The sequence below is a fragment of the Dama dama genome, chromosome 1 (assembly GCF_033118175.1).
Source record: "Dama dama isolate Ldn47 chromosome 1, ASM3311817v1, whole genome shotgun sequence".
In the NCBI taxonomy this organism is placed as follows: domain Eukaryota; kingdom Metazoa; phylum Chordata; class Mammalia; order Artiodactyla; family Cervidae; genus Dama; species Dama dama.
In genome coordinates, this window is record NC_083681.1 from 79,442,489 (window position 1) to 79,514,577 (window position 72,089).

Below are 72,089 nucleotides of genomic sequence, written 5' to 3' on the forward strand. Positions count from 1 at the left end.
TTCATTACATTATTCATTTTTAATTGACTCTTTTTTATTTCTTCTAGGTCTTTATTAAACATTTCTTGTATCTTTTCAATCTTTGTCTCCAGGCTATTTATCTGTAACTCCATTTTGTTTTCAAGATTTTGGATCATTTTTATTATCATTATTCTAAATTCTTTTTCAGGTAGATTCCCTATCTCCTCCTCTTTTGTTTGACTTGGTGGGCATTTTTCATGTTCCTTTACCTGTTGGGTATTTCTTTGCCTTTTCATCTTGTTTAGATTGCTGTGTCTGGAGTGGGCTTTCTGTGTTCTGGAGGTCTGTGGTTCCTTTTTATTGTGGAGGATTTATCCAGTGGGTGGGGTTAGACGATTGGCTTATCAAGGTTTCCTGGTTAGGGAAGCTGTGTCAGTGTTCTGGTGCATGGAACTTGATTTCTTCTCTTTGGAGAGCAATGGAGTGCCCAGTAATGAGTTTTGAGATGGGTCTATGTTTTAGGTGTGACCTTGGGCAGCCTGTATGTTGACGTTCAGGGCTATGTTCCTGCGTTGCTGGAGAATTTGCGTGGTATGTCTTGCTCTAAAACTTATTGGCTCTTGGGTGGTGGTTGGTTTCAGTGTAGGTATGGAGGCTTTTGGACGGTCACTTATTACTTAAAGTTCCATGTAGTCAGGAGTTTTTTGGTGTTCTTAGGTTTTGGGCTTAAGTTTCCTGCCTCTGGATTTCAGTTTTATTCTTCCTGTAGTCTCAGGACTTCTCCAACTATACAGCCCTGATAATAAAACTTCTAGGTTAATGGCGAAAAGATTTTCCCCCATTAGGGACACCCAGAGAGTTTCACAGAGTTACATGAAGAGGAGAAAAGGGAGGAGGGAGATAGAGATGAGCAGGAGGAGAAAAAGGGGGACTCAAGAGGAGAGAGACAGATCTACGCAGCTGTCTGTTCCCAGAGTGTTCTCCGTATCTCAGACACCTACAAAGACTCACAGAATTGGATTGGGAAGAGAAGGGGAAAGGAGGAAATAGAGGTGTCCTGAGGTAGAAACAGAGAGTCAAGATTGGGAGAGAATAATCTTCGGTTTAAAAATATGGCTTCTCTTCCTTTTATTTTTTGTAAGGTGTATTGAAAATGAAAATTAAGGAGTAGTAGAGGAGTACTAGAGGACTTTAAAAGAAATAAGAGAAAAAGAAAAATAGAAAAAAGAAGAGAAAAATGAAAGAAAAAAAAGAAAAAGAAAAAAAAAAAAGAAAGAAAGAGGAAAAAAAATTTTTTTTCCTAATTAAAAAAATTGTAAAAATCTATGAAAATGAAAGTGAAGGAGTAATGGGGGAGTTATAGGGAATTTTAAAGGAAAATAAAAGAGAAAAAATAAAAAAGAAAAAAGAAAAAAAGAAAAAAAAATTTTTTTTTTTTCTTCCTTACTTAGAAAAAAAAAAAAGTAAAAATATATCTAGGAATTTCTCTGGAGCTGTTGCGGTCAGTGTGGGTTCGGCTCAGTTTCAGATAGCTCCTCGTTCCAGCTTACACTTCTCGATATCTACAGGCCCCTTCCTGTGTAGTCCGTGTTTTCTACGGGGATTTTAATCTGTTGCACCAGTCCCTTCTGAAGCGGTTCCCTTTGTTTATTTGGCTTGTTTGCCGGTCTCTTCAGAGCCTCATTTCTGCCCTGACACAGGCGGGCGGAGGTGGACTCTTATTCAGGCAGCTAGTTCCGTCGCTCCGCGGGGAGGGGCTTGCATCGCGGGGACGGGCTGGCGCTGCCGCGAGGGGCTGACGCTGCTTTCTCCGTCTGCGCTGCTCAGGCTCCCAGCTGTTCTATAGGGAGCGCGCCCCGCGCTGCGTGAGGTTCCAGCCCTTGGGTGTTCCACAAAAGCGCGGAACGAAAAGCTGCGCCTGCTGTCTGTGCCTTCCCCGTCAGAGCGGTCCAGGCAGCCAGGGGCTTGGTGGGCGCACTCTCCCCAGGAGTGGCGCGCCCCCTCCCTTCCGCGGACCCAGTCTCAGTTTCCGCTGGCGCCAGTCGGGTGCGCGCGCCTTCTGCCCTCCGCGTCCCCAGCCCCAGTCCCCGCCCGCGCCGGTCGGGTGCCTGCGCCCTGTGTCTCGCCGCGACCTTCCCCTCCCCCCTGCCTCCTGCCTCCGGCGGGGCTGGGCCGGTCCGTAGCCTGCGAGCTCTTCTCTGGACTTTCTCGGTCTCTTTGTTCTGCGAACGGCCGGCAGTGTGTTCCGGCCGGTTAATTTTCTCTCTCTCTTTTGGTCTCCCACAGTTCAAGTTGGCAACTCACAGAAGCTCCCTCCGATTGTCCTCAGGGCACTCAGCCCCAGACCCTACCCCAAGCAATGCCGCCTAAGACTCCCTTCCCGGGACGGATCTCCGTCCTTAGCTCTTTTGTCTCACTTTTTATCTTTTATATTTTGTCCTACCTTCTTTCGAAGACAATGGGCTGCTTTTCTGGGCGCCTGATGACCTCAGCTAGTGATCAGAAGTTGTTTTGTGAAGTTTGTTTTGCATTCAGTTATTCTTTTGATGAATTTGTAGGAGAGAAAGTGGTCTCCCCGTCCTACTCCTCCGCCATCTTCAAAACTGCAACTTCTTTCTAAAAATTGTCTCCTTCTTTTTTATATGATTCTATTATAACAAAATAAGATCCACACAGGGGAAAGTTTTACATGATTTCCCCCTGATTTTATTAATTCTTGTATCCTTACTTATAGCATGGTTGCTGGTCAAATGCGGGTATCATCAACTTTTTGAAAAATTAATAACTGGATTATTTACTATATATAAAATTTTAATGCATTTAATTGTGTTTTTTGATATTTTATATACATATATAAAAGCAAATTTAAGATAATTAAATTGGATATTGTATAAAAGGAAACAATCTTGCTATGGCTGTTAGGGAAACACATAACAAATAATTTCACTAAAGCTAAATGACTGAGTAGATATTTCATTCTTGATTTGTAGTCATTTCATGATTCTGGAGCTCTTTGTCCACATTGCACCTTTCTGACATTAATTTTGTGATTTGGCCTATTAATAACTTTACATATGGACTTCCTTTAAAAGTGTGGGGAAAATCGCAGTGAATTAATAAAGCAAGAATTAGTCCTGGACACATGCCAATTCCAGGACTCAATGATAATTGCAGCTGGAAGGGATGAAATATCTTGTGATCTTCACCCCTAACAGGAAGAAGATGCTACCCACTTAGTGACTGACAGAAATTTTTCAGATGGTCGTTTCTTAGACTTAAGGCATGGCTCCAAAAAGTTTAGGAAATTTTTTCAAAATCTCAATTAACTACTCTGTCCATGCTAACATGACAGAGTGAAAAGGGATAAAAAGTCAAATTCATTTTTTTTTTTTTGACATTAGCAGGAATAAGTTACTTGTGAAAAATTTCCCTGCAAAATGACTAATTGATATCTTCTATGTATATATAGAATTTCCTGGTCATTTTGATAAATTTCCCAGCGTAACAAACTTCTCTTTTCTCTGTGCACAATGGAATTCCATTAAAATAATATATACTGCACATAAAAATAACCTTCTGAATAATCAGAAGACTCCATGAAGTTAATGAACAGACAGTCAAACAAAATAAACTATATCCTCAATTAATAAGGCAGCTTTTTGCCCTCTGTTGCCAAACTGGATGAAAAATAATTTCATCGTTTATGAGTAATGTAAGGTCATCCTTCAGATTCTGAACAAGACTCCACAAGATAAAACTAACAGTAAATAGTGGGAACAAGTCTCCCAATTGTGAGAAATTATTATGTAGAAATTCAATTACTTTGAAATCAAACTTAGACTCAACTCTAGGTATATCACTTAAAAATGTGACTTGGGAAACTGAATTAGTTGTTCTGAACCTTAGCTTCTTCAGTTATGAAATGAGGATTGTGGTTCTTGTTACAGTAAATATTAAATGTGTTACATTAAGATATGAGTATATGTTTGAAATATATTGCAGGATCTTTGAGCAAAAGAGAGATGCTATCAGAATAAGATTAAAAAGGACAATTTGGGCAGCTTCAGGAGAACCAGTTTTTTGGAGGCCAGAATAATTTTTTCTCCAATTTTTTGGAGAGACTTGGTAGAAAGCTATTTCTAAGAAATTAAGAAGTTGGGTATGATCATATTTGTAATATATTTTGATATATTGAGTTGATAAGATTTATTAAGATTTTATGAAATTGATAAATGAGAACAGTACTGAAAGTTTTTTGTCTGAAAAATAACATGGAAAATGATAGCATTTAATGAGATAAATACAGAACACCTCTTTAAATTTTATATGTTTAGTGTTATGTTTAGTGTGGACAATTTGAAACCATTATGTTTAGTGTGGCCTATTTAAAAGTTTAATAATTACTAAATTGTCAATCAATCGGATGTCCAAAATTAGAAATGTTGCATATAGGCAGCTTGGTGGTAAAGTATCCGCCTGCCAGTGGAGGAGAGGCAGAAGACAAGGGTTAGATCCCTGGATTGGGAAGATCCTTCGGAGGTGGAAATGGCAACCAGTCCGGTATTCTTGCCTGGGAAATTCCATGCATGGCATATATCTAAGTTTGAGAATTAGAGGAGAGTTAGGGACTAGGGACACAGTTTAGATTGCTGCCGTGTTTATTGGCCAGGAAAAGGGAAGTATCCACCTAAAGACCTAAGAAGTGTCAGTGCAGTTTGAGAGACTTCAGGACAGGGAACTTCTATTTATTGTTTGATCTACTCTATTATTATGTAAATTACCTTAAGCGGGTCTCAAGTCTTGCACTTCTTTGACCTTATAAATGGTGCACCTCTTCATGAACTTCCCTTCCCATCTTTTTTATTCTTGCATTTTTAAAAACTCAGCTTCAGCATTGCTTCTACTGGGAAGCCTTCCTCTGATTCTAGTTTGAGAAAATCCTACTGTGACTCTTAGCCCGGTATTGATACTCATTTAATGGCATCTATTATGTGGGTCTGGAATTGCCTGATTCCTCATGATGTGCCTAGGACTAGAGTGAAGTGAACTATGCCTTATTCAACTTGGTAATAAAAATGTCCATGACATATTGGACACAAATAGATGCTCCATGCATATCTTCTAATGAATGGATAAATAAAAAACAAACATTGAAGTCTTTTCTGTCTTTAAGTGTTTTTCCCTTCATTTTGGAGGTAAACTACTCAGATGTGAAGTCAGCTTCTGTACAGACGAAATGGAAGCAAGGAGCAATGTGACTTACTTTGTCCTCCTGGGCCTCACACAGAATCCAAAGGAGCAGAAAGTCCTTTCTGTTATGTTCTTGCTCTTCTATATTTTGACTGTGATGGGAAACCTGCTCATTATTGTGACTATAACCATTAGTAAGACCCTGAACTCACCAATGTACTTTTTTCTTGCTAGCTTATCATTTATGGATAGCACTTATTCCTCTTCTATCACTCCCAGGTTGATTTCATACTTGTTCTTTGGGGAAAAAATCATAACCTTTGAATCTTGCATGACACAGCTGTTTACAGACACTTTTTTGCTGGATCTGGGGTCTTCCTTCTGCTGGTGATGGCCTATGACCGCTATGTGGCCATCTGTAAGCCCTTGCATTATTTGGTGATCATGAGGCAAAGGGTGTGTGTTTTACTGCTGGTGGTGTCCTGGGTTGGAGGTTTTCTGCACTCAGTAATTCAACTTGGCACTATTTATGGGCTCCCATTCTGTGGCCCCAATGTCATGGATCACTATATGTGTGACATGTTCCCATTATTAAAACTCGTCTGTACTGAGACCTATGTCATTGGCGTCTTAGTTGTGGCCAATGGAGGACTGATCTGTACTCTTGGGTTTCTGCTCTTACTCATCTCCTATGGAGTCATCCTGCACTCTCTGAAGAACCTGAGTCAGGAAGGGAGGCGGAAAGCCCTCCAGACCTGTGGTTCCCACATCACTGTGGTTGTCTGCTTTTTTGTTCCCTGTATTTTCATAAACACAAGACCTGCTAAGACCTTCCCCATTGACAAATTATTGAGTGTGCTCTATACAGTCATAACTCCCATGTTGAACCCATTAATCTACAGTCTAAGAAATTCTGAGTTGACTAATGCTATGAAGAAGCTCTGGAGAAGAAGCATCATATCTCATATTAAATAAGTATATCATCCACCATGAAGGGAGTCATTCGACATTAGGGTCCATTTTCCTAGAATGCTGAAGTCATTTTAAAATTTGATTCTGATTTCTCTTTTTTGCAAAAATTTTACTACAATTATAATTAAAGATAGTTATACAACTGTGCTGTTAAAAGTTTTCCTCTCTACTAGAGTATAAAGCCTATAAATACCTTTTTATCACTGTAGCTAACAAGATTTAATGCTTATACAGCAAGATATTAATGATATATAATTAATTTGTAAGGTTACAATTATATAGTTATACTGATTTTTGATCATTTATGCTTTTATCTTTTTTACTCTTGTTCAGACATGGAGTAATTTTTATTTAGATTCTTGTCATTTAAGTAAACTCATTTATTTCTACAACTTAAAAATTGTTATTTTATATAGACTGTCTTCTTTGCTATATTTCCAACACACTTTGCCCCCAAATTTTAAGCTAAATATTTTACTGTTTACAAGAAAATTTGAAATAAAATAGGGATTAATTAACAGCACATATGAAAACCAAACAATATAGGATTGAAAACAGTGAAATTTGCTCAGTCATGATCGACTCATTGCAACACCATGGACTGTATAGTCCATGGAATTCTCCAGGCCAGAATACTGGAGTGGGTAGCTTTTCCCTTCTCCAGGGGATCTTCCCAACAAGGAAATAAACCCAGGTCTCCTGCATTGCAGGCAGATTCTTTACCAGCTGAGACACAAGGGTAGCCCAAGAATACTGGAGTGGGTAGCCTATCCCTTCTCCAGTGGATCTTCCCCCACCAGGAATTGAACTGAGGTCTCCTGCATTGCAGGTGGATTCTTTAGCAACTGACCTAGCAGGGAAGCCCAAACAATATAGGATTAAGTCTCAAATAAATTTCCAAATTTCCTATTTTTTTCTCAGCATTTTCTAGTCTTCATAAACATAACCCCTAATTTTGTTTCTTAATTTTTCATTTGGCAATAATCTTTGCAAATGCAAATGTGTTTAACATATGGATATTTGTTACTATCTCTATATATAATCCTTGATTTTACTATGCAATGTCTTGAAAAAATGTTTTTGTAGGAGTCCATATATATCTCATAACCTTTCTTATGCTGCACAATACTCCTCATAATTTTATACTAAAATTAATATGTCCATTTCTCTTCATGTGGCTGCTAAATTTTTCTATGACAAATAATTTTCCAATGAACATATGGTTTTGAGTATGTACAAATATAGTTCATAGGCATAGAATTGTAGCTATGATATTTGAATCAGTGGTAATGTAGTATATGAATTTAAAATGTTGAAATTGATAGTTATTGCCAAACTACCATTCTTGAGATTGTTCTAATAGCTACAGTCCTGTACACTGTCTATGAGAAGTCTTTTGTTCACATTCTCAAGACCAGTCACTGATAAATATTTATGATAACTGATTAAAGTTAATTTTACATTTTAACAACTACCCTTTTGATATAATTGAGTTTGGACATTTTTCCATATGTTTTGTTTGATTTGTATTTTTTCTTTTTTTTTGATGCTGAAGCTGAAGTTCTAATACTTTGGCCACTTGCTACGAAGAACCCACTCACTAGAGTGTGTTATTAATTTTTGCCTTTTGATATTGAAATTCCAACTAACAATGTTAATTTATGTACTTAAAAAGTAATTGTAGTATATAGTGGAACTATGAACTTCCCTGACGGCTCAGCAGGTAAAGAACCCTGCCTGCAATGCAGGAGACACAGGAGATGTGGATTCCATTCCTGGGTTTGGAAGATCCCTTGGAGGAGGGCATGGCAACCCACTACAGTACTCTTGCCTGGAAAATCCCATGGACAGATGAGCTTCATGGGATACAGTCCATGAGGTCACAAAGAACTGGACATGACTGAGTGAGCACCCAGCACGCACACAATGGAACTATATGTAACTTTGTTCTGCATTTTCCAAGTCTCCTGTAAATGTGCTATCTTACTTTCCTAATTTAAAAAATAAAATGGAAGAAAAAAAGAACTTTTTACCATTGAATATGTAACTAATATTTTCTGGTTATATGTTTTTACCTTTTTAAACTACTTGCAGTATTTTGATGAAAGTGAAAGAGGAGAGTGAAAAAGCCAACGCTATCTCAAAATTCCTGTTGTGGGTGAGGGGCCTGTTGCAAGTCTCTCAGTTTTCAGGCATTTCCTTTCTCTACTTAGGAACTTGCTAAAGGTCCGTGTAGTCAAGGCTATGGTTTTTCCAGTGGTCATGTATGGATGTGAGAGTTGGACTGTGAGGAAAGCTGAGCGTCAAAGAATTGATGCTTTTGAACTGTGGTGTTGGAGAAGACTCTTGAGAGTCCATTGGACTGCAAGGAGATCCAACCAGTCCATCCTAAAGGAGATCAGTCCTGGGTGTTCATTGGAAGGACTGATGTTGAAGCTGAAACTCCAGTACTTTGGCCACCTCATGTGAAGAGTTGACTCATTGGAAAAGACCCTGATGTTGGGAGGGATTGGGGGCAGGAGGAGAAGGGGATGACAGAGGATGAGATGGCTGGATGGCATCACCGACTTGATGGACATGAATTTGAGTAAACTCTGGGAGTTGGTGATGGACAGGGAGGCCTGGTGTGCTGTGATTCATGGGATCACAAAGAGTCAGACACGACTAAGAGACTGAACTGAACTGAACTGAATAGGCATATAACTTCTTGCTTAAAACTAGCAAGGGGGCACTCTATCTGTCCCCTTCTGATGTCTACGTCAGAAGATTTCACTGTCTCTTTTATACTTTAATAAAACCTTGCTACACAGAAAGCTCCGAGTGATCAAGCCTTGTCTCTGGCCCTGGATTGAATTCCTCTCCTCTGGAGGCCACAGATCCCAGCATTGTTCCCGGCTCGTAGCAGCAACATTTCAAAACCATCATATCATGAGTGACATGATGGTTTCACAGTACAGGAAGGGATGTGGCTCACTCTTTCAGATATGGGAGCTACAGGATTGTCCTTGCAATCACCCAGATTCTCTTCATGATGTTGCTGCCTGTCTGCGGCTCCCATGTCACAGACCATCCATGTGTGAATTAAACCCTTTACTGAAACCTGTCTGCATGGACTCTCATACCCTTGGTCTCTCTTGCTGCTAACAGTGGGTTCATTTATCGGTTAAATATTTTCCACCTGATGGTCTCCCATGTGGTCAGCTTGTGCTGCATAGAGACTTATAGGTTGGAGGGGAGATTGAAAGTCCTCTCCACCTATGTCTTTCACATCACTGTGGTCATCGTAATCTTTGTGCCCTGCTTATTTGCCCTGAAGGCGTGGCTTATTTTATATCATGATAACTCCTTTGTTAAACTTATTAAACTTACTCACTCAGAAATCTAGAGGTGAAAAAATGCAATGAGGAATTTTTGGAGTGAAAATATGAGCTTGGGAAATAATCATAACAATATGAAATGGCTTTGTATTTTAAATGGTGAATAGAAAATAAATACAATTTTATTGTTCAGGGCCAACTGAACATTGTTTATCAAAAGTATGTTGATTTTGACATATAAGTACTCAGGGGTAAGGTCCAGGCAGAATATCACTAACCATTATGAAAACTGTATTTAAATTTCTATATTGCCCTGTTCAGAATTCATTATGGTTCTGAGATTCTCTGGGTTTCCAGTGGTTGGGACTGCAGACTTTCATTGCCTAGGGCTTAGATTCAGTCCCTGGTAAAGGTAGGATCCCACAATTCACATGGCATGACCAGAAGCAAACAAACAATACCAAGAAAAACATACAAATAAAAGCTAGTTAACAAATAATCAAAAAAAGAGAAGTTGTTAGGATGGTTATAGAGATTTTACTTTTTGAAATGCAAACATGTTTATTTTATTATGACTCAATACAATTTCTCTTTAGGTCGTCACTCTTCCACATAGCACAGATTATTCCTTGTCACTCTGAGAGTAAACTCTTCCCAATCAGGGGTCCATCAGTCACTTTGGTGCCTTTCTTTGCAGGGTAGAGTTTAAGTCCTGTCTCTGGTGTATAATCTGTGTTGTGTATATTTCTACTGCTTTGTAGAGAGGGACATTCACTTTATAAAATCCACTCTTCCCCATGCATAACCAGGCATTCTGAATGTATCTGGAGGAGCATAAAATCCTTCAAATATGTTTTCTAACTTACAACCAAAACCTGATTTTGAAACTTCAAAATAAAAAATTTGGATTTCATTTCTTTCTCACCCAGGCTTTTTTTGGGCCTCCTTTCTTTTTCTGATGCATCCTGAGTACTTAGAACAATGCCTAGTCCATGGTAGTCCATGGTAGGTACTTAATATTTGCTGAATTGATTATAAAAAAATTTGAGATTGACAAATATTTGCTATTATATTTAAAGTAGATAGTCAACAAGACATACTATATAACCCAGGGAACTCTACTCACTATTTTGTAAAAACTTAAATGAAAAAAATTGAGAAAAAAATGATACAGGTGTATATATATATATACACGTCTATCTATCTATATACATATATGTCTGAATGATACAGGTGTATATATATATATATACACATCTGTCTAACTAGCTATATACACATATGTCTGACTCACTTTGCAGTACACCTGCACCTAACACATTTTAATCAACTATACTGAAATATAAACTGAAAATTTAAAACTAGGCAGGAAGGGGGCGAAGCCGGGCGCGGGAGCCGGCGGCGGCCCTGGGAGCTCCGGATGGGCGCCGGGACAAAGGCGCGGCCGCCGGCGCCCCGAGCAGCCCGAGCCGGGGCGCACAGCCCTAGCCGAGCGGGGGCGCACGGCCGGGGCGCAGCCCGCGCCCCCCGCCGCGACTGACATGATGTTTCCATAAAGCAGGCATTGGGCTCGTCACATCTCCCCCAGCAACTCAAATTCACTACTTCGGACTCCTGCGATCGCATCAAAGATGAGTTTCAACTGCTGCAGGCTCAGTACCACAGTCTGAAACTCCAATGTGACAAGCTGGCCAGCGAGACGTCAGAAACGCAGCGTCGTTAAGTGATGCTCTAGGAGATGTCCTATGGCTTGAACGTCGAGATGCGCAAGCAGGCTGAAATCGGCAAGGGGCTACATGGGATGTGCGCCCAGGTCCTGGCCTACCTGTCCCAAGAGCACCAGCTGCAGGTCTTGGGAGCCATCAGAGGGCTAAGCAGGGCACTGCTCCCGAGCTGAACTCCGTCATCCGACAGCAGCTCCAAGCCCACCAGCTGCCTCAGCGGCAGGCTCTGGCCCTGCCCCGACCCCCCTGCCTGTGGGGCTGCAGCCCCCTTCTCTGCCGGCGGTCAGCGCGGCCACCGCCTCCTCTCTCTGTCGGCTCCCAGGCCCACCTCTCCAAGGAAGACAAAAACGGGCATGACGGTGACACCCACCAGGAGGACGACGGCGAGAAGTCGGACTAGTGGGCGGCTGGGATGGGGAGGGTGGGGGCTGGGACAGAGGGGAGACAGACCCTGAGAGAGAGGAAGGTTCAGCACGCGAGACACAGTAATAGCTTGGGATTGGCCAGACTCCGGCGGTATTTACGGTAGCTGCCTGCCGGGGCTGCCGCCCTGCTTCTGGGCCCTACCCTCGCTTGGCTCCTACCCCCAGTTCCTGGCCTCTCTCCTCCTCCCCTGTAGCCTGAATGGGTCAGTACCCACGCATACCACAGATGAGGCAAGCTGAGGCCTGGAGATGCAGGCGGGAGGCCAGGTCCTCAGGGAGCAAAACCTCAAGAGGTCCAACACCCCCTGCATTTCCCTGATTCACACACATGTAACTGACAGTCTACCCGCCGGGGGTGGGGGGGAGGGCCCACCTTGGGGGACACCCAGCCTGCCATCCTGGCACTGCGTTCGAACACAGTGCTAGCTGCCCCTCCCCACCCCACCCCCACCCGGGCACCCTGCGTCTCTCCCTCCCACCCACTCACCCTCCATGAGCTCCTGATGCCTGCACCCACAAAAGAAAGGGGCCGCCAACAGCGATCTTAGCCCCAGGGGAACAGAGTGGGGCCAGCAACTCAGAATTCCCTCTCTCCCCTTCCCGAATAAAGATGAGGGTACTCAAGTTGTCTTGGTTTTTATCCCCCCCCCCCCCTTTTCCAGTATACTAGCTTGTCTTTTAAGAAAAGGGATATTAAAAAAAGGAAAAAGAGAAAAATGAAAAAAGAAAAAAAAGCAACACCCACACCTGTGTCTGTATATAGCCTTTTAAACTGTCAGCTTTCGTTGTGTTCAGGCGTTTGATCTCTACGGAGAGAAGTGAAAATGCTGGATTGAGGGTGGGCTTAGCTGTGCCTTTCAAATAAAGACGTGAGAAGGTTAAAAAAAAAAAGTAAAACTAGAGGTTCTAATTTAGTAGTTTGTCATTCGATTGACACGAAAATGAAAGTGTTAATTGCTTAGCTGTGTCCTACTGCGACTTCGTAGACTGTAGCCCACCAGGCTGCTCTGTCCAAGGAATTTTCCAGGCAAGAATACTGGAGTGGGTTGCCATTTCCTTCTTTATTGGATTGACTTTTTTGTCTCTTAAACAAATTACCCATGTGTATCTGAAGCCAATGATATTTGCACACATTTGGGGCTATTGGGTTATTTGCCTATTGTACTTTAGTCCAGATTCACATCATAAATCAATTAATGAGGTGACCTGAGTTCTTAAGTTTGTTTTTTTAAATTATGGTCAAGTATGCATAATAAATTTATATTTTCAACAGGACTGGAAAAGGTCAGTTTTCATTCCAATCCCCAAGAAGGACAATGCCAAAGAATGTTCAAACTACCTCCCAATTGCGCTCATCTCACATGCTAGCAAAGTAATCCTCAAAATTCTCCAAGCCAAGCTTCAACAATACGTGAACTGTGAAATTCCAGATGTTCAAGCTGGATTTAGAAAAGGCAGAGGAACCAGAGATCTAATTGCCAACATCCGCTGGATCATTGAAAAAGCAAGAGAGTTCCAGAAACACATCTACTTCTGCTTTATTGACAATGCCAAAGCCTTTGACTGTGTGGATCACAAGAAATTGTGGAAAATTCTTTAAGAGATGGGAATACCAAACCACCTTACTTGCCACTGAAAAATCTGTATGCAGGTCAAGAAACAGCAGTTAGAACCAGACATGGAACAAAGGACTGGTTCCAAATTGGGAAAGGAGGACATCAAAGCTATACATTGTCACCCTGCTTATTTAACTTATATGCAGAGTACATCATGAGAAACCCTGGGCTGGATGAAGCACAAGCTGGAATCAAGATTGCTGGGAGAAATATTAACAACCTCAGACATGCAGATGACACCACCCTTATGGCAGAGAGTGAAGAACTGAAGAGCGTCTTGATGAAAGTAAAAGAGTAGAGTGAAAATGCTGGCTTAAAACTCAACATTAATTAGCTGGGATCGGGTGGAGAGGGAGGAGGGAGGGGGGATCGGGTTGGGGAATACATGTAAATCCATGGGTGATTCATGTCAATGTATGACAAAAACCACTACAATATTGTAAAGTAATTAGCCTCCAACTAATAAAAATAAATAGAAAAAAAAGAAAAAAAACCTCAACATTAATTAGCCTGCAATTAAAACAAATAAATTAATTTAAAAAAATAAAAAATTAATGAAACAAACAAAAAAATGATGTTCACAGTTGTGCCACTTACAAGAGTTAAAACAGCAGAAAAAAACCTACATGTCTAGTAAACAGAACTGCTTAAAGGAAAAAAAAAAAAAAAACCTCAACATTCAAAAAACTAACATCATGCGATCCAATGCCATCACTTCATGGCAAATAGATGCTGGAACCAAAAAAACAGGGAGAGACTTAATTTTTTGGGGCTCCAAAATCACTGCAGATGGTGACTGCAGCCCTGAAATGAAAAGACACTTGTTCTTTGGAAGAAAATTATGACCAAGCTAGACAGCATATTAAAATGCAGAGACATTACCTTGCCAACAAAGGTCTGTCTAGTCAAAGCTATAGTTTTTCCAGTAGTCATGTATGGATGTGAGAGTTGGACTATAAAGAAAGCAGAGTGTCAACAATTGATGCTTTTGAACTGTGGTGTTGGAGAAGACTCTTGAGAGTCCCTTGGACTGCAAGGAGATCAAACCAGTCCATTCTAAAGGAAATCAACCCTGAATATTCATTGGAAGGACTGATGCTGAAGCTAAAACTCCAATACTTTGACCCCCTGATGCAAAGAACTGACTCACTGCAAAAGACCCTGATGCTGGAAAAGATTGAAGGTGGGAGGAGAAGGGGGACGACAGAGCATGAGATGGTTGGATGGCATTATCAACTCAATGGACATGAGTCTGAGCAAGCTCTGGGAGTTGGGAATGGACAGGAATTGGGTGACAGACAGGGAAGCCTGGTGTGGTGCATTTCATGAGGTCACAAAGAGTCGGACAGGACTGTGGGACTGAACTGAACTGAACTGTTACATAATAAAATGTATAATTTTCACCATCTTAAGGTGGTATTAATTTAATTCACATTGTTGTGTAAATGTTACTAGTGTCTATCTTGAGAACTAGTCCAACTTCACAAACTGAAAGTCCATAATTATTAAAGAAAATTTCCCATTTTCACCTACAGAGACCCAGGCAACCTCCATTCTACTTTCTGTCTATGAATCTGTTTTATTTGCCTCAGTCAGTTGGAATCATACAAAATCTGCTTTTGTGTGTGTGCATGTGACTGCCTTTTTCAATTAGTGTCATATAAAACCCTTTCTCCATTAAATCTTCTTGACACCCTTGTTGAAATTTATTAAATACATATTTATAGATTTATTTCTAGGCTGTCTATTATAGTTTATTAATCTGTTATTCATCTTTATTTCAATATGGGTGCTGGGATTACTATAGCTTTGTAGTTTGTTTTAGAATGTAGAAGTATGAGCTCTCTAACTTCTTTTTCAATATTGTTTTGGTAATTTGTAGTCCTTGAGATTCCATATGGATTTTAGCATGGATTTTTCTATTTTTGCTAAAAATATTTTTGGTGTTTTGATAGGGATTGCACTATATTTTAGATCACCTGAGATAGTATTAATTTCTTAATACTGTTAAATAGTCCAGCTCATAAATGTCTTCCCATATATGTGTGTGTTCTATAATATCTCTGAGTAATGCTTATAGTTTTCAATTTACAGGACTATTGTCTTCTTGGTTAAGCTTATTCTTAACTATTTTATTCTTTTTGATGTTGTGGTAGAGTTATTTCCTTAATTTCTCCTTGAGTTGTTTATGATCATATAAACTTTTACATTATTTCATAAAAATACTTTCAATAAGCTGCAAATAGGAGTGTACCTGAACATGATACTGTTCAAATATGAGAGATCCACAGCTAATACACTCACATTTAAAAGTTTATAGCTTCCCATTAAAATCTGGAACAGGACGAGCAGGCACACATTTTTAAATTTAGTACTATCATATAATTTTCTATGAAAATTTTAGATTTTTCCAAGTACAACTCTTGTGAGGTACTTTTGTTTTTGTTTTGCTTTTGTTTTAAGCTTTGGTGGTGATATTTATTGGGATTGAATTGAATACATAGATAATGTTGAGGAATAAATTGGTATCTTTTCAATTATTTTCCTATCCAATGTGGTTCTAGATTAATGTTAATTCTAAGCATTTACATTTTTGTTGCTTTTGAGGAAACAATGTCTTTTTGTTGCATTTTCTTTGTTTAAGTTTAGTTTTCTTTTTTTTTTTTTTTTTTGATGTGGATCATTTTTAAAGTCTTCATTGAATTTGTTACAACATCTTTACAATATTGCATCTGTTGTATGTTCTGATTTTTTGGCCGTGAGGCATGTGGGAACCTAGGTCCCCAACCAGGGATTGAACTTGCATCCCATGCATTGGAAGGCGAAGTTTCAACTACTAGTTTTCCCTGGTGGTTCAGAGGTTAAAGCATCTGCTGCAATTCAGGAGACGGGGGTTCGACCTCTGAGTCGGGAAGATCCCCTGGAGAAGAAAATGACAACACACTCCAGTATTCTTGCCTGGAGAATCCCACGGAGGGAGGAGCCTGGTAGGCTACGGTCCATAGGGTCACAAAGAATCGGACATGACTGAGCACTTTCACTTTCACGTTCCCCACCTGGGAAGACCTTACATTAAATAGGGTCTATTTTACTTTTTGCATGTGTATGGATTGGCTGGGAGCTTCCCAGGTGACTCAGTAGTAAAGAATACGCCTGCCAATGCAGGAGTGGGTTCGATTCCTGGGTTGGGAAGATCCCCTGGAGAAGGGAATGGCAACTCACTCCAACATTGTTGCCTGGAATATCCCACGGGCAGATGAACATTGTGGGTTGCAGTCCATGTGGTCATGAAGAGTTGAATATGACTGAATACACACACACAGACTGGATATGGATTTTTTGTTTATCATGTGGCTGAGGTACTCCTGAACTCTTTTAATAATTTAACAGTGTTTTTTTTTTTTTAATTGGAGGATAATTTTTTTTAAACAATGTAGTGTTGGTTTCTGCCACACATCAGCATGAATCAGCCTAGGCATATGTACGTGCCCCCTCTCGTGAACCTCCTTCCCACCGCCCGCCCCATCCCACCCCTCTAGGCTGTCACAGAGCACAGGTTGAGCTCCCTGTACTACACAGCAATTTTCCATTAGCAATCTATTTCATATATGGTGATGTGTATGCTTCAATGTTACTCTCTCAACTCGTCCCACCCTCTTCATCCTCCACCGTATCTACCTCTATTGCAGCCTTGCAAACAGGTTCGACAGTACCATTTTTCTAGGTTCCATATATATGTACTATTACACCATATTTATTTTTCTCTTTCTGACTTACTTCATGTTGTATAACAGGCTCTAGGTTAATCCAGCTGAAGTGAGATAATTTTATTTATGAATTTTTATTTAGTTTTGCTTTCTGTAACAGTGCTTCTAATGGCTGCTTCTTCCTACCCTTTCAATCACAGCTTAAACATCACCTGTTCAGTTCAGTTCAGTTCAGTTACTCAGTCATGTCTGACTCTTTGTGATCCCATGGACTGCAGCACACCAGGCTTCCCTGACCATCACCACTACCTAGAGCTTACTCAAACTCATGTCCATTGAGTTGGTAAGGCCATCCAACCATCTCATCCTCTTGTGTCCCCTTCTCCTCCCACCTTCAATCTTTCCCAGAATCAGGGTCTTTTGAAGTGAGTCAGTTCTTCCCATAAGGTGGCCAAAGTATTGGAGCTTCAGCCTCAGCATCAGTCCTTCCAATGAATATTCAGGACTAATTTCCTTTAGGGTTGACTCTTTTGATCTCCTTGCAGTCACTGAATTAATTAAGCAAGATGTGTTGGACACATTCCAAATCTAATATTCAATAATAATTGCATCTGGAAGGGATGGGGTGTTTTGTGATCATCATTCTTAAGTCGAAGAAAATGCTACCCACTTAGTAACTGGCATCAGTTCTTCAGGAGGTCCTTTCTTAGACTTAAAAAATACAATCTGGCCATGTCAATGTGACAGAGCGAGAAGGGATAAACAATCAAATGCTATTTTTCTTTTTAATGTTATTAGGAAAGAGGTTGCTTATGAAAAATTTCCCTGGGAAATGACTATTTGCTATCTTCCTATGTTTATATAGGATTTGTTGGCCATTCTGATAAATTCCCTAATGTGATAAACCTTTGTTTTTCTGTGTACACTGTGGAATTCTTTTCAAACAATCTACACTTCATGTAAAAATGACCTTCTGAATAATGAGAAGAATCCATTTAGAAAATGAACAGTCAAATGACATAATTTTATCCTCAAGTAATAAGGCTCCTTTGCCCTATACTGTCATACTGGATGAAAGAATTCCAGGGCTTACATTGAGTTAAACCTCATTCTTCAGATTGTGGACAAGCCTGCACAAGGTAAGACTAATGGAGAATACTGGGAGACAGCTTAACAATTGAGTGCCTTTATTTATTATGGAAGAAATTAACTTACTTTGAAATAAATGAAACTTAGATTCAATTGCGGGTATAGCACTTAGAAATGTGTGACTTTGGGAACAAGAAATAGATGTTCTCAGCCTTGGTTTTTTCAGTTATGAAACAGGGATTATAGTCTATGTTACTATAAATATTAAATGTGATACATTAAACTATGACTGCATGATTGGGGTGTACTGTAATTCTTTTGAGCAGCAGAGTGATATCTTCAGAATTAGACTGAGAAGGACAATTTGGGCTGCTTCAGGAGAACCAATTTTGGAGGCCAGAATAAACACGGAGAGACTTGGTAGGAGGTTATAACAGTGGACCAGGAAAAAAAAAAAAAAAGTATAGCAGAAAAAAAATAGAAGGGATTGCAATCTGTGATATATTTTGAAAGTAGCATCAATAGGATTTGTTTAATTTTTATGAGAGTAAAAAATAAGTGAAGAGCACTGAATTTTTTTATCTGAACAATAACATGGAAAATTATACCATTTAGCAAGATAAATAGGTAATAATTCTTTAAATTTTGTATAGGTAATGCCTACGTTTATTGTGGAAAATAAAAAAGTTTGTTTTATAAATATTAGTTCAGTTCAGTTCAGACTCTTTGTGACCCCAAGAACTGCAGCATGCCAGGCCTCCCTGTCCATCACCAACTCCTGGAGTTTACAAATATTAAATTGCATTCAACTGGATGTCCACAATTAGAGATATATAATTTGAAAATTAGGGGAAACATAGGGTCTGGAGGCACAAAATTAGACTGTTGCAGTGTTTATTGATCAGGAAAGGGGAAATATTCACTTAAAGACCTAAGAAGTATCAGTGAGGTCTGGGACAATTCAGGACAGAAACCTTCTTTTCATGATTTGATCTACTCACATTGATTATGTAAATTACCTTAAGTGAGTCTCACTTTTACACTTTGTGACTTCACTGAAGTCCATTCCTGTCCTTTCCTGCTAATTCACTTAAAAAAATAAATTCAGCTAAAGCATTAATTCTTCTGGAAATTCTTCTCTGATTCTCTTTTGATTTATACATTCCTGTACTGTGACTCTTAACTTCTGTGAATATCCTTATAACTTTAATACATGGGTCTGGAATTATCTGATACCTAGTTGTGTGTTATATCATGAGGGCAAGCAACTCTACATTATTCTACTTGGCAATTAAAATGTCAATAACACATTGGATATGAAAAGATTCTCCACACACATTCTTTTAATTGAATTTGTAACGAAGGATGAAAATTATAATTCATTTAAAAATTTCCCCCTTGTTTTATAGGCACACTGCTTCTAACATGTGAAGACAGCACCGATACAGACTAGATGGAACCAAGGAGCCATGTAACTTACTTCATCCTCTTGGGCCTCACACAGAATCCAAAGGAGCAGAAAGTCCTTTTTGTTATGTTCTTGTTCTTCTACATCTTGACTGTAGTGGGCAACCTGCTTATTGTTGTGACTGTAGCTGTCAGTAAGACTCTGAACTCACCGATGTACTTTTTTCTTGCTAGTTTATCATTTATAGATCTAGTTTATTCCTCTTCTGCTTCCCCCAGATTGATTTCAGACTTGTTCTTTGGGGAGAATACCATATCCTTTGAATCCTGTATGACCCAGCTGTTTACAGAGCACTTTTTTGGTGGATCTGAGATATCCCTTCTGCTGGTGATGGCCTATGACCGCTATGTGGCCATCTGTAAGCCCTTGCATTATCTGGTGATCATGAGGAAAAGGGTGTGTGTTGCGCTGCTGCTGGTGTCCTGTGTTGGAGGTTTTCTGCACTCAATGATTCAAGTTAGCACTGTTTATGGGCTCCCATTCTGTGGCCCCAATGTCGTTGATCACTATATGTGTGACATGTTCCCCTTATTGAAACTCATCTGTACTGACATTTGTCATTGGCATTTTAGAGGTGGCCCATGGAGGACTGATGTGCACTCTTTTGTTTCTGCTCTTACTTGCCTACTACGGAGTCATCCTGCACTCTCTGAAGAACCTGAGTCAGGAAGGGAGGCGGAAAGCCCTCCAGACCTCTGGTTCCCACATCACTGTGGTTGTCTGCTTCTTTGTTCCCTGCATTTTCATGTATGCAAGACCTGTTAACACCTTCCCCATTGACAAATCATTGAGTGTGTTTTATACAGTCATAAGCCCCATGCTGAACCCATTGATTTATAGTCTAAGAAGTTCTGAGATCATGAATGCTATAAAGAAGCTCTGGACAAAAAAAGTGAGATCAAGTAGCAAATAAGTGCACTGTGCATTACAGAGAAAGTAGTTTAACACTAGGAATTTACTTCAAATATCAAAGTCTATTGTTTTGATGAAAACTTTTCTTTTCTCTGAAGAATTTATCATGAGTTTTGTTAAAGAATAGAATATTTGTTTATGTTATTAATAGTAGTTACCCTCCTTGAATGTAAACATCAAAGTCTAGTTTATCACCACAACTGGAAAGTTGAAATGGATTTAAAATAGAGTCAATAAGTCATATGTAATGTGTTGGTCAGAATTACAAAAATAATTAACTAATATGCATTACTTTTATTACTTTCTCATTTTTTGTAACCAGATTCTTACCTTTTATCCTCACTTTTTATTGTACTAATGAAAATATTATATACTATATATTCTATCCTCTTCATTCACTTTTATTTGCTACGTATGAAAATTTAGTGTAACAGTTTCCTTTAAAGAAATTGAAAGTATGATGGATAATAGTAAATGTTAAAAAATAGAATCCCTACAGAAATAGAATCATGTAAAATGTACCTCCTGTCCAACCAAGATCAGAGTTTCCCAGTTTTTCCAGATGCAGTCACTATACTGTTTCTAAGATTACTCAAATAATAATTTTTTGCAAAAGAAGCATATTTTCACGTGTGTTTGCCTGTATATCTCTGTATAAATTTGCATTTTGCAGCTCAGTTTTCTGAAGATCTTTCCATACAGTCTTCACAGATCTAACTCATTCTAGTTTTCTCATACTGCTCAGCTTCTTTAAAAGTCTCTAAAATTTAGGTATCCAGTTTGCTTCAAGTTCATTCTCTTTTTCTACAATAAATAATTCTGCAAAGAAGTCTTTTTAAAATTTTCTTAGCATGAGTTTCTAGAAGTGGAATTATTGAGTTAAGTGGTGTATGTATTTCAAATGTTGATATTCATGGTTATTGCAAAAATGCCATTATGAGCTTGAACAAACTTACTACTCTCTTTACTTTGGAAAATGCATTTGACAACATGCTGAACCACTAGCGCTTGATAAACATTTATGGTATATGAAAATGTGATTAAACAAATTGTTTCATTTGTATACTTTAATTGATATTCAATAAACATAATTGAATTTGAGTATCATCCATGTTTAAATGATTTGTAGTCCTTTTTCACGAGCTGCCTATTAATGAATTTTTGTGTGTATTTGGTTGCTGACACTTTTCAATACAGATTTTAATGATTGAATTATACACTAATTATCCCTATTACCCTGTGTTTGAATTATTATTTTTCCTGCTTGTGATTTATTTTTTAATTTTTTAATACAGTGAAGAATATTTTTGGGCATGTACAAATATTTATACATTTACATAATTAATTCTATCAATATTTTTTACCTCTATATCTTGAATTTGTCTAACTCAATGTTGTCAAAATATTCTTCACATTTTTCAACATTCAATTTTTTGTCTTTATATTTTATGTTTACATTTTCCTTTGATATAAGGAGATAAGTAGGGATTATATCTTAATTATTTTTCTAGATTGTCATTATTGTAGATGCATAATTATTTTTCCCCATGGCTTTGTTATCCTAGCTTTGTTTTCCAAAATATGGCATGTGTTTGCATCAAATTCGTTCCTCCACTAGCTTCCATTGATGTCTTTATTCATGTACTATTTAACACACAATGTAATTGTGTACATTTGATTTAGAATATACTTTACTGTCTGAAAATCCTAGGATTCCTTCATTGCTAATTTTTTCAGAACTATGTCTATTCTTGCATATTTGCACTTAAAAATTAAATTTCAATAAGCTAGTCTTGTAAAAACTACATTGAGTTAGTATTTTGAATAATAGTTGATTTAGAAATCATTTGTATCTTCAGAGAATTGAGAATTTCTATCAACAAACTAAATGGTATCAGATCCATCAGAGAAAGGTTGGAATGAAGATTTATGCCACCTATTTGTGGTGATATTGCATATACCTTTTTCAAGAATATGTGAATTCAAAGATCTCTGGGTTTGAAAAAATATTTGCATCTGGTAATTAGATGAGGGAACATGATTTTCCTGAGTTGAATTCTGGTTGTGCAGTTCAGGCCTCTGTTCACCAGACCTAGTTTTTTTTTTTAACATTATCATTGTCACCTTAGTCTGCATGGGTTGCCATAACAAAATACTACAGACTGTGGAGCTTAGACAACAGACATTTATTTTCCCATAGTTCTGTAGGCTGATGTCCAACATCAAGGTGACTGCTAGGTTGGTTTCTGGTGAACTCTCTCTTTCTCCCTTGCATGGGGCACCTTCTCACTCTGTCTTTGCATGGCCTTTCTTCTGTGCACTTGCACAAGAGAAAGCTCTTTGCCCCTTCCACTCCTTATAAGGATGCTGGTTCTATCAGATTAGGACCCACCCTTATGATCTCAAGGAGTACCAGCTATTTCAGCCCCCACTTCAAGGTTTCCAAGCCTAGGTACAAGATGTAGGAGTGAATAAACTTTTTAGATGACCTCAGTCTGACAATTTCTAACTGCAGTCATGAGAGAGGTGGAGACAGAAGTATTCAGCTGAAGATCAAATTCTTGACCCACTGAAATAATCTAATATATTAGAGTGAATATTGGTGCTTAATTTTTTTTAATTAATTTGTTTAGTTGGAGGCTAATTACTTTAAAATATGTGGTGGTTTTTGCCATACATTGACATGAGTCAGCCATGGGTGTACATGTGTTCCCCATCCCACTCCTCTTGGTCATCCCAGTGCACCAGCCCTGAGCACCTTGTCTCATGCATTGAACCTGGACTGACGATCTGGTTCACATATGATAATATATGTTTTAATCCTATTATCTCAGATCATCCCACCCTTGCCTTCTCCCACAGAGTCCAAAAGACTGTTCTATGCATTTGTGTCTCTTTTGCTGTCTCGCATATAGGGTTATTGTTACCATCTTTCTAAATTCCATATATATGCGTTAGTATACTGTATTGGTGTTTATCTTTCTGGCTTACTTCACTCTGTATAATAGGCTCCAGTTTCATCCACCTCATTAGAACTGATTCAAATGTAGTCTTTTTAATGGCTGAGTAATATTCCATGGTGTATATGTACCACAGCTTCCTTATCCATTCGTCTGCTGATGGGCATCTAGGTTGCTTCCATGTCCTGGCTGTTACCAACAGTGCTGCGATGAACATTGGGGTGCATGTGTCTCTTTCAGATCTGGTTTCCTCAGTGTGTATGCCCAGCAGTGGGATTGCTGGGTCATATGGCAGTTCTATTTCCAGTTTTTTAAGGAATCTCCACACTGTTCTCCATAGTGGCTGTCCTAGTTTGCATTCCCACCAACAGTGTAAGAGGGTTCCCTTTTCTCCACACCCTCTCCAGCATTTACTGTTTGTAGATTTTTGGATAGCAACCATTCTGACTGGTATGAAGTGGTACCTCATTTTGGTTTTGATTTGCATTTCTCTGATAATGAGTGATGTTGAGCATCTTTTCATGTGTTTGTTAGCCATCTGTTTAGTTCTTTAGGGAAATGTCTGTTTAGTTCTTTGGCCCATTTTTTGATTGGCTCATTTATTTTGCTGGAATTGAACAGTAGGATTTCCTTGTATATTTTTGTGATTAATTCTTTGTCAGTTGCTTCATTTGCTATTGTTTTCTCCCATTCTGAAAGCTGTCTTTTCACTTTGCTTATAGTTTCCTTCATTGTGCAAAAGCTTTTAAGTTTCATTAGGTCCCATTTGTTTATTTTTGCTTTTATTTCCAATATTCTGGGAGGTGGGTCATAGAGGATCCTGCTGTGATTTGTGTCAGAGAGTGTTTTGCCTATGCTTTCCTCTAGGAGTTTTATAGTTTCTGGTCTTACATTTAGATCTTTAATCCATTTAAAAAATATGGAGTGCTTCACGAATTTGCATGTCATCCTTGCGCAGGGGCCATGCTAACCTTCTCTATATCATTCCAATTTTAGTATATGTGCTGCCAAAGTGAGCACTATTGGTGCTTTAAATAGTGAATTTTTTCAGATATCACAATAGTATCTGAAACACTCTAGTAATTTAGACACTATGGTACTGGCTCATGGATATGTACACTGATAGAACAAAAGAGAAAGCTAAGAAATAGAATAGTAAATATACAGATTTTTGTATCTGGACGTAATGATGTTGCAGGGTATTTGGAGACAGAATAGTTATTCAATATATATACTGGGAAAATGTCTTTATTTTTTGCCACAAGGCACATGGGTTTTCGTTCCTTACCCAGGGTTTGAACCTGCACCCTTGCATTGGAAGCACAGAGTCTTATCCACTAGACTGCCAGGGAAGTCCCTATTTATCCTTATGATAGGAAAGTGTATTTTCATGTCACACTATACTTTAAAGAGTATAGTCTATGTGGGTTATATATGTAAATATGAAATAAATAACTTTAAAATGTTTAAAGATAATTATCTTTATAAACTTGAGGCAGGGAAGGACTTTGAGAAGTACATGCAGAGAACTTTCATCCTGAATCTAGTTTCCATATTCCTACATGATAGAACAGGTGGTTAATCCTTGATTCCAACCATGTTCACTGCAGTATCCAGGTGTGTCCCTATCCCCCTATTTTCATAATTTGGAAGTGTGTAATACAGTGAATTAGCTTCCCTGGTGGCTCAGACGGTAAAGTGTCTGCCTGCAACGAGGGAGACCAGGGTTCAATTCTTGGGTCGGGAAGATCCCCTGGAGAAGGAAATGGCAACCCACTCCAGTACTCTTGCCTGGAAAATTCCATGGACTGAGGAGCCCGATAGGCTACAATCCATGGGGTCACAAAGAGTCGGACACGACTGAGCAACTTCACTTCACTTAATACAGTGAATTAAATATTCCTTTCTCAGTTCCTTCATAGAAAGGTTGGAATGAAGACTTACATCACCTATGTGTGGTCATATTGCAAACATCTTATTCCATAACACATGAAGACGCCTTCATTCAAAAGTCTCTAGGTCTGGAAAAAAATTTTGTGTGTATGCTCAGTCATGTCTGCCTCTTTGCAATTCCATGGACTGTAGCTGCTCTGTCCATGGAATTTCCAGGCAAGAATACTGGAATGGGTTGACATTTTCTACTCCAACTTTTTCACTCTCCTCTTTCACTTTAATAAAGAGGCTCTTCTTCTCTTTCTGCGATAAGGGTGGTGTCATCTGCATATCTGAGGTTATTGATATTTCTCCTGGCAATCTTGATTCCAGCTTATGTTGCCTCCTGCCCAGCGTTTCTCATGATGTACTCTGCATATAAGTTAAATAAGCAGGGTGACAATATACAGCCTTGACGTACTCCTTTTCCTATTTGGAACCAGTCTGTTGTTCCATGTCCAGTTTTAACTGTTGCTTCCCGACCTGCATACAAATTTCTCAAGAGGCAGGTCAGGTGGTTTGGTATTTCCATCTCTTTCAGAATTTTCCACAGTTTATTCCTATGTATTTTATTCTTTTTGATGCTGCTGTAAGTTGGAATATTTTAATTTTTTAAATATTTTGTTATTATATGTAAATGCGACTTGTTTTTGTATATTGATTTCGTGTTCTGAAATACTGTTGGATTTGCTCAGCAGTTCTAACAGTCTTGGTGCAATTATTTGCATTTTCTGTTTGTACGATTATGTCTACTCTGTACTCTTCAGTATGGCTTCTTAATCTTAGTATCATGCATATGAGATTTGTATATATCAGTGTGTTAATCTGCAGTTTATTTTATGGATGACTAGTATTTCATTTTATGGATGTATCACAGCTTTTGTATCCTTTTCTTTATTATTTTTTCAATATTTTGGCTATTTCCAGCTATTTGGAATTATGATTAAAACTCATCTAAGTATCCATGTAGAATTTTGACAAACAAGGAAACACACTAGAAAAAAAATGACATCATAATTTTCAAGACACTAGATTTGAAAAATAAGTGACTATGATTACTGAGAGATGGGAAACAAATTGGCCTGCAGGACTTTTTCTAGTTTAATACCTTTAAAAAATTTCCATATCGTGCTACAGACAGAGATACCTCAAAATGTCCATGTAGACTGTATGAGTTGAGGAGATGAAGTTAGGGATCTGAGGAGACCAAGGCAGCCAAAATTCTGAGAGTAGAATACTATAGATGATACACTTGTAATCCGGGATGGGGAGGGAGGATGAGAGAGAGAGAATTCTGGGCAACAACAAAAGAGGATCCCTTTCAACTATTCATCAAAGTACTGATTAGTGCACATATTTAAGAATACCTAAGGATGGGGAAAGATTTATCCAGATGGTTAGTGAGACGAGGGCTGGTGTTCAGGCTGGGCCAGGAAGAGAGCCTATTCTAACCAGCTGGAAAGCCTCATGGTTCACTGGGGCAGTGCTCTTGGTTGAATATTTAGGAAGATTTTGCATTGGTAGTGGGGCATGATTAGCCCTAGACTGAGAACGTCTCAAGACTTGCTTCAAACACCATATGAAGATTTCTTTAAAAGAAATTCTGAAAGGAATGATCCAAAAGAATCAAAGTAAATATCCTGTTCAGAATTTTGTATCTTTGTTACTGTGAGATATTCATGCAAATATTTTTCTTGTGATACCCTTGTGTTATGATAGTATAAAGGTTATACTAGGCACATAATGTGTATTAGGAAGTATATTAATTTCCTCCCTTCTGAGAAAGTGTGTACTATTCCCAGATTAGCTTTTATATAGAATTGGTTGATCAAATCTATATGGGAATGAACTTTTTTGGGGGTTAAAAGATAGAATTCTAGTCATGTAAATTTATTTAAGTATTAGATTATCCCAGTTTTTAATTATTTTTCTCTGAGTTTATAAAGTTGTGTTTTTCATGGCAGTTTTTCTATTTTCTTTCAATTGGCAAGTATACTGTCAAAAATTAATTAATCATATCACCTGATTATCTTTTTAAGGTCTGTAGAATTTGTAGGGATGACCCTATATTCAATCTTGAGTCTAATACTTTATTTTTTCTTATTTTTTATACTCCATTTTGCTAGGAATGTATTAATTTTATTTAACATTCAAAGAATAAATTGAAATCAGCTCGGATATCTTCAAAGACAAAACTTAAATTTAAACAGATTTCCTGTTTTGAAAGTCAAGATTTACACAAGAAAGTTTTTATATATTTTATTTCTTCCCAGACTGGACATTTCCATTCCTGTGAGATGACCTCAAGTTGTTTTTCATGATTTTCTCCCAGGGGACAGGATTCTATAAGTCATGTACTACACAGTGATTATCCTGGTGGTATCTCTGGAGATAAAGAATCTACCTCAAAATCATGATCATGGTCCCAGTGAATTTAATTAGACAACAATCATGTTTGGAGATGAAGCAATTGAATGACTCAATAATACGAGACACAATTAAATGTAGACAAAGTGTTTATGACCCTGTGCCCTTACCTCAGAGAGTATTTGTCTGTAGCAGTAACCACATGACAGGCTTCTTCTCGAATTGAAATGATGGACTCAAAACATGAAAAAGTGTGTATAAGAAGTTATTCTTCAGGAAATCCAAAGTTCAACAGTGCTATTTGAAGACAGGACAGTATAAGTGACTGAGAATCAAAATGTTGCAAAAGCTCTTTCACTATTTCATCTTCACTGGTATAAGCGCAAAGAGCAAAATTTTTGCTGTAAACAATTCTTGCAGAATTTGAAGTTTTCTCTCGCTCTCCTCAATCAAAATGCTGATTTAACATTTGTTATCAGAACACATCCTGCCAACAATGAATATTCTGAGTTTCTGTTGACAGTCAAGATTCAAATTCCTTAGGTTACAGGACATTGATGTTCGTCTTTGAATCCCAACAATTTGAAAAAGTAATTTTCTCTTAATGACAGAGATGAATTAGATTTCCTGCAAGCTTGAGAAGAGTTTATCATGTGGAAGCAGTTAAAGGTCCAGTGATGGTGCATGTATCTTGCTCTCTGTTCCCAGAGATGGAGTGAGTTCATGAAGGATGAGGAAGACAGCATGGGAGTCCAGAACATGTATTGAAAGGCTTTCTCTTTATGCTGGTAACTCAGGAAGTATATTTATACATAAAATTCTGAACTAGGCTTTACATTTTGCAAGAGTACATTGGTGGTTTGACAATTAAGTTTTTTAGGGGTTCTCCTTTGTGATTTTCATAATCAACTATGTTAGGAATCCTTTGTAATTTCTGAAAAATCTGCAGATTAAGTCTATTCTGTAATTCTCTTCTTGAATACTTTCATATTGTAATGGTCTAGAGTAAATTAACCTTCTCAAAAATATTCTTAGAAATTAATTTTAAATGCAACTATTTGGAGATATTTTTGTGGGCAAATATTTTTAAATCTGATAATATGCTCAATTAATATGTGCTCTAAATATAATATGTTAATCTGTTAAAATTAAAAGATGAGGTAGCATCTGTAGACTTTGATTCACTGACTTTCAACAACAAAAATTGAGTGTAGTAAGCAAACTGTGACTACAATTCCAACTTGTTTGTTCACAGGTGAGAGTCAACAACCTATCATATATCTGATGACCAATTAAATTTTTTTTGTCTATTTTAGATTTAGCTGTGTATATCCTCTAAAATGTAAATAATTTCCACAAACTACATTTGTCTATTGTTTTAGTACTTTTCCTAAACCCATAAAAAAATTATGTTGTCAAATATATCTATTTGGGATTTTAATAATTTCTTAAGAAGATTCTTCTGCTCCTAAAATGTGGAAGGCAACCTCCATTAACTGGAAAGTAAATAAAAAGTAACTCTGGGTTTCAGTTTAGTTCAGTTGCTCAGTTGTGTTTGACTCTTTGCAGTACCCCAGGCTTCTCTGTCCATCACCAGCTCCTGGAGCTTACTCAAACTCATGTCCATTGAGTTGGTGATGCCATCCAACCATCTCATCTTCTGTTGTCCCCTTCTCCTCCTGCCTTCAATCTTTCCCAGCATCAGGGTCTTTTCAAATGAGTCAGTTCTTCGCATCAGGTAGCCAAAATATTGGAGTTTCAGCTTCAGCATCAATCCTTTTAATGAATATTAAAGACTGATTTCCTTTAGGATGAACTGGTTGGATCTCTTTGCAGTCCAAGGGACTCTCAAGAGTCTTCTCCAACACCACAGTTCAAAAGATACTATCTACATTATACAATTTAATGAGCTTCCAAATGGAAAGCTAGTTGTGGCAACTCATGTATTTAATACTGTGGCTTTTTCCCACACATGTCTCTAATCACTCACCTCTCCACTAGACTATATGATTGTTGAGATTAGGATTAATATTTTAATCAGTCTTATAACATCTGAAAATATGGACACATAATAAACTTTACTGCCTAATTGTTGCATAAACAAATTAGCTTAAACTTTTGGGAAGTCACTATTAATAATATATATTTACAGGTAATTTTGTCCAGAACTCTGAAATATGACATACAGAAGAACCCATGGAACAAAGGAACAATGTAACTGAATTTTTCCTCTTAGGGCTCACTCAGAGCCCCCAGGGTCAGAAAATACTATTTGTCATCTTCTTGCTCATCTACATTGTGACCATGGTGGGAAACCTACTCATTGTCCTGACTGTGGTGGTCAGTCCAACCCTGGATGCCCCTATGTACTTCTTTCTAGGCAACTTATCATTTATGGATGCTGTTTATTCTACTACATTCACCCCAAATATGATTATAAACTTACTCTATGAGAAAAGAACCATCTCCTTCCAAGCTTGCATGACCCAGATTTTTACAGGGCACTTATTTGGTGGTGCTGAGATTTTACTCCTGGTGGTCATGGCCTATGACCGCTACGTGGCCATCTGCAAACCCTTGCATTATTTGACAATCATGAATCAGCAAGTGTGTGTTCTGCTTCTGCTTTTGGCCTGGGCTGGTGGGTTTTTACATGCTCTCCTTCATCCTCTCTTTGTTTACAAACTCCCCTTCTGTGGCCCCAATGTCATGGACCACTTTGTGTGTGACATGTACCCCTTGTTAAAACTAGCCTGCACTGACACCCAATTTATTGCCCTCACAGTCCTGGCCAATGACGGGGCCATCTGTATGGCCATCTTCACACTCTTACTCATCTCCTATGGGGTCATCCTGTGCTCCCTGGAGAATCGTAATCAAGAAGGAAGGCACAAAGCCTTGTCCACCTGTGGCTCCCACATCACCGTGGTGGTCCTCTTCTTCGTGCCCTGTATTTTTATGTATGTGAGACCTCTTTCTACTTTACCCATTGATAAATACTTGACTGTGTTTTACACCATTATCACCCCTATGTTGAACCCTCTAATCTATACACTGAGAAACAGTGAGATGAAAAATGCCATGAAAAAGCTCTGGAACAGAGGCAAAAGAAGAAAATGAAGCAGCAAGAATATATATAATCTTTCTTTTTCTTTTATGAAGCATTGTTCCTCCAAGGAAAGCCATGCATGATTATTTAACTGGAGAAAAATATCTTCTCTGCTTTAATAAGTTGAACATAATGAAAAGATTTATTTGGTAAGAGTCTTAATGATCAAAATATGCTTTTAATATTTTCATTATTTTTTTAGTTCAAAGTATATATTATGTTCAAATCACATTTTTTAAAGATTTCCACAATTTCTTCAGAAAATTTAGTTTATGGTTGTAAAAGTTCTCTTGAGACTACAAATTTATTTTCTATATGATGAGTTAAGCTATAGTTAATATTTTAAATTTATTTAATTAGTGGAAGATTTTATATTTCTCTCTTAAAAACTTACCTTTTAGAATTAATAAGTCTCATTACAAATTTAAAAAAAATACAAGAAATATGACATAAAATCTTGGTTCACTGCTCTTCACACAAAGACAGCACATATTAATATTTGAGGCACTTGAGTTATTCTTCCATCTGTAAGGTACTCTTCATATACTATTTTGCTTATGTTACTTAGAATGTTAAAGTCAAAGAATGCTTCAGAGTTGTAATATTTATTATGAAGAGGCTACATGAATAATCTGAATAAGCATGGCGTAAATGCAGAAAAATAACCAAATCTTACTTATTTTCCAATTGGACAATCATGTTATCTCCTGAAGCTTACCAGCTTTGTTAGGAGTTAAATTTTTATAAAGATGATTGTTTCACCTTCCCTGATACTTTAGAATTTCTGGTAAAACCTCCACTATTTTTCAATATCCCTGTTTCTTTGTTTATAGTGTTTCATAACCACTATAGAGATGAAGGCTCTGTCTTTTATGCATAAATTTAGCATAATTCATCATTCATGAGCTTCAAATATGCATTACGGAACTTGACAACAGACATTTTAAGTGATATCATTGTTAAGAAAGATTCTGACAATATATGCCATTCTTGTTTCTCTTATTAATGAAACACAGATTTAGTCAAGACAAGTCAAATCATTTATGAGACCAACATGCACTGCTCAGTCGCTCAGTCGTGTCCAACTCTTTGTGACCTCATAGACTGTGGCTCAGCAGGCTCCTCTGTCCGTGGAACTTTGCAGGCTGGGGTACTGCAGTGGGTTGCCGTTTCCTTCCCCAGGGGATCCTCCCGACCCAGGGCTGAAACCTGCGTTTCCTGCGCCTCCTGCATTGGAGGAGGACCCTTTACTCCCCGAGTCACCAGGACATCACTAACACAGATGATCAGGTCACAAAGGGCCCAGACTGTACTGTTTTATTTGACAGAGACGTCATTCATAAAACCCTCCCTCTTTCTCTGAAACAGGCTTGAAATAAAATATTAGCTGCCTCTAATATGGTTAGAAGCACGTGCTTGAAGAAACTTGTTATTCTGTCTCCCTTATTCAGCCTGGATTCGTGTGGGGCTAAGGATATGGGGCAATGGATGCTTTTCACTTGTAAATGATACTAAATGAGAAATCTCATATCCTGATTTTTATACCTTTAACATGGAGAGTTCTTATATTCAAATGTCTTATATTTCTTGTATTTCTCAAAGTCTTCTCAAACACAATACTATTCACCAAATAATGGCAAATTTTTGGCTTACCAAATCTTAAATAATCTATTCCTTGACTTTTGGATGTTGCTATAGAAACAAAATTTTGTGTCCCTCTCCAGAATCATAACTTAGTTCCTTTCTAATGTGGTACTATTTGGAGGGGGCCCTTTGGGAGATGACTAAGTCATGAAGGTGCATGCTGATGATTGAGGTTATAGTGTGTGTGTGACAGTCACTGTGTCTGACTCTTTGTGACCCCATGGGCTATACAGTCCATGGAATTCTCCAGACCCGAACACTGGAGTGCGTAGCCTTTCCCTTCTCCAGGGGATCTTCCCAACTCAGGGATCGAACCCAGGTCTCCTGTATTGCACGCGGATTCTTTACCAGCTGAGCCACAATGGAAGCCCAAGAATACTGGAGTGGGGAGCCAATCCCTTCTTCAGTGGATCTTCCCAGACCAGGAATCAAACCGTGGTCTCCTGCATTGCAGGCAGATTCTTTACCAACTGAGCTGTGAGGGAATCCCTGATTGGGGTTAATGCCGGTATGAAGAGACATCAGAGAGCTCACATGACCCTTTTGCTATGAAAGGACATAGGAAAAAAGATGGCTGTCTATAAACTAGGGAGGGAGACTCATCAGATACGGAATCTGTTTTGGTCCCTTAGTTTTCTAGCCACCAAACTTGTGAAAAATAATTGTTCATTATTTAGTTTATCTAAGTTGGTGGTATTCTTTAACAGTAGCCCAAAAAAACCAAACAGAGAAATTTAGTTAATTTTCAAATTTGTTTTTTTATTTCAAGTGATGAGTGTTTATTTATCTACAAGTTCCTTGAAGTCAGGGAAAGATTTTTCATTGCCTTTGTGTCTTCTATTCCTTGTCCAATGTAGGGGATACAGCACCCACTTTATAGCCTTTTTCAATTTTTTTGAATTCTTGATCTATTGGAGTGAGAATATTTACTGATAAATTTTGACTAACACTTTTTACAGAAAAAAATACATATACTTAGTATAGATATTTACTCTTCTTTGACATTTGCTAAGTAACTTATTTCCTATGTATTTATATATAATTAGAAAAATATATAAGCATGCTATTTTAATATTTTTTCACTGTTTTACTTTTTCTAACACATCTTTTGGAAAATTCCATTTCCTCACAATGATTTTATAAATTTTAACCTCTTGTTTGTTTTTTAAAACAACTTTTGAAACTATTTCCCACCCATTAGTATTTATTTTATTTTTGATGAGGAAATACCTAAGCCTCTTTTCCTCTGCAGATAATATAGTCTACCAACATAATTATTAATTTCAGTTAATTTGATATTATTTTATTTAGTATGTCAGATTTTACACTACCTAGAATATTCAATTTTGGAGCACTTTCTCCTCTTTCTCCTCCTCAACCTTCCCCTCCTTCACTACAAACTGTTAGTCACTCAGTCATGTCCGACTCTCTGTGACCCCATGGACTGTAACCTGCCAGGCTCCTCTGTCCATGGAATTCTCCAGGCAAGAGTATTTGAGTGTATTGCCATTCCCTTCTCCAGGGGATCTTCCCAACTCAGGAACTGAACTAAGGTCTTCTTCATGTCAGGCAGATTCTTTACCATCTGAGACACCAGAATTTGGGGTAATTTTCAAAGTTTGAAATCTTCCCATAAAGATAAATTTATAGTGTCATGACTCTATTTATTTTAAGGAAAATGGCATGTTTAAATATTTTGTTTTTCCATCCAGAATAAGATACATACTGTGAAAGATTGAATAATGTCTCAATAAACGTATGCAATCATCTCCAAAAAGTGTTTATGGACCTTTCCTTTGTTTTCCTTTTTGAAAAAGAAGACTCTTTTATTTACACTTGATTCACATCTTCAATGAGCTGCTCAGAAAGGATCAGTATCCTTTGCTGGCATGAATAACAGCTCAGTTCTCAAAGCCACAGGCATACGTCTGTATCCCAACATTCATAGGCCTGTATTCAACAACAAAAGTATTTATCCTACTACTGTCTCAAATTTGTACCCAATCTCATATAAATCACTATGACCACCTGTACACACGTACTCAATGTTATGTAGGTTTCTACCCAATTGGACGTTTGTGTTTGTAAGTGAACACACCCATGTCTGTATCTGACCACACATGGATCAGTATCTGACTACTGATATGCATGCACTTGTCTATGCATATGCATATGTATTTGATGTGATCACACACCAGCCTATATCTGTCCACACACAGGTTTATATCTTTCCATTCACTGCTCTGTATCTTGTTGGTCCTTCAATGGACCAGAACCTGGTGGTCTGGAGTCGACGATAAGAAAGTAAGAGAGAGAAAGAGGCTGATAGCGCTTGTTGGTCCTTGAATGGACCGGAACCTGGTGCTTCCAAAAGTGAGAGAGAGAGAGAGGCTGGTATCCCCTGGTTTAGGCGGAAAGCCAATAGAGCCCTGTTCTTAGGGCTTGCGCTGCTGCACGTGGGCACCGGGCACCCTCTCGAGTGGGTGAAGGCGCAGTGAGCCTTCTCGAGAGGGTCTTAGAAGCCCGGGCAAGAAAGGGAGCTCAGCGGGCCTCCGCGCTCCAAGGAATTAGCCAGAAATAGAGAGAAAGAGAAAAAGAATAGAATAGAAAGAAAAAGAAAGAAAGAAAGACAGACAGACACAGGGACCAAAGCTCTGATGGAGCAAAGGTGTTTTAATCAACATGGCGTGGGCATATATACTGTCTTACAAGGTGGTTATTCTCAGCAAAGACAAAGATTAAAATTCCAGACTTACAAAACATAAGATGATCCCTATCAAAGAGAGAGAGCTGCAAACAATCAGCTTTTACCATTTGGCTCATAAAAAGGAAGAGGGTACGTATCACTGTAATGAGAAATGCCTGGATTGTGCCTCTCCTCTTAATTCCTGAATATTCAGGAATCAATAAGGGCCAGAGGGTTCCTGACAGATCCAAAACAGCACACAGGAAGCCTTTTGCTAAATGCTTCCTGACAATTCCCCCTATTTTATTATATTTGAAAAAAAAGGTCCTGACCAAATGAGTTTGGTTAGTATTAACCAGCCTTATAGAAGGGCGACGATTAACAACAAATAAAATTATCAAGACAATCACCAAAGTTACAGTTCTAGACCCTATGCTGTGGGAATACTTTGAAAACATCCTTGTGGGTCTGGCCCGGATAATTTGTTTAGCTAAAGTTTCTAAATTAGTGGAGGAGGGCAGACGTTTAGAAAGTTTCAAAGATTTCCTTTTGCAGTAATTGTACACTCAGAAAGGCATTATCATGTGAATGAAATTTAATTTGTTCCCAGCTGTAGGTACTATGATTGAAATGAGCAGGAGTAACACAAAATTGGCAATTAATACAAGTTACAGATCAATTTGTAGATTTCTTATGACTATAACAAAAGGAAGTGGGACACAGGCCTGTATAAAATATGACTGATTATAGAGAAAGAAATAGTTACTAGGACCACGACTGGTCTCTGTGAAATGTCCGGTCCGAGTCCCAAGTTGTTTTGTGCTGGCAGCAAGTTTCCATATGTTTTCTATGTCTCTAGCTCAGGCCCGATTTGTTTATCGAGGATGATTTGAGGAGGAGGAGGGTGTCAGCCAAGAAGTCCTTTGTCATGGTAATGTTCCATGTTAATGGTAATGTTGTGTTAGTAACCTTTTACATAATGTTTTTTGTTCTTTCCCTAACTCTTTCCCTAAAGTTTCAGTGGTAAACATGGTTCACAGACAGAAAAAGGGCAGCAATGTCCAAAAGTCTTCTTTTGGAGGCAGGACGAAAGCCCAAGTTTGTAGGACGACGTCTATGCATAATTTTGCTGGGCCCATACACAAAGGAAGGACTTCATAACCTAAAGAAATGTTAATTATTTTCCCTCCTCCCCAGGGTGTGACGGTTCCAGGGAGGGGGCATGTGGGTGGAGTCATTGGTTGATACGCTGGGTCTTTTCTCCGTCCATTTTATGACCTGAAATAAAGGGGGGTTGGGTAAGTAAGTTAGTTAATCCGGCTTGAGCGGGGGGTCGCAGGCCAACGGAGCATAGCGATAAGGTCTCAGGACTCTGAGGCATTCCCTGTTGAGAAATCAGATTCTTAACTTGATTAGTGAGGGTTTTTATTTGTCCCCAAGTGGGGAGATCATAGGGTTGATGTCGCTGAGGGTGGTGCTTTCTGGAGATCTCTAGAGCAGCCATGGCCTGTATTGGAACTTCTTCCTCCCGGGGTTTTTGTTGTTTCCATTTTGAATGTCGGGGGCCCCCTTGGGTCGAATTTTCCGAGGAAAAAGTTTGTTGGATCCACCTGGGGAAATACAAGCATATCCCTTTCCCCATAAGATTAATTTCTCAAATTTCTATTGTTTATTGAACCCGTCTTGGTCCCAAATGGGCAGAGGAAGAAAAGTGTCCTTCAATTCCTCGAAGTCTTTCTTCTCTTGTTAAAATAATTCCCTGTGGTAGGTTTAAAAAATTTAAAACAAATAATTATTAACAATAGTTATGGGTTGCCGGGCCAGCCAGAAGATTTCAGCGAGCAACACTACGCGTTCCTTTAGGCTAAGAAATAAAGAGACAGAACAGATGGGGTCGAGAGGATCGCTGCAGTCAACGATGATTCTTTATTTCTCAGGGTTACATATATACGAAACCAAGAAGAGAGGCATCCCAAAGAAAATTCTTCCCCACGTACATCATCTTTAAGATAACAATCACCAGAGCTCTCTCATGGCGCCAAAGGCATCCTACTTATCTTAAGGGCAGTCGTGCAAAGCTATCTATCTGTGCCTTGTGTGCATTCAAGGCTCACTAATGTTCTGTTAGGAGTTAACTTGGATAGTAAATTCCAGAGGGGTGGCGGGACAGAGAGCTATGTCTGAGAACAGACCCTTGATAATCAATCAAGGCAGCTCCCAGAGTCAGCTCTTTCAAGCCGCTCCCCGCAATGGGTTTAGAAAATATCTTATGTTGGAATCTAGTAAAGTCTGCTTTAGATAAGGAAGACAGTAGTGTACCTGTGTATTCCCCCTTCTTTAATTTTTTTTATTTGTAACTTTAGTGTGTGATGTGTTCGTTCGACTATGTCTCGTGTCTGTGGATTATAAGGAATATCTGTAATATGTTTAATAGAAAAAGATTGTAAAAATTGTTTAAAGTATCTAGAAATATAGGCAGGGCCAGTGTCTGTTTTAATAGAACTAGGAGTTTATGGTGGAGCTTTCCGTATCTTTCAATACAAAAACTGAATATTTAGGACATGAATCTTGAAGAAAGGCAGGTTTTTAAGCAAATACACTTTCATTAACATAGCTTAAGAGAACATTTGCATGAGTAAAACATACCGGTTTGTCAAGTCTGTTTTGAGTCTTAGGCAGAACCAACTTGAAGACAGAGTCTGGGGTCAATGTATAGCATATTAACATAGCTTAAGACAAACATTTCTATAAGAAAAATGCATTGGTTAGCTCAAGGTTTGAGAAAAGTTAAGTTCAAGTGAAACCAGGTGTCATTATGGCAACACAGTGTTTTAAGAGAAACCTCTTTTTAAATTTGTATAGAGAAGAAAAATATATATATATATATCGCCAGTTTGTTTTTTCTTGCTGCTTAAGAGAAATAAAAATGTCTGACACTTGCAGCCTATTTTTTCCATTTGGAGACCCCTGTCTTTTTTGTCTGTTAAGTCAAACTAGATTGGTCAATAAAAGACTGAAGGTTTGTGGGGGCAGGGGCACAAAAAGTCCAGTAGGTATTTTTAGAGAGGACTGTTTGAGGGTAAAGGAGTTTAGGGCTGGTATATCGAGGGCATCACTGCTGGATGATGAGGGTTTGAGGGAAAAGATGGAATTTGTCCCTGGTTTTTGTTGAAGGGGACCTGGGAGGTCTCCTGCTTGGAGTTTCCCAGAGTAGGTTTTTCTTTAATATCAAATTCAGATTTACACTCTTTGGCCCAATGCATTTTTTTATGGCAGTAAGGGCAGGTTTTTGGAGGTTTTTTAAAGTTTCCTTAGGGCAGCCTCTTTTTAAATGGTACTTATCTCCACATGTAAAACATCTATTATTTTCCTATTTTTAAGGCAGCAACCATTGTTTCAGCTAGCATTTGCATCTTTTGAGTTTCTGATTCTATATTGCGACAAGCCTTCAAATAATCAAAAATAGTCCCTGTATCACGAATTGGAGCTATAGCCCTTTGACATTTCTGATTTGCATTTTTATAAGCAAGTAATTTCTCTAGTTGCTTTTTAGCTTCTTCTCCAATTACTGTACGAGAAATAGCAGTTTCTAATCTAGCTAAGAAATTGGCATACTTTTCATTAGGTCCCTGCAATATTTTAGTGTAGCTACCTATAGGTCCCCCTTGAGGAGTAATTCGATCCCAAGCTTCAAGGGCCACTGTTTTTAATTGATCATGCAACAAAGGAGGACATCGTATTTGAGCTTCTATAGTGTCAAATTGTCCGGTGCCAGTTATCATTTCAAAAGTAATTTGGTTTTGGGGAGCGCCAGCTCGAGCATTTCTGTTAGCATGATCTCTGGCTATATCTTGAAACCACATTGTCCATTGAAGATACTCTCCTGGTTTAAGGAGAGCTTTTATTAAAATTCGCCAATCATAGGGAATAAAGTTTCCAATATCAGATGCCAGAGCATTTAGAATCTCTCTAGTAAAAGGCGAATGTGGCTCATACAAAGTTATGGCCCTTTTCACTTGTTGTATATGTAAAAGGTTAATACCTTCATATTGAGGTGTTATTTGTCCCTGAGCGTCAATATTTTTTAAAACTAGAAAGGCGGAGAAACCTTCAGCTTCAGAGACTTGCAATTGTAAAGCCAGCGACTCAGCCTCTGTCGGAAGCGGGTAGATTATTGTTATTCAGAAAGGTGTTGTCAGATTTAATGTTAAAAGGTGTCTTAGGGGAGTCTTTGTCAAAATCATTAGGTTTTATCGAGGGAGAGTCTTTGGGATATGTGCCCTCTGGCAGGGGAGGAGCCCTTGGAGCAACCGGGGCAGGGTTAGTAGGAAAATCTTAAAGTATCTTTTGTTGTTCTAATTGGGCCTTTTGTAAGGTATCATCGTCTAATTTATATTCATGTAATAAGTGTTCTGCCTGTTGCCGAATATCAGGAGGGCTAGAATTACCTTGAAATGGCAGAATCACAGTTTCAATGAGAGCCCATAGGGGCCAGAAATCTATCAGAACTACCTTCATTAGGGAACCAACGGTTACATTTAACCACTGTCTGAAGGCAAGCCTCTGTTCTCTGGCGTGAAACCGAAAATCCCTGAACTTTAAATAAGTGCTTAAGTAAAGTAGAAAAGTGAGGGGGCTTTGCAGCCGATTTACCCGAGTCTTAGTACTTACCGGCCTCAATAGGCCCTGGGGGTCACTCTGTCCGAATCTGACACGTGTACCAGAGTCCCTGTTCGGGGGCCACTTGTTGGTCCTTGAATGGACCGGAACCTGGTGGTTCCAAGAGTGAGAGAGAGAGAGGCTGGTATCCCCTGGTTTACGCGGAAAGCCAATAGAGCCCTGTTCTTAGGGCTTGCGCTGCTGCACGTGGGCACCGGGCGCCCTCTCGAGTGGGTGAGGGCACAGTGCGCCTTCTCGAGAGGGTCTTAGAAGCCCGGGCAAGAAAGGGAGCTCAGCGGGCCTCCGCGCTCCAAGGAATTAGCCAGAAATAGAGAGAGAGAGAGAAAGACAGAAAGAATAGAATAGAAAGAAAGAAAGAAAGACACGGGGACCAAAGCTCTGATGGAGCAAAGGTGTTTTAATCAACATGGCGTGGGCATATATGCTGTCTTACAAGGTGGTTATTCTCAGCAAAGACAAAGATTAAAATTCCAGACTTACAAAACATAAGATGATCCCTATCAAAGAGAGAGAGCTGCAAACAATCAGCTTTTACCATGTGGCTCATAAAAAGGAAGAGGGTACTTATCACTGTAATGAGAAATGCCTGGATTCCTCAGCCCTGGGAAAGGCGTGCCTCTCCTCTTAATTCCTGAATATTCAGGAATCAATAAGGGCCAGAGGGTTCCTGACAGATCCAAAACAGCACACAGGAAGCCTTTTGTTAAATGCTTCCTGAGAGTATCTGACCATAATCAATTCAGGCAGGAGTTGATTTAACAAGTCTTTCATGTGGCAAGGAGTGATGTCACTCTCTAGTAATCAGCATATTGCTTGGCTTTTAAGGAGGGTCCAAAACGACTTCAGGTATATGAATGATGCCTTAGCAGGGATAGATAGAAGAGAAAGCCCTTCTGGGTCATCTCTTCCTTCTCCGTATAGATACAGAGCTATATAGACAGTGTCCAGTGAGGTTGTCAGACTTGTAACATGTCAGCTCAGGGCTCCTAGACGGAGTAGGGAAAACTATCAGGTCAGTTAAGTCTCATCCCGTGATGACATCAGCTTAAAGTCCAGGATCTCAGGTTCTAGATTCAGACTATTTCTCCATAAGGAAGGAAGCAAGATGACAATATAACCTATAGAGTAGGAGCAGATATTTGCAAATCATATACTCATAAGGAGTGAATATCTAAAACATATAAGGAACATCTACTAAATAAAGTAAGAAGAAATAGCCCAATTAAAAATAGGCAGATAACCTGAACATATATATTTCCAGAAAAAAATCTACAAATGCCAATAAGAACCTGATAAGTTCCTCAATATCACTAATCAAAGAGGAAATTCAAATGAAAATCATAATGAGATATCACCTCATGCCTGTTAGGATGGCTATTTGACATATATAGAAGACAATGAATCTTGGTTAGGACAGACAAAATGGAACCCTTCTATACTGTTTGTGGGAATCTAAATTTGTTCAACCACAATGGAGAAAGTTATGGAAGTTTCTCAAACAAAATAAAAGTACCATGTAAATAAGCAATCCTACTATGTGTAAATATCCAAGAATATGAAGTCAGGAATCTGAAGAGATCTCTGTACTTACCTGTTTATTGCAAGTAAATGTTTATTTATTTATTTAATAAATGTTTATTTATCGCTATAGCCAAGATATGGGAATCACCAAAATGTGCATTGGCCGATGAATGAATTGAGAAAAATATATCTATTGGAATATTATTCATCCATATAAAATAAGGAACACCTGCCATTTGTGACAATATAAAGGGACATTAAAGGCATCAGGCTAAGTGAAACAGAAATAAAAAAAAAACTATATGGTATCACTCATATGTGGATTTTAAGGTAAAACTCAGAGGAGAGAGTATAGTATTGATTACTGGCAGTTGAAGATAAGTGAAAGTGGGTGATGTTGATCAAAGAGTTCACACGTCCAGTTTTAAGATGAGCAGCTTCTATGGATCAAATGTACAGCATGATGACAGCAATTAACAATATTGATTATATGCTGAACTTTGCTAACAGTAGATCTTAAATGTTCTCGCCTCATACACACAAACTATAATTATGTGAGGTGATGAATGTGATAGCTAATGTTACTATGGTAACCTTTTTGCTATATGTGTGTATATATATATATATATATATATATATATGTATGTATGTATATATGTATATATGTATGTATACATATATGTATCAAATACTCTTTACTGTACACCTTACACTAGGTTTGGTGAATGGAGATCTGTACTGAATAATCAGAATTCAATTCAGTAAAACTGTGGCTCCTCATCAAGTCACCTCCAAACCCAGAGATTTTTGAAGAAGGGAGACATCAAGCATTTTTAAAATAAGAACTCTGTAATATCACCTCAAATAGGTGCTGTAGACCTTCAACCTAAGTTTTTCTCTGTGGGTCTGAGACTATTTACCAGTTAATCATGCTGTGAGCAAATAAAAACACTCAAATCTTTTCGAAGATCACTTGAAGTAGGTTCTAAGCTAAAGCTCACTCCTGGCTGTCAGAATGGCAGTCCTCCACTGGTCGGAAAATTTACTGACGGTTGTTGACATGATACAAATAGGCTGACAGACATTTCTCCAAAAGACAGGTTTATTGGAGATCAGCAAAAATTGCAATTTGAGGCTTGCAATCATGGAGGAAAATGTGCAATCACCCCTAAGAGAAAGGAACAGCAATGCTTTTATGGAAGGGAAAGGGAAGTTGAGAGGGAAGGTGGGCTCTAGTAAATAAACAGTTCATGATTTTTCATTGCCTTAGGCCCTTGACCGGAAAGCAGAGTCTTTCCTCTTCCTGTTAGGCTCTGCTATGTGGCAGGGTTTAGGAATTCCCTTTTCTAGTCTTCTAACCCCATTTCATTTTCTGTTTATTAACATTTACAAAGTGACAAAACATTGACCTGACGCTCTTCTTACACTGGGCCAGTTCTGATATCTAGTAGCCTATGACCGTTCTTCGGAGGGTGTGCATTTCCATATTGGGTCCCTGATGCTTGAGTAAAGCCATTGTAATAAAGGACTTAGTAAACTTTTTTCTTTGTAAAAAATCTTCCTTTCCTAAATAGTTGGCACAAAGAAGTACCATATTCTTGGGCTCCTAAAGAAATTTGATAGATGCAGGGAATAAGTCTTATCCCACTCCCATGTACTTTAGTTTTTTGGTTTAGCAACAAATGGAGAGCCACGCTAAATCAACATGGAAAATGGAAACTTAACAAATACCATATTGTTAATCTTTGAAGGTGTTAGTCTCTCAGTTGTGTCTGACTCTTTGTGACCCCATGGACTGTAGCCCACCAGGCTCCTCTATCCATGGAATTCTCCAGGCAAGAATACTGGAGTGGGTAGCCATTTCCTTCTTCAAGGGATCTTCCTGACCCAGTGATCCAACCCATGTTTCCTGCATTCCAGGCTGATTCTTTCCAGACTGAGTCGCAGAGAAAACACATCATATAAAGTGATTTACATTTATATGATAAAACCCTATAGGATTGAGCCAAAGGATGTATTTGCCTATAGTCTCTTAACATCTTCATTTCCCTAGGCAGGTCTCACTGGAAAACAGTGAAGCTCATTGAAGTAGTTACATACATCAATTAGACAAACAAAACAATTCCTATTGCTTTCATTACTCTCTAACAAGTTAGAATATCAGCTATTCCATATAAGGCAAAGATAAAACAGACTGGGATTTAAGTAACCTGAATTCTTTAATTTGCTAGTATCAGAACATGCAATTTTAGAAATATTGCTTTCATTTTCTGAGTCTCAGATTCTTTGTGTGCACAATAAAAAATAAATTAGATTCTCTTTAAGACAAGAGTTTGAGCAAACTCTGGGAGATAGTGAAGGACAGGAGCCTGGCGTGCTGCAGTCCATAGGGTCATGAAGAGTTCATCCTGGTGGCACAATGGGTACGAATCCACCTGACAATGCAGGGAACAAGGGTTGCATCCCTGGTCTGAGAGTATTCCTCATGCCGAGGAACAGCTGAGTCCATGTGCCACAAATACTGAGCCAGAGCTCTGGGATCTGCAAGATGCAATTCCTGAGCCTGTGTCCTGCAGTCACTGAGGCCTGCGTGTCCTAGAGTCTGCCCGCTGAAACTGCTGAGCCACGTGCTGAAGCCGCTGAAGACTTTGTCTAGAGCCTGTGTTCCACAGCAGAAGCCACCGCAATGAGAAGCCCATACCCCACAACTAGAGAGTAGCCTCCGCTCTCTGAATCTAGAGGAAGCCTAAGCACAGCAGAAAGAGACCCAGAGCCACCACAAATAAATAAGGTAATTAATATTTGTAAGAAAAGCTTGAGATCAGTTAGTCTTGAACTGTATCTTTAGGTCTGCTCCTCACTTGCTCTATGCACTTGGGGCACATTGCTGACTTTCTTTGTCTCAATTTTCCTATCTTCCTACAACATATAACTTGTTTTAAACATAATCAATGAAATTATTTAAATAAAATTCTTTGCACAATCCTAATATATATGAAGCAGTCAATATTAGGTTTTGATCATTTTTTTATAATAATGATCCCTGATGTTCAAAAAAAACTTTGTAATTGACAAAAAAAGTCTTTGTAATTTACTAAATAATAACATCTCTCAAGAGAAAAGTCCTTAATTATCTCAGAACTTGTAATCTTTGGATATCACAAATGATGAAAACAGAAGTGAGAAAGTTCTATAAGAACATTTCACTTCAAAACAAGTTATAAAGGAGATTTTTACAAATCAATTAGATGGAAAAAATTCCCAAACAAAATAGAACAGAAAAACCATGGTGACATAGCACACAGGATAAAAAGAGAGTAAATGCTATTTGGGGAGTTAGAGGGGAGGGAAAAGGAAAATATCAGGGAATGAAAAGTCTTCCAACTTATTTATTCAGCCAATTGTATTGAACACTAGTATGAGTCAGACACTGAACCAAATGCTGGTGATAAATGCATGAAGACAGATACAGACTTATGTCTCAGACTTATTTAAATGTCTTTTATATGGAAGAGGACAGTGAATTAGACAATCTGTGTATTAACAGATATAGAATAAGAATCAATAGTTTTACAGTTTTTAAAAAATATGTAGGGAAGCGTTCTTAAAATTTCTTATTGGCTGAAAAGCAATCAAGTTTATTACATGATGAACTCAGCTCCCTGTGCCTGGTTGTGCTTCAGCAAAGACCCAGGGACCACTTTTTAGAAGATGTGGAAGAATTTGAGCATCGTTTAATAAGCTGAGGGCTTCCCAGGTGGTGCTAGTGGTAAAGAACCTGCCTGTCAATGCAGGAGACATAAGAGACGTGGGTTTGATGCCTAGGTTAGGAAGATCCCCTGGAGGAAGGAACGGCAACCCACTCAGTTTTCTTGCCTGGAGAGTCCCACGGACGGAGGACTCTGGCAGACTACAGTCTGTAGGGTTGCAAAGAGTCAGACATAACTGAAGAAGCTTAGCATGCATGCACATGTAATAAGCTGAATAAAACAGCTTTAGAAGTTCACTCTTCATAAACTAGAAAATATAGTATGTTTCTGATCCTCCTACATACCATGGGAAAAATAGCATCTATTACTAAAATGCTTTGGACTTACCTAAAACCCATATTATAACTTTCTTATCTCTTTGGTATTAAAAATACTGTCTTTACAGGATGATTCTCCACTTCTGAATTCATAGTGAGCATTGAAATGAAAGAAGACAGAACGACTGTGACTGAATTCATTCTAATGGGACTTACACAGAATTCCCTGCTGCAGAGAGATCTATTTTTGTTGTTACTTATCCCCTACATTGTCATTGTCGTGGGCAACATGCTCACTGTGGTGACTACCATCGGCAGCCAGACTTTGGACTCCCTGATGTGTTTCTTCTTGACCTTCCTGTTCTTGATGGATCCCTGCTACTCCTCTTCCATAGTTCTTAAAATGCTAATTGAGTCCCTCTCTGATTAAAATTTTTCTCCTTCAGTGACTACATGGCACAGGTCTTTATTGAACTTTTAGTTTTCAGGAGCTTCAGAGAGTCTCCTTCTTATGGATGTCCTTGCTCTATGTAACCGTCATGAACCACGCTCTGTGCTGCCTCCTGGAGGTGTGTTGGGTGATAGGCTTTCTCCACTTGACTGGATAGATCTTAGTCACTTTCTGGCTCTGGTTTTGTGGCCCCAATATCATGTATCAGTTCACGTGTGAAAATGTCCTCCTGAAACAACTTGTGTTCACTGATACTTTCTGCTGCTCTCTTGGTTGCTCAAAATTGTAGGAACATCCATGTGATCACTCTTGTAATGTTGTTGGCGTCCTATGTTGCCATCCTGTGCTCCTGGAGGACTCACAGCTCTTCAGGGAGGGAAAAAAAAAAGGCCCTGTCTACTGGTGTCTGCAGCCGGGAGCTACTTTTCCCAGGAATAAGCCACAGCAGTATGTTATACTCTCGTTACTGCCCTTTTAAACCTTGTTATATATACAGAAAGGACTACAGAGGACAAAAAGTGCCATTAGAATGTGACTAAACAGGAATGTAATTTTAGATAAGAAATTGTTATCATGTTTACTATGATTATTATATTTATTATGATTATTCCCATTTCATTAATGAAGAGCAATGAAGTTCAGAGAAGTTCAATAATCTGCTCAATATCAGAGAAAATGCTAGTATTCAGATCTGCATTCTTCTAAATCCAAATTTGATACTTTCAAAAGTTTCAAAGGTATCAAAGACAACAAACCTTTCATCAGAACCTCTATTTTATAGTAATTGAAATAATACAGGGTATACATACAATATATACATATACTAGGAATCATTACTCCACAGTTGATCAAAGGAAGTATTTCTCAGCTAAACAAGTGCCAAACTTATGAGAATTTATTTTAAATTAATTTTAGTTCTTTTTGTAAATGAAGTCTAAGAAGATACATACATATATATGTGTGTGTGTGTGTGTGTGTGTGTATTTCATAGATGTATTTCCTCTTTTGACAGAAAGTTCCAGTCTCTCACTTCATGGTACCATAGGTTTTATTAAGAAAGCAATGAACTAGAATACTACTCAGCCATGAACAAGAACAAAATAGTGCCATTCACAGCACCATGGCTGAACTTAGAGATTATCATACTAAGATAAAGGCCAATACCATATGACATCATTTATATGTGGAATTCTTGATAAAACATGACACAAATGAACTTATCTACTAGACAAAAACAGACTCACAAACAGGCAACAGACGTGTGCTTGCCCAGGGAGAAGGGGTGCTGAGAAGGGTGGATTGGGAGTGTGGGGCAAGCAAATGCAAGCTATTATATATAGGATGGTAAACAACAAGGTCCTACTGTGAAACAAGGGAATTATATTCAATATCCTGTGATAAACCATATTGGAAAAGAATATGAACCTGAGTGTATACATATATATATATATAACTGAATCACTTTGCTAGGTAGTATAAATTGACACAAATTTGTAAATTAACAATACATCAATAAATTTTTTTAATGAAAAAATAAAAAATAGTTGCCAAATTAAAAAAAAAAGAAGCCAATAGACTCTATATCATAACAATATTTAGCACATATTCTTGTCATGAAAATGTGATGGAGTGTAAGGACATTAGCTTTGGGATCAGGAGACATTAGTTTTCTTTCAGACTATGCCATCATCTTCTATAACCTTAAACAGCTTTCCCTGTTTCTACAAATACTTTATTTAGGTAAATTGAAAGGTGTTTCCAAGTTCTGTAATTCTACCCAGAACAATATGTTTATTGCCATAAATATTGTTTATTTTACTTCTACTTCAATTAGAAGTAAAACTGGAGGAGTTACGAAATGACAGTTCACCTCCCCAAAACATTTCCATTCCTGGTAAAAAAACATTGGAGATGTCCTTGTCCTTCTGTAATGAAAGATTCCTCGGATTGGACTAAACACGATCTCTGTTCCTGAGGGATTTGTTATTTTGAGGATATATTTCTCTACCTATTTCAATGCATGAAGCTCCTCATAAGAATACTTTAGCAGCTACCTTGTTTTTGTAAAAGTAGTGTCTGACAACAAAAATTGAATCATCCTTCAACTAATTTCTGAGCAACTATAATAAGATCCATATATACTTTCTCTTGCTTTCCTTCTGGTTTACCCTTCAGTTTTGAGAATCTTAGTTGCTGTCTCTCTGGAATTTTAAATCACTATGTCCTTGAACTTATATTCTGGAAACAGACTTTCCTGGTATAGTTCCAGGAGCTCCTCTTTAGAAGAACATTTTTATGGAAACCTTCTATGATTTGGACCTGATCCCACTCTCGTTCCTTTTCATGCTGTTCTTAGCTTGGGGAGTTGAATAGACAGGTATAGGGGTTCTAAATCAATCTCTCTACCCAGCACTGTAGCTAATTAAGTAGAGGCTGGATGACCACTTAACAGACAATTCTGAATGGGTTTCAATCTTTTATGAGGTTGGGAATGATAACTTTGTCAGGGCATGCTATTTCTCTGATCTGACTTTCATTCCAAATATAAAGACAAGGTCATGACATTTTCATGATGACACTTCAGGAAAATCCATACCCCTAGTAGTGGTTTAGTTTCAAATTCTCATTCAAACTATCTTTGGCATCTGACACCACAAATATTATTAGTGTACCCTAATATTGGAGTGCCCAGTGAATATAAGTTTGATCAAGTGGTTTCACTTTTCTTAAACTCTTTTCTTTCATAATACATGCTGCTCACAGTGATCACATTTTCCGGAGTCAATTGATTTTTACTGAACAACCAGTTAGTCACTCAGTCGTGTTGGACTGTGCAACTCCATGAACGGTAGCCTGCCAGGCTCCTCTGTTGATAGGATTCTCCAGGCAAGAATACTAGAGTGGGTAGCCATTTCCCTCTCCAGGGGATCTTCCAGGCCCAGGGATCAAACCCAGGTCTCCCACAATGCAAGCAAATTCTTTACCATCTGAGTCACCAAGAAAGTGAAAGTATTAGTCGCTCAGTAGTATCCGACTCTTTGCAACCCCATGGACCATAGCCCGCCAGTTTCCTCTGTCCATGGGATTTCCCAGGCAAGAATTCTAAAGTGGGTGGTCATTCCCTTCTCCAGGGGATCTTCCCAATCCAGGGATCAAACCCAGGTCTTCCTCATTGTAGGCAGATTCTTAACTGTCTGAGCCACCTCGAGAACCCCTATAATTGAGCGCTAGGTACAATGTATTTTTCTTCTTAGTAATGCAAGCATATTCAAACATGCTGAATGAGTGTTGATCTATACAGAAATGTTTCTGAGTTGAATTTATTTAAATTTATTTATAAAATATTTTCAAATATCAAATCAGTATTTATTTATTTACATAGACAATTGTAATGGGCCTTATAGTAGGTGTCAGTGTAAATGTGTCATGTCACTTCAGTTGTAAACAATAATTTAGATAAGGATCTTGGTCCAAGATTTGGTCTCCTGGCTTCTTATTTCTCCTTGGCAAATAACATTCTTCTTTCCTGTCTTATATTTTCCTGTTATAAATTGTGGATATTATTGCCCATTTTTTGTGGTGGTGGTTTAGTCGCTAAGTTGTGCCTGACTCTTGTGATCCCATGGACTATAGCTTGCCAGGATCTTCTGTCCAAGGGATTCTCCAGGCAAGAATACTGGAGTGGGTTGCCATTGGTTTAGTCGCTAAGTTGTGTCTGATTCTTGTGATCCCATGGACTATAGCTTGCCAGGATCTTCTGTCCAAGGGATTCTCCAGGCAAGAATACTGGTGTGGGTTGCCATTTCCTTCTCCAGGGGATCTTCCCAGCCCAAGGATTGAACCCTGGTCTCCTGCATTGCAGGCAGATATTTTTACCAACTGAGCTATGAGGGAAGCCCATTTTCTTGTATTCCATATAAATATTGTACAATTAATTTAAATGACTGAAATAAATGCATTTCAACATCTTTCTGTATAATTGAAGAATAGAATTATCTTCAACATTATCATGCTAATCTAATTCCAGAATTGACACAGGAAAGAATTCAAAGAAGAACTGTACACTTTACCTGATGAGAAGTGACAATACTACAGTAGGATTTATAATTATAAATGAATGTATATCTGAAAGCAATATTTTAAAATTATGATTAGCATGAACAGATCAATTTAAAAATAATTATTATAATAAAATTTAAAAATCAGTTACCCGCTTAGATGTTTAATTTGTATAATACTAAATATTAAGACCTCATAATAAACTCATGTTATCAAATATCTAAATTCATAAGTACTCAGCTATTTTCTTGCTCTTGTCATAGTGTCTTGTCTTCTTGTAGACACAAGAGGCATTCAAAATTAAAGATGAGTTCTATAAAAGTTCTCCTGTGCTCTTCAGTTAACTTATATGAAATAATTGAGTACTTGGCAAGGTCTGCTAATGACGGTTGAATACCCCTGGGGTCCTATTAGCCACAGCTAGGAAACTACAGATTTTCCTACAAACAATATATATGGTCATACTTTTAAGGCTCATCCAAAGATATCATGTATAAATTAACAAAGATGCTTATTGTAGCTCAGCTAGTTGACATTTTAAAATCTTACAACTTCACTTTTTTCTTGGTGAACTAAGAGCTTCCTGAGGCACTGGCCACGGATCCATGTCACACATAGGTGAGTGCAGGTGAGGTTTTTTTTTTTTTTTTCCCCAGGAAATTGTATAATCATAGATTCTTGGGTTTAAATTGACCTTATAAATCATGTAATCACTGCTTATCTTCACCTGACATTGAAATCTCATTTTCAGCATACAAATTTTTAAGAAAGATAGACATATATATATAATTTCATTTTAGAAATAAAAAAGTTTGGTTTTTTTTCTTATGGATATATATTTAAATGCAGTTTGAGTAATACACTAGTCAGAATTAAAATAGAATAATTATGCAATTCAAATTTGCATCCAGGTTTTCTCCACTTTATATTACAAATTGAGACTCTTCCAGTGACACTGCACAATTTTTAAAATCTACACAGTAATCAAAGTGATGCCCTACATTTAATCATCGATTTCTCCAATTTTGAACACTCCATGTTGTTTCTAAGTTTCTGCAGCTCTTAATATTTGTGTTGAACATAATTATAAATTATTTTTGTCCTTTAACAGTATTTTTTGTCAGGGTTTATTCCTAAAGTGAATATTGTGGAGCCAAAGAAAAATGGAAAAGCGATTTTTTTTTCATATTTACTTCAAAAACATTTTTAAGTATATCTAACTCTTATTTTCTGTATATTTATATCCTTTTTTGTTCTGTTGGGGGAATCCCACCTGAAAAAAATACAATGCAATGGAGCTGCTGTACATTTTTACCTAAGTATAAAATTTTCCTCTGGATAATTGAAAAATAAAAGATATTATCCAGTTTCTTTGAAAAGAAAGACATATGTTTTGCAGAATACATTTTATGTTTATGTTTTCTTTTCTCTTTTCTCTGGAAAATATATGTTCCCCCAATTTTTCACTCTGTTATTAATGGTAAAGTGGTAACCTAGGACCAGGAAGATAAATGCTATGTGAAGATGGGAGAAGAAGACACAGTACTATATGTAGCAGAAACATAAAGAAGTGAGAATTCCATTCTTACCATGGATGGACGCCTTGCCTCTCTTTGGTAATGAAATTTCAGGCATTAAAGGCATTTAACTAAGACACTCTTCATGACATTGTGTAAACAAACATACATTAACATACACAGTAAGTGATCAATATTTGTTCAATGAGCAAACCTGTGATAGGTAAAAGATTTCATATACGTTTGTGTTAGTCTGTGTATACATGTAATATGTGTAGCACATTAACTTTCTATCCTACCTATCTATTTCTTTCTGTTCTTCACATCAAATTTTTACTTTCAGAACTTTGAAAATAAGGATGTCCTCTGTATGAAAGTTCTTTGTGTACTTAACACCTATGCAAGAGTTGTTTATCCACATCTACAGAAGCTGTAAATTTACTGAATTTAACTATGTCAAATTGTATGTGGAACATAATTTTGAAGACTAAAGAATAACAATAAACAGACACCATAATTACACTGAAGGTAAAATAACCCAATAACATACTCTTTCCTAGAGATAACTAGATATATTCATATTTATTCCACACAATTAATAGTGTGTGAGGAACTATTAAATTGGGGTGCAGCTTGCTTTCAAATATCTATTTATGGTTCTCATAAAGTAGAGACTAATGATAAACAGAGCAGGGGGAAAAGAACACTTGAATTTTTCATAGGTGTATGGTCAGGGGAAGTAGTTATACATTACTCATGGCAAAAGGCAATTCACTAAGTATTTACCCATCACCTAACAGGTTTCAGGGGCTTCCCAGGTGGTGCAGGGGTAACGAATCTATCTTCCAATGCAGAGATGCAGGAGATACAGGTTCAATCCCTGGGTTGGGAAGATCCCCTAGAGTAGGAAATGGTAACCCCACTCTAATATTCTAGCCTGGAAAATTCCATGGACAGAGGAGACTGGTGGGCAGGCTACAGTCCATGGGTTCAAAAAGAGTGGGATACGACTGAGGACCCATGCAATAGAATTCAGGCACTAGAGGTAAGTGAGAAAACGATGGAATAGTTTATGTGTTCTGGTTGATATCAGGTAGAGTGTATCACCAATGACTAACATACATTTTCCTAAACTCTCTTCTTACAACAGATACTTATTGATGGTGCCTTTCCTTCCACTTTAGAGCGGAGAACTGAAATGCAAATCCTCATGGAAGTGGGAAAAATTCTTAATTATTTCAAGCAATTGTAAACTTAAAAAATTACATCTGAGAATTAAAATTTGCAACCTCACAGACACAGAGGAAAACTCAGAAGCGTGGTACACTCTGATAGCTTTGCAGAGTCACACAAATGAGAACCAGGATGAGAATCAGATGTCATGTAGCCAGCCCAGTGTTGTCTCAGCAAATTACACATGAAATATTGCTGTGGAGGTGTTTCACAGGGGACAGGTTCCACGTGTCTGAAGAGATGAAAAGTATCATGGGGAAAATAAAGACTTGCAACAAGTATTGGGGCAAAAGTGCTGAGGAAATGGTCCAGTGAATAGATCGTTCTGCTTTTTGTTTTTTTCTAAGACATTTAGAACACAGTCCTTTCATGATGAATAGGTATCATTCTTCATTCCTCTGCAGATAACTGAGGCCCCAGGAACGTGCTACTTTCTAAATGGATTTCTTCAGGCTTCCCAACAATGTGACTGAATTTGTCCTCCTGGGACTCACACGGGATCCACACCTGCAGAAAGTACTCTTTGTTTTCTTTCTGTTCATTTTCCTGTTCACTGTCTTGGCCAATCTTTTCATCGTCACCATCTCCCTCAGCCCCACACTGTCCGCTCCCATGTACTTCTTTCTGACTCATTTGTCCTTGTTAGATGTCAACTCCATCAGCACCCCTAAAATGACTTTTGACCTGCTGTACCAGAGGAGAACCATCTCCTGGGGAGGCTGCCTGACTCAGCTCTTCATGGAGCACTTTCTGGGAGCGTCAGAGGTCATCGTCCTCGCGGTCATGGCCTACGACCGCTACGTGGCCATCTGCAAGCCTCTGCACTACACGGCCGTCATGCGCCAGGGGCTCTGCCGGCTCCTGGCATTGGTGGCCTGGACCGGGGGGATGCTGCATGCCACCGTGCAGATTCTTTGCACAGGAGACTTGACCTTCTGTGGTACCAATGTCATTGATCACTTCATGTGTGATTACTACTCACTATTGGAAATTTCCTGCAGCGACACCTACAGGCTTGGAATGGTGGTGGCAGCTAACACTGGGCATGGCCTTGCTCATTTTTTTTCTGCTCCTCGTCTCCTACATAGTCATCCTGGGCTCCCTGAAATCCCATAGTCCTAAAGGACGATGCAAAGCCCTCTCTACATGTGGCTCCCACTTTACAGTAGTGATGCTCTTTTTTGGACCATGTGTGTTCACTTACACACGTCCTGTGGCCACTTACCCTGCAGACAAGTTGGTGACAGTGTTTTATGGAATCCTCACTCCCTTGTTAAATCCTATCATTTACACAGTGAGAAACACAGAAGTGAAAAATGCCATGAGGAGTTTGTTAAAGAAGAGAGTGACTTAGGCTGTTCATGATGCCAAGAGAATAATGATTTATATACACAGGGAAGATTATTTGTGTTGTAAGTTGTGGAAGACAATGAAGAATTTTTTCCATCATTGACAAAAATATAAGGCCCAGAAGTTAACATTTGTTGATTATTTAATATTGACTGCACACATTTTAGGCATTTTGGTAAGCTTCAATATATTTTCCTGAGGTTTCCGTGTTTGTGTTATTAGATTCAGAATAAGCAATGGAAAAAACAACTATATACCCTTGGTTTGATGATTGTAAAGGAAGTTTTTCTCCATTATCTTAGCTACTTACCAATTTCTTCATATATGTTAATTGGATGAAATTGGCTTGTCCATAGAACTTTGATCTCAGAACTACTTCTAGTTTTGCTTCACCTGATGTAAAGCAAATAAGGGATAGAAATTCTTAGGTAGATATGTGGAGAAGGGACAATCGAGGAAAGGAATAGCAGCTGGAGTTTTTTCTGTACTATGAACTAATCAAAAGGAAAGAGTAACTCACTCTCTGTGTATGTTAGTCCCTCGGTCGTGTCTAACTCTCTGAGACCTCATGGAATTTAGCTTGCCAGGCTCCTCCGTCCATGGAATTTTCCAGGCAAGAATACTGGGGTTGGTTGCCATTTCTTCCTCCAACTTATCTTCCTGACCCAGAGACTGAATTCATGTCTTCTGTTTCTCCTACATTGCAGGCAGATTCTTTTACCTCTGAGTCACTGGGGAGGATGGAATAATTCACTATCTCTAATTATTTTCTTAACAAAGAATAATTCAGAAAATTTGAAAGTATTCTTAATTTGCTCTATTTTGTTAAACACATTTATGACTCACATTTTTTTGTGTGTGTGTATAAAGGAAATACTTTCATTTTCATACCAAGACTTCAGGAACCAGTTGAAGCAACGTACACATCTTTTTATAAATCTCAACAAAAACAGCATATGGGTAGGTTCCAAACTATTGTTCTGTAGGTCAGATACATATATTTACATTACCTGAATGGTTTATTATCTATTAGGCACAAAGAGAAGCAAATAGAGGTTTACTAATTTACTAATTTACTTGACTCAAATCACATGTGTTTCCCCCAGTGTATGTCAGGAATATTACACTGGAATGCAGTTTCCTGTCAACAGTTTCACCTACAAAATATCAATCCAGGTCTTTAAAGCTCAGTCTTACTCTCTTTCAAATAAAGCAGAGTTGTCTGTTTTATGTTTAGGCCTACAGATGAGAAAATGATCTGCCGTCTTAATGACTGACTCTGTCCTTCAAGTAGATGGTGTCAGTGTGCTTAGCCTTGTCTCATAGGTAACAACATATTTCTGCAGTGCAAGTTTATTCTCTTTTTTGGAGGTTTGTTATGCCACTTCACTTTTACAAAGACCAACATGAATGTAGTAATGGAAACCTATAAAGACAAAGAATCTGAAAAAGTATATATACATACGTATACCCTGATGGCTCAGCTGGTAAAGAATTACCTGATGCAGGTGACACCAGCTCAATTCCTGAGTCAGGAAGATCCCCTGGAGAAGGGGTAGGCTCCCTACTCCAGTATTCATGGGCTTCCCTGGTGGCTCAGATGGTAAAGAGTCTGCCTGCAATATTGGAGACCTGAGTTTGTATTCCTAGATCAGGAAGATCCCCTGCAGATGGGGAATAGCTACTGACTCCAGCACTTTTACCTGGAGAATCCTGTGGACAGAGGAGCCTGGCAGGCTATGATCTAGCGAATAGCAAAGATTTGGACACCACTGAGTAACTAAACTTTCAGTTTCATTTTTCTTCAAGGATAGGATAAGTCTTGAGTAAATGTGGTTTCTACTCTAGAGTAGTGAGAGCATTTAAAGAGCAAAAAACTAAGGCCAATGATTATATCTTAGGGGCTATATCAGAGGCTCAGTGAAGGAGTAAGATTAATGCAACACAAATTATAAATTGTCAACAGAACACTTGGAAGGTATGAGAACTGAAAAAGGAAATGCAAACAGTCTGGTATTCACAGTGGATGCAGTTTTACTAGATTGTCAGTAAATTTAAAGCTCGTTTAAGATCTTCCTTTACACATCCTCAAAAATCTGTCCTGGGGATAAACTACCATGTGACTATTTTTCATTCATTAAAAATATATATTTAGGGAATAAGTGTGCTTCTCCTAAAAATCAGTGAGATATAATGTTTGGATCTGTTGTATAAACATATTTGGTTTAATCTGGAATATCATTTGATAAAAATGTTAGGTGTTAGTGAGGGAAGTGAGCTAACTACTGTTGAATACAAACTATGAGGCATACATCCCGACAGGCTCTTTATATACATTATTACTGTAGGAACAAGTATTGGTAAATAGATTTCTATCCATTTTGTACAAGACAAAAGTGACTCAATAAAGTTAAGTAAGAATATGACGTCTTTTAGACTGCTTCCTCTACTCATCCCACTTCATGATGGGAAAATATCACTTCCCACTTTCTCACTCCTTGTTGGGGAAATATCAAAACACAGGTCTGATCATCGGCCACATTGTGAAGACTGCCTTTGAGGCATTCTTCTATTTCTCTTTGGAGGGGGGATTTCTTTCCTTCATCTCTCTGTTAATCTCAATTTCCCAGGTTTGTCACACACTCCTGATTCCGTTTGTGTCAAGGAAAATCATCTGCTGATCTCTTTTTGGCAGATGTATTATCCTTCATGGACATCATGAAAAGTGGGGTACAATAGGCTCAAGAAACGAAATTCAAAGGCTGCATTTCAAAGGAAAGGTCACTTGGGTAAAAGAGATGTTCAGAGGGGAAACAACCTAGAGCAGCCAACATCTGCTGAACGGGAGCTGCAGGCACACAGCAGTGGGACCTGGCCGCCGGGGAGACCTTCTGGACAGTGTACCAGCTGGATCCTGCAGCCTCTCCTTTCAGGAACCGGCCCTGAGAGTTTACTGCCCTGGCTGCGACCTGATGGGTTGAAGAGGGCTGTCTGGCCATGTCTGTGCGGAGCTAGAAGTAGGTCTCGTTCACTGGCACCATGTCCCGCTCCAGACTCTCGAGTCCTCTCCCTGAGTGCGGCCTTCCGCGCCCTGCCCGCGTGTCTGCAGTGCCTGCCCTTCTGGGCCCCCAGGATGGGAACCTTGCCGTCCACAGTCTCATGTGCTCGCTTGCTCCTGTAGTTGCTTCCGGTTCCAGGTGCACTGTGCTTTTCACTTCCCCTTCTTCAATGGGCCTCCAATCGTCTAACCTCTTTTCAACTTAGCTTCTGGCCAGAGACCTCTCCTGGGATCTCAGCTCCCTCCTTGCCAGCCTGTGCCTGTCTGTCCCTGACTTTGACCTATGCGTCTATGCCCTGGTCCTCAAGTTCCCCTGCTGTTCTAGCTGCCTGTGATTCGCTTTCACTGAACGCTTTTGTGGTCACCCCATTTCCCTATGTCAACCTCCCAATCTAACTTCTTGTCCTTCAGTAACTGTTATGCCCGATGTCCAAATCCCCGAGCGGGAAGAGAGAAGGCTTCCAAGACAATGCAACTGGCAGAAAGGGGAAGTTTATTACTGACTCGAGCCAGGGCTCTCCGCGCAACCAACACAGTGGTGCGGGTCAGAGAGCCCCGAGCCCAAGCTGTTACACAAATTTATAGGGTGAGAAGCGGATTGGTTACACGTTTGCAAAGCAATTTCATTGGGACTTTCCTGGGGGTTTCCGCCCCGTTCCTAATTTCCTAATTGGCAACCAGCGGTCAGTATTAAGTGAAAGCTAATTGGTCCTAATTGGCTAATTGGTTGTATCCAGGTGGCCTGATAATCTTACCAAGTAGGAAGGCCTACTCCTAATCTAAGCTGCATTACTCCTGCTCGCCTCACATTCCCCCCTGTCTGTTGTTCAAGTAGAGGAATCTTCCTCTTTTCCATCTTGGGCCACTGACACTATAAGTGAACCCAGCCAGGGGGAGTGTTTGAAACCAAGACTCAAACCATCTCTGCTGGGCTTCCCATTCTCTTTTTCGGCTCGTAGGGAGGAAAGCCCTTGGCCTTGCAGAGATAGTGAAGCTTGGTTAAATTCCCCCGTATCTGAGGTACTTGGCCCTGGGGATTGCACCATACTCAGGGCTACCAAATCTCTGTTTCCTACGTCCCATTCCCGGGGCCCATCACAAGAGGTTACGCAGCTTCAGCTCCTGCAATAATCAGCAGGAGAATTAGGAGACCTCCCGGCGGACGAGTTTCAGTTTTAAAGGTGCGCTTTTTCCTGTTCTTCTGGTGTGGCTTGCTGCACGTGATTGCAGTGAACCCAGGGTCCAATCCTGTCGACCTTGACAGAAGTAGGAGTGGTAAGGAGAACAGCATAAGGGCCTTTCCATCTAGGTTACCCAAACTCAATCACCTGGGCCAATATCCTTGTGTATCTCTCGAATCAATTTCCAAACATGGTTATGTAGGACACACAGGAGGGGGTCTTCCATACAGAATCTCAAAAGGGCAGCTTATAAGGGGTGTTACATGCCTGAAAGAGTGCAAAGGGAAGGAGGGTCACCCAGTCCCCGCCAGTCTCTGTTGCCAACTTTGTCATTCTCTCAACCTGTCCTGAGCTCTGGGGATTATATTCACAATGTAACTTCCATTTTGTCCCCAGAGCTTGGGCCAGCCCTTGTACAATCTGGCTCACAAAGGCAGGTCCATTATCATAGCCCATAGTCACCAGCAGCCCGTACCTAAGCATTATCTCCTCTAAGATCTTTTTAGCAACCACTATTGCTGTCTCTCCCTTAGCGGGGAAGGCTTTCACCCACCCTGAGAAGGTATCTACCAGAACCAACATATAGCGATACCCGTACTTGCCTGGCCTTACCTCAGTGAAATCTATCTCCCAGTGTTGCCCTGGTTCTTCCCCTCAGTACCTCGTCAGAGACTCTGGTATCTCAGGGGGAGGAGGGCGAGGGAGCCTGAAGTAGACCGTCACAAAATCAAAGCAGGCAAACTTCACCATGGTGTATGGTATCTGTCTCATCCAAAGAGGAGCAACCCCCTTGTAGAAAGCCTTTAAGCCTTCTTCCTTATACATTTTGGGAGCTGCATCCCTCAGAGTGTTAGCATAACCTGGTTGGGTTTGAATTCGAACCGTAGCAGCTTCCATAGGAGCCAGCAGCAAAGAATTCAGCACTGGCAGAGGCAGCCAAATACAGTGATGTGCGCCATAGATAGGCATTCTCCTCTCCAAGCATGTAAAAGCCAATCTTGCAGAGCCCCTGCAGGGAGTAGCCAGTGAGGGTCGGGGCCCATCCTTTGGCCAAACCACGGAAACCATTCTCTTTGAGTGTAACTGAAAATCAGTTAAGAATGCCCTTGTACTTCTGTGGGTCCACCTGCATACGGCATTTCACTAAATCCAGAGGAACAACAGCAGTGTGTGTCAGACCACAACTTAAGACCCCACCAGAGCCACACAGTGCATAAAACTTCGCAGAGCCATATTCACAACTGTACTCTTCTACCGCGGCAGCTCCCGCTTTCCTTTGCCCATCTTTTACATAGCCGCTTCCATCGGTGAACCATACTAGCTCACTGTTGTCTAGGGGTACATCAGTTAAGTCTTTTCGTGCCGCCAGGGCCTCAGCCAGTATGTCGCTGCAATCATGGAGCTACAAACAGCTGGAATGGCTTATTTGGGTTAGGCAGGGCAAGGGCTGGGGCTTCTAGTAGGGCCCGTCTGAGTGTCTGGAAAGCCTGTTTCATTGGCTCAGTCCAAGTCCAGTTTGGGGTCTCTTTACTTCCCTCATACAAGGGCCGGGCCTTCTCAGCAAACCCCATGATCCACAGTCTGCAATATCCAACAGTCCCCAGAAACTCTCTTACCTGGCGGGGGGTCTTGGGCCTTCATGGTCTGGGTTAGCCACCTTTGCCCCTGCCTGATCTTATACCCCAAACAGGTGACCTCTTGCCAGGCTATTAATTGTGTAGCAGAAGGACCTCTGGGTGGCAAGTCTGATATTCGTAGAGGTCCTGCCTCAGAGCCTCTTGAACCTCTGTGGGATTACTGGTTGGCCTTCCCCCTCGGCCCACTCAAAGGCAAATATCTCCTGGCTCTGGGCCGCCAGGGGTAGGCTGAAAAAGACATCTTTCAAGTCCAACACAGTGTACCAAGTGTACTCAGGCAGCAAACTGCTCAGGAGGGTATACGGGTTAGAGACAGTGGGGTGTATGTCACTCACCCATTTGTTGACTTCTCGCAGGTAATTTGTCCCCCCTGGCTTCTTCACTGGCAGTAAGGGGGTGTTCCAAGGGGATTGACACCGCTTGAGAATTCCGGCATCCATGAGACGTCGAATGTGGGGAGTGATCCCCCGCCGAGCTTCCTGGCTCATGGGGTACTGTCTCACCCTCACAGGAGTTGCCTAGGCCTTTAGCTTGATGACGACCGGATGTCTGTTTGGCCAGTCCCATCCCTGCCGTTTCAGCCCAGGCCAACGGGTATTTATTCATCTCTTAAGGCTAAGGATAAGACATGTGACTGTCATTCTCCCAGCTCTGTAATCAGTACTGCTATGACACAGGAATGGGATCTCATTTCTCTCCATTTCCTGCTTTAACCACTCTCTCCCCAAGAGTTCTCACCTGCTTAAGCCCCTCTCTAGAAGGGACAGATGTTTTCACAGTATCATCAATAGCCCACCGCTGATCAGCAAGGTAAAGTGCCACAGCTGTGAGTGAGTCCTCAGGTGCAAAAAGAGCAAGAACTTTCTGGGTCTGATCTCCACCATAGAGAGGTACAAAGCCTACATTTGACAGGCTAATAGGATCCAGATTTTCAGGGTCCCAACACCTCAGATCTAACATGTAATCTTCAGCAGAATTTTCCAGTTCCTCATGACTGCAATTATCCAACATATCCACAGGGAATGCCATCGGTAGTATTCAACAAGTCTCTTCCAAGTAGAGGCGCTGGGCATCCTGGCATCACCAAAAATGAGTGGGACACCTGGTGGGTCCCCAGATCTACTTTTCGTTACCCAGGACTCGGGGAGGGGTGCCGAGTCTTGACTCCCTAGTCACTGTCTTCCCCCGCATATAGAACTCGAGTTCCAGGGGAGATTCTCTCTCTGGGTCGTACCTCTCCTCAGGTCCCTCTTAGGGCACTCGTTTTTCCAGTGCCCCTGTTCTCTGCAGTAGGCGCACTGATCTTTCCTTAGGGCCTGCCTTTTTGATTTCTGTTTTTCTCCCGTCCAGGGGTCTCAAGGTTCCCTCAATTCTGTTCTGGCTTTTATCCCCACAAAAAGAATCTGGGCTAGCTCCCTCTGGTTCTTCCGGTTTTCCCTCATTCTATATTCTTTATCTTCCTTCCTGATCTTCTCAGCTAATGCCCTTTCCTCCTGTCGAATTCGTTCTTCCCTTTCTTCTTGGGTCTCCCTATTATTAAATACCTTTTCAGCTGCTTTCAGTAAATCCTGTATCGTCTGTTCTCCCAATCTCTCTATCTTTTGTAATTTCTTCCTAATATCTGGGGCTGCCTGGTTTACAAACGCTAACAGAACTGCAGCGCGCGACTCCTCAGCCTGGGGATCCATAGGTGTATATTGCCTGAAAGCTTCCATCAGCCTCTCTAGGAAGGCTGCTGGGCTCTCAGTGGGCTCTTGCCTTACTAAATTTACCTTTGCCAAATTTGTCGGCTTTCTTGCTGCGGCCCGCAGGCCAGCCATTAGAGTCTGGCGGTACACTCGGAGACGCTCCCTACCTTCCGCTCGCTCAAAATCCCAGTTAGGCTGCAACAGAGGAAACCCCTCGTCCAAGAAATGAGGTTGGGCGGTTGGCCTCCCGTTTGCCCCCGGGACCCATTTCCGCGCTTCTGCCAGAGTTCGCTCCTGCAACAGCTGCTGACAATCGTTGTGAAAGTCACTGAAACTCCTGAAAAGAGTAGGAATTGAACCAGAGACAATGCCAGCACACACACAAACACGGACAAACACGGAGAGCCAAAGACAAACACACGGACAGACAAACGTCAGCCGACAACACAGCGCTGGGTTTTTGGGCCCCCTGACCAGACTCGGAATCTGGAGAGGAACTCTCCTTCCCACAGAGCCGGCTGCCTTCCAGAGCGCTCACTGGCCTCGGCCTTATGCTGGCTGGAGAAAGCTTTCTCCTGTGCCAGATACCTTCCTGCTTCACAGAAGGGCCCCGGAATTACTCTGGACTTTTCCTGTGCCTGATACCTTCCTGCTTTACAGCAGGGCCCCGGAATTACTCTGGACTTCCTGTGCCAGATACCTTCCTGCTTCACAGCAGGGCCCCAGAATTACTCTGGACTTCCTGTGCCAGATACCTTCCTGCTTCACAGCAGGGCCCCGGAATTACTCTGGACTTCCTGTGCCAGATACCTTCCTGCTTTACAGCAGGGCCCCGGAATTACTCTGGACTTCCTGTGCCAGATACCTTCCTGCTTCACAGCAGGGCCCCAGAATTACTCTGGACTTCCTGTGCCAGATACCTTCCTTCTTTACAGCAGGGCCCCAGAATTACTCTGGACTTCCTGTGCCAGATACCTTCCTGCTTTACAGCAGGGCCCCGGAATTACTCTGGACTTCCTGTGCCTGATACCTTCCTGCTTCACAGCAGGGCCCCAGAATTACTCTGGACTTCCTGTGCCAGATACCTTCCTGCTTTACAGCAGGGCCCTGGAATTATTCTGGACTTCCTGTGCCAGATACCTCCCTGCTTTACAGCAGGGCCCCAGAATTACTCTGGACTTCCTGTGCCAGATACCTTCCTTCTTTACAGCAGGGCCCCAGAATTACTCTGGACTTTTCCTGTGCCAGACACCTTCCTTCTTTACAGCAGGGCCCCAGAATTACTCTGGACTTCCTGTGCCAGATACCTTCCTGCTTCACAGCAGGGCCCCAGAATTACTCTGGACTTCCTGTGCCTGATACCTTCCTGCTTCACAGCAGAGCCCTGGAATTACTCTGGACTTCCTGTCCTGCCTGAGACAATGCCGGCACACACACAAACACGGAGAGCCAAAGACAAACACACGGACAGCTGACAACACAGTGCTGGGTTTTCGGGCCCCCTGAGTTTTCCTGAGCACCGGTGCTATTATCTATCCTTCCCCTCTGTCCTGGAAGTGTTCTCTTCCCCCGGTAAAGGGATCCCGGCTGAGCCCCCAAATGTTATGCCCGATGTCTGAATCCCCGAGCAGGAAGAGAGAAGGCTTTCAAGACAATGCAACTCGCAGGAAGGGAAGTTTACTACTGACTTGAGCCAGGACTCTCCGCCCGCAACCAACACAGTGGTGCGGGTCAGAGAGCCCTGATCCCAAGCTGTTACACAAATTTATAGGGTGAGAAGCGGATTGGTTACACGTTTGCAAAGCAATTTCATTGGGACTTTCCTGGGGGTTTCCGCCCCGTTCCTAATTTCCTAACTGGCAACCAGCGGTCAGTATTAAGTGAAAGCTGATTGGTCCTAATTGGCTAACTGGTTCTATCCAGGTGGCCTGATAATCTCACCAAGGAGGAAGGCCTACCCCTAATCTAAGCTGCGTTACTCCTGCTCACCTCACAGTAACAGGACTCCCATTTATCCAATGCGAGATCTCGAAGAAGCCCAAGTACAGTGATTTGCCTTTACATATGTAATATATTCTTGCTAATTTTTACCTCTGCTGTGAATTAAATCGGGCTTCCCAGGTGGTGCAGTGCTGATAAAGGAGATGCAAGAGAGACTGTTTGATCCCTGGGTCAGAAAAATCCCTGGGAAAAGGAAATGGCAGCCCACTCCAGTATTCTTGCCTGGGAGAGCTCATGGACAGAGGAGCCTGGCGGGCTACAGTCTGTGGGGTCACAAAGAGTCAGACCCAACTGAGCGACCGAGCACAATCACTGAAGTAATGATATTCTGTTTGGCATGGGTAGCACCTTGAAGAACTATAAAGGTGCTATTTCTATAGAGCTTTTCCCTTTGTTATGCCACAGAGTTAACATTTATATTTATATTTGTATTTTGAAGCACTATTGGATTTGTTTAGTAGTTCTAACAGGTTTGGTGCAATTATTTGCATTTTCTATATGTAAGATTGTCTCCTCTGTACTCTGTTAGATATGGCTACTTGCTCTTAGTAACATGCATATGAGGTTTATGCACGTCAATGTGTTCATCAGTAAGTTACTCATGTGATTGCTGAGTAATATTTTGATTTATGGATGTACCACAGTTTATTTTTTCTCAGTTAACAGGTATTTTGGCTGTTTCCAGTTATTTGAACTTATAATAAAAGTTGTTCTAAATATTCAGAACTGGACATGGAACAACTGTTTCCAAATACAAAAAGGAGTACATCAAGTCTATGTATTGTCACCCTGCTTATTTAACTCATATGCAGAGTACATCATGAGAAACTCTGGGCTGGAGGAAGCACAAGCTGGAATCAAGATTGCCAGGAGAAATATCAATAACCTCAGATATGTAGATGACACCACCCTTATGGTAGAAAGTGAAGAAGAACTAAAAAGCCTCTTGATGAAAGTGAAAGAGGAGAGTGAAAAAGTTGGCTTAAAGCTCAACATTCAGAAAACCAAGATCATGGCATCTGGTCCCATCACTTCATGGGAAATAGATGGGGAAACACTGGCTGACTTTATTTTTGGGGGGGGCTCCAAAATCACTGCAGATGGTGATTGCAGCCATGAAATTAAAAGACACTTACTCCTTGGAAGGAAAGTTATGACCAACCTAGATAGCATATTAAAAAGCAGAGACATTATTTTGCCAACAAAGGTCCTTCTAGTCAAAGCTATGGTTTTTCCAGTGGTCATATTCAGATGTGAGAGTTGTACTATAAAGAAAGCTGAGTGCCGAAAAATTGATGCTTTTGAACTGTGATGTTAGAGAAGACTCTTGAGAGTCCCTTGGACTGCAAGGAGATCCAACCAGTCCATCCTAAAGGAGATCAGTCCTGGGTGTTCATTGGAAGGACTGATGGTTGAAGCTGAAACTCCATTATTTTGGCCACCTGATGGGAAGAGCTGACTCACTGGAAAAGACCCTGATTCTGAGAAAGATTGAGGGCAGGAGGAGAAGGGGACGACAGAAGATGAGATGGTTGAATGGCATCACTGACACAATGGACATGGGTTTGGGTGGACTCTGGGAGTTGGTGATGGACGAGGAGGCCTGGCATGCTGCAGTTCATGGGGTCGCAAAGAGTCGGACATGTCTGAGCGACTGAACTGAACTGAACTGATAATGCATCTAAAAGGGTTTCCCCTTGTTTTGTAGGTTAACTGCTTCTGATATGTGAACTCAGCTCCTGTTCAGACTAGATGGAACCAAGGAACAGTATTTCTTATTTTGTCCCCTTGGGCCTCACTCTTTCTTTTTATATTTTGACAGTGGTGGGCCACCTGCACATTATCATGACTAAAACTCTCAGTAAGACCTTGAACTCATAGACATAAATGCTTGGGGCTGTGGGTATGTGTTTTACTGCTGGTGGTGTCCTGGGTTGGAGGTTTCCTGCACTCAGTAATGCAACTTAGCACTATTTATGGGTTCCCATTCTGTGGCCCCAAAGTCACTGATCACTTTATGTGTAACATGAACCCTTATTGAAACTGATATGTACTAACACCTATATTATTGGCCTCTTAGTATTGGCCAATGGAGGACTGATCTGCACTTTTGTGTTTCTGCTCTTATTGATCGCCTATGGAGTCATCCTGTACTCTCTGAAGAACCCAAGTCAGGAGGAGGGCTGAAAGCCCTTCACACCTGTGGTTCCCACATCTCTGTGGTTGTCTGCTTCTTTGTTCTTGTAGTTTTATATATGGAAGACCTGGTAAGACCTTTCCTGTTAAAAAATAATTGAGCGTCTCTTATACAGTCATAATTCTCATACTGAACTCATTAATCTACAGTCTAAGAAATTCTGAAATGACTAATGCTATATAAATAAGCTCTGGAGAGAAAAAAGGCAGACCAAGTTTTAAATTAGTGCATTATCCATTATGAAGTTAGTGAATTAGCATTAGGGCCAATCTCCTTAGAATGTAAAAGTCTTCATAAATTTGATACATACTTTTCATTTCTTTAACAGATTACTGACAATTATAATTAAATTATGTGTTCATGCTATTTATTAATAGCAATTCCCTGATGGTATGTAAACTGACTAACACTTAGTTTATCATTGAATCTTGAAAGGTAGCATACATTTAAACTAGGGAGTCAATAAATAATATGTCACAAATTAGTCAATGAAATTTTTATAGTTACTAATTTTAAATTAATTTGTATTTACTCTTATTTTTTCTTATTCTTGTTTTTATTGTTAGATTCTTATTTTTTAATCTTTCTATTTATTGTACTAGTTAAAATATATTGTGTGGATCGAGTGTTTTTTTCCTCAGTTTCATTTGTATTCATATGAAATTTTAGCATAATATTTATTTTAATTTTTTAAATAAGAAAAAATTCTATTCTAATAATGGAATTCATGCAAAATGAAATCATGTAGAATAAAACTTATCCCCATCATAACCTACATTCTTCTAGTCCTTTCAGATGCAGTCACTGTATTCTCTTTCTCAGATTTCTCAATTTATAATCTGCAAATACAAGCATATTTTCACTTATGTGTTTGTGTTTCTGCTTCAGTGTATACATTTTTCATTTTACCGCACATCCTCCTGGAGATCTGTGCATGCCAATTTACTTAGATCCTAACTCAGTCTAGTTAGTTCCTACTACTTAACTCTTTCATGCAGCTATACTAAAATTGATGCATCTGGTCATTTTCATGTTTTCTTCAGTTTTTTTCAATGTTTAGTAATTCTGTGATGAAGTTTTTTAAATTTTGTCTGTATGAGTTCCAAGAAGTGGAACTGCTGAGTCAGTTATTTTATGTATTTAAATTTTGACGTTTATAATTATTGTCAGAATGCCATCTATTTGGGCACCTTTTCACGTGTTTCAAGGCATTTATATTCCCTTTTCATGAACTGCTTATACATTAACTTCATATATTTTCTTTGATTGCTGATCTTTTCCATTTGATTTGGATAGTGTGGCCACTTTAACAATATTTTCCTTTCTTACTCCAGTTCATGACAATTGGGCATCCTTCTTTGTTCCTTTAATTTCTTTCATTGATGTCATATACTTTTCAGTGTACCAGATTTTCACTTCCATTATTTACTTTATTCCTATGTATGTTATTCTTATTGATACTATTTTAAATGGGATTAGTTTCTTAATTTTATTTTATATATTTTATTGTGAAATATGTAAATGCAACTCATTTTTATAGGTTGATTTTGTACCCTGAAAATTTGTTGGATTTACTTATTAGATCCAGCAATTTTGGTTCAGTTGTCTGTATTTTCTGTATAAAGATTATGCCTATTCTGTAAACTGTTAAATATGGATTTTTCTCATAGTATTATATATTTGAGATTTATGCACATCCTTGTGTTTGTCAATAGTTTATTTATTTTATTGCCAATTTTTGCATTCCATTTTGTGGATGTATCACAGTCCTTTTAACCTTTTTTTAATTAAGAAATATTTTGCCTGTTTCCAGCCATATTAACTTATGATTAAAATTACTGTAAATATGCATGTAAACATTTAAAGAAACAAGCAAACAGATTCAGAAAAAAAAAAATAATGATTTTTGAGGTGCTGCTGCTGCTGCTGCTAAGTCGCTTCAGTCGTGGCCTACTGTGTGACCCCATAGATGGCAGCCCACCAGGCGTTCCCGTCCCTGGGATTCTCCAGGCAAGAACACTGGAGTGGGTTGCCATTTCCTTCTCCAATGCATGAAAGTGAAAAGTGAAAGTGAAGTCGCTCAGTCGTGTCCGACTCTTAGCAACCCCATGGGCTGCAGCCCACCAGGCTCCTCCATCCATGGGATTTTCCAGGCAAGAGTGCTGGAGTGGGGTGCCATTGCCTTCTCCGTTTGAGGTACTAGATATAAGAATTAAGTGGCAGCGATCACTGAGAGATGGAAATTTAGTTGAGTTCCAAGTGTTTCCCTGTTCATTACTTTTAAAATGTCTCATGTTGTTGTAAGGAGAGGGATACATAAAAAAAAAAAAAAAAAAAAATCCCAATAGACTTTCGGAGTTGAAGATAGGAGGTTCAGGGTCTGAGGACACCCAGGCAGCTAAATTTATGAGAGTAAAATATGCAGAGGATACAACTATAGTTCTGGAGTCTTGAGGGGGTTGTGGGAGAGAGAGAGATTATTCACTACTCAGGTTTCATCAGTGTACCAATCTGTCCTTGCATTTGAGGAAAATACCTGAGGCTGGAGGGAGATTTACCCAGAAGGATTATAAAGAGGGCTTGGAGCTCACATTGGGCCTGGAATAGTGCTTATTCTCACCAGCTGGGAAACCTCATTGTTCACAAGGACAGTGCTGTTGGTTGAATACTCAGAAAGATTTTACATCAGTAGTGGGACATGATTAGTCCTTGATTGAGCTCTTCTCAGGATGTGACTCAAAAACCATATTAACAAGTTAAAAAATAATCCCAAAAGAAAGCATCCAAAGGAATCAAAAGAATTATGTTCAGGATTTTGTGTATTTGCTAATGTGAGAAATTGATCTCACTATTTTCCTTGTGATGCCCTTGTTTCTTTCTCTGTGAAGGGTAATTCCGGGGGTACGCTGTCTTCTCCCTTCTGTGAAAGTGTTTATGTAAGATTGGTACCATTTATGGATTAGTTGTTATAGAGCTGATTGATGAAAGGCACATGAGAATGACATTTTGAGGGGAAAATAATTCTGAGCATTGATTTATTTAGATGTTAGATTATCCCAGCTTTTAGTTATTTCGCTCTGTGTGATTAGAAAGTTGTCTTTTTCATAGCAGTGCTTCATTTTCTTTTCTTGGCAAGTATACATCTGTGAATTCATTTGTAATATCATTGTATCATCTTTTCAAGATCTCTAGAATCGAGAGTGATGGCTCTTTCTTCAATATTTGTTTTAAATCTACCGTTTTAACCATTTTATTTATTTATTTTGAAATTTCGTTTATATCCCTGCATCCAGTCTTAGTTCCGCCTTCAGGACGTCTGCTGTCTCACGCAGGATCAGTCTTTGCAGCGTGTCAACTCTCTGAGCGCACAGGCTCACAAGTTGTAGCGGGAACTCATGGGCTCCACATCCACTCCAGCATTCTTGCCTGGAAAACCCCAGGGACAGAGGTGCCGTGTGGGCTACAGTCCATGGTGTCGCAGAGAGCTGGACGTGCCTGAGCGACCTGCACAAACGCACGTGTGGGGTCTCAGTTCCCCAACTAGGGACTGAACCCAGATCCCCTGCACTGTGGGGATCCCCTGGTGGCTCAGACGGTAAAGAATCTGCCTGCGATGCGGGAGGCCTGGGTTCCATCCCTGGGTGGGGAAGATCCCCTGGAGGAGGGCATGGCAGCCCACTCCAGCATCCTTGCCTGGAGAATCCCATGGACAGAGGGGTCTGGCGGGCTACAGTCCATGGGGTCGCAAGGAGTTGGACACGACTGAGCGACCGCGCACACAGCTCCTGCTCCGTAAGGTGGATTATTAACTATTGGACCATCAGGGGATTCCCCCTGTCTTCAATTCTGATTCTGATATATATTTTCTTTTCTTTTTTTTCCTTAGTACATTTCGCTAGAAATGTATCAATTTAAAGTTCAAAGACCTCATTATTGGTTTTAAATAGATTTATTATTTTTAATGAATTCCTCTTTACATGATGTCTGTGTTCTTAATACTGTTTCCAACTACAATGCTCTCTAGGTTTATTTTAATTTTTCTTTTCTAGTATCTTGAGACAAAAGCTGAGCTCATTTCTTAAAATATTTATTGTTTTCTAATGTTTGCATATAAAGAAAACTCTACATTTCTTTCTAAGCACTCTTTCAGTTGCATCCACCTAATATATACATATTATATTATCCTTTATGTGTGTGTGTATACATATATGGATACATATATTTTTTTTTTCCCTAGATATGTGTGTTCGATCGTGTTTGACTCTTTGTGACCCCATGGACCCATGGACCGTAGCCCAGCAGGTCATCTGTCCATGAGATTTCCCAGGCAACAATACTGGGGCAGGTTGCTATCTTTCAGTCCAGGGGATCTTCCTGACCCAGGGATCAAACCAGCGTCTCTTGTAACTCTTGTACTGGGAGGCAAGTTCTTTACCACTAGCACCACCTGGGAAGTCCTGCTTTTTAGACGCCTTTAATATAGATTATTTTATATAATGTGTATCATTATCTTTCTGTAGAAAATGTCTGAAAATTTACACAGGTAATTTTAGGCTTGTTTTGCTTAATTTGTAAATGAAAAATGTTATATTTTCCTTTTATTTAAATATTTACATATATGCTATATACATATATGATGTAAATATAGATATGTGCTGTATGATTTAAATCCTTAAAAATGCACAGCAACTTCTGTCACAGCCTAGGGTGTTTTCTACTTTGGCAAAGTCCACGTGAGGACTTTGAGATAAATGGAGTAACCCCACAAATGTTTTCTCTTTCACCATTTTGATACTAAAACAGATTCTATCAACTTGTCTGCCTGAAATCATATGACAACCTTTATCTGCATTTGAAATAAACTTTAAATAACTTATTCTGAAGTTAGCATTAATAATATTTGGAAATAAATTCAGATATTATCTTCAAAGACAAAGCTTAAACTTAGAAGAATATTTGCCTATTTTTAAGGTTTGATTTAAGCTAGAAAGTTTTTACATATTTCATTTCTGTCCAGATTTGATTTTCCCTTTTGGTGATATGGTCTCAATTTACACTTTATGCTTTTTTCCCCCAGAGGGCAGGATTCTATATTATAAGTCCTGTTCCACATGGTGATTGTTCTGGTAACATCTCTGGAGATAACGACTCTACCCTCAAAATTATGATTAATGTTCCAATGAATTTAATTAGACAAAAATCACCCTTGGAGATGGACCTACTGAAAGCCTCACCTGTATGTACTGCAGTTAAATATAGACCAAGTGTTGACAGCCCTTTGCCTTTAACCTGAGGAGTGTTTGTCTGCAGTAGCAATCACATGACAGACTTCTACTAGAATTAAAATGATGGACTCAGAACATAATAAAGTGTATATATGAAATCATTCCCATCCTTCAAGAAACCCAAAATTCAACAATGCTGTTTAAAGACAGGACAATATAAGTGAGAATCAAAATTTTGCAAAGTCCATTTCACTTTCACCAGTATAGACACAAGCAGCAAATTAATTTTTTTTTTACTTTAATCAATCCTTACATAATTTGAAGATTTCTCTCTCTCTCTCTCTCTGATTAAAATGGTGATTTAACATTTGTTTGTTATCAGGACAAATTCTGATGATAGTAAACATTTTGAGCTTCTTTTCACAATCAAGATTCAGAGTTCCTTAGGTAACAGGACATTCATATTCATTTTGAAAATTCCAATAATTGAGAAGTTTTTTTTTTTTCTGAATGTCTGAGATGAATTACACTTCCTGAAAGATTGACTCAAAATTCAGTGATGCTGAATGTACCTTGCTCATTATTTTGCCAGAGATGGCATCAGTGCATGAAGAACTAATGGCATCAGTGCATGAAGGACTAAAGAGATGGCACCAGAGCTCAGAACATGGATTGAATAACTTTCATCTTCTGCAGGTAACCCAGGAAGTATATTCAGACACAAAATTCTTAACGAGGCTTTCTGTTTTGTAAGAGTACATTGGTGGAGTGAGAATTAAATCCTTTCAAAGTTTTCCTTTGTGATTTTCATAATCAGCCATGTTAGGATTCCTTCATGATTATTAAATAGGTAAAAATTGATTCTATTTGGTGATACACCTTTTGGATAATTTCATATTCTAATGATCTGAAAAAATTTACCTTCCACAAAGTACTCTTAGAAATTAATTTCAAGGTTAATGATTTGGCAGTATTTTCATTTCAGGTTTTTATAACTCTGACCCTACTTTCAATGTTTATGTTCTCTAAATATAGCATGCTAATCTGTTAAAATTAAATGATGAGGTAGCTTCCATATATCTTGACTGATTGACTTCCAAGAACTCAAGCAAATACTGTACTAAGCAAGCTGTGACTTCAAGTCCTACTTTTCTATTCACAGAAGAGCTTCAGCATCCGATCATA

At 39.4% G+C, this 72,089-nt stretch overlaps 1 protein-coding gene, 1 non-coding gene and 2 pseudogenes across 2 annotated transcripts; 3 read left to right on the plus strand and 1 right to left on the minus strand.

Annotated features, from left to right (window-relative positions):
• The first annotated feature begins 5,197 nt into the window (after window positions 1-5,197).
• LOC133056335 (olfactory receptor 4A47-like) lies at window positions 5,198-6,126 on the plus strand (annotated as a pseudogene).
• A 4,855-nt stretch (window positions 6,127-10,981) lies between these two features.
• On the plus strand, window positions 10,982-11,564 carry LOC133056343 (TLE family member 5-like; annotated as a pseudogene).
• A 12,690-nt stretch (window positions 11,565-24,254) lies between these two features.
• On the minus strand, window positions 24,255-24,361 carry LOC133065130 (U6 spliceosomal RNA). Its single transcript, XR_009694854.1, has one exon. It is a non-coding gene; the product is annotated as a U6 spliceosomal RNA (small nuclear RNA).
• A 5,475-nt stretch (window positions 24,362-29,836) lies between these two features.
• LOC133070378 (olfactory receptor 4A15-like) lies at window positions 29,837-30,760 on the plus strand. The gene has a single exon (XM_061162534.1). It carries the CDS (start codon window positions 29,837-29,839, stop codon window positions 30,758-30,760), a length of 924 nt encoding a protein of 307 aa, XP_061018517.1.
• Window positions 30,761-72,089: the final 41,329 nt, after the last annotated feature.

Excerpts from the sequence above, each read along its gene's own strand:
- LOC133070378 (XM_061162534.1), top strand. The coding sequence starts at position 29,837 with ATGGAACAAAGGAACAATGTAACTGAATTTTTCCTCTTAGGGCTCACT.